The sequence below is a fragment of the Malus sylvestris genome, chromosome 9 (genome assembly GCF_916048215.2).
Source record: "Malus sylvestris chromosome 9, drMalSylv7.2, whole genome shotgun sequence".
In the NCBI taxonomy this organism is placed as follows: domain Eukaryota; kingdom Viridiplantae; phylum Streptophyta; class Magnoliopsida; order Rosales; family Rosaceae; genus Malus; species Malus sylvestris.
This window is the reverse complement of record NC_062268.1, coordinates 26,487,625-26,559,713: the sequence shown is the minus strand read 5'-3', so window position 1 is coordinate 26,559,713 and position 72,089 is coordinate 26,487,625. Positions and strand designations below refer to the sequence as shown.

The following is a 72,089-nucleotide window of genomic DNA, read 5'->3' as shown; positions in this document are numbered from 1 at the left end:
AGGACAACTTTTTGGTAACATTAACAATGTTTCCTTTCTCCAAAACTTGATGTCATAGTTTCAAATCCTACATGATTCTATGTTCTTGTTAATCACATTAGTTCAAAATTAGATTAAAATAAATGAGCAGAACCCAAATTTGAGCTCCTTTAATGCGTAGAACACGATCAAGCTATGCACATAGCATGTACACACCATGCTCACATTATGCGCACAATATGCACATTTGAAATGTATAGAAAATAACACTTTGAAATCTCAGTAATCCTGCCACCATTCCTCATTGGTAAATCAATTATGGGGGCTACAAAAGATACAAAACAAACTAAAATGGATAAGAACACCCCATAAAAGAATCGAGTAGCGAATTTACAAAAGATACAAGAAAATAAACGAAAACATTCATTTGAATACAAACTTTTCAAAGTTTCTTCAGTTTGGCTTTTACAAGAGCCTTCAACAGAGGCTACAACATTCACATTGTCAACGATGTTTCCATAAAATTCTCAAAAGTTGTCTTTTAATTCTAAAATAACATATCCATCTTGTACAATAATAAATGTGCCTCCTCAAGCTCAAAAGGCTTACAAAGTCTATCAATAATAACATTGAGTCCAAGGGCATAACCATCCCTCTTAAATGACCTCATAGCGCTTAAGCGTCACCAATAGAAATTTGTCTTACCTAAGCATCAAGTAAAGCAATGTAAGTAATCAAATTGAAACACCACCCACTTCCCAAAAACCAATTCATAAATATAAATCTCCTCATTTCTTTATCCATAAACACACAATTACCATTTGTACAACGCAAACAAAAGAAATAATACTGAAGAATCGTACTATCAACTGAGGCACGTTATTGGATTTACAAACTGGTGAGTCAATGCACCTCACACAACAGTGAACGTGCATGATGAACTTAACTAAGTGATTATGATCATTTCACAATTCACATTGTTTTCGGGAGAAATCGAAGAACTTTAGCTAGTCTCTTGTAGCTAGCATAGTAGCTCGTATCAAGAAAACCCCTTGCATATGAGACATTACCTGTCAACTCACTAACAAGAAAATAGTAATCCATAAGCACATTTGCACATAGTTTCCTAGTCTGACAAAGGCAATTTCACTTGGTGCCATGTCTACCTAAATTCATTTGAAATATCGAAACCAAGTTGGAAAATCACACAAACTAGCTAGCTTACCTAGTTTTGGTGCATTACATAGAATAAAAAGAAACACTATCAAATCGACAAGAGAGAGGACGCTATAGTTGATAAAAGCATAACAAACCAATATGTAATTCACATAACCCTAAATAAGTTCCAAATCATAACAACCTATATAAACAAGTTCCAATTCACACAACCCTAAACGAAAGATACCAAAATTCTTCCCTAATTCTAATGACCCAGAATTCAATTCCACATATCAACTAAAATCAGCTTCCCTCTAACAAAGTCACTTCTTGAAGAGTGCAACCAAACAAGAAATCACCATAAACTCAACCCCATTGTTACAATTCAAAGCATCAAATTTCATTACAAATACAACAATTTGCTGAATTGAAGTCGAACATAAAAGGGAGATGCAGAAAGGAAGAGTGATAAAGATGCTAAGAACCAAAACCAGGGAAAAATAAAAGATGGGTTTTACATGTGGCGTTGTGCAAGTCGCCGACACATTTGGTGGAGGCAAGATAGGTTTTTTCTCTCTTCTCTCTGAAAAATGAGAAATGAGGGTTTGAATTTTTGTCCTATTATTGTGTATTGCGTTTGCATGGCTTGTGCATGCCCGGTTTGTCCTATTTTAGTCCCAAGATTAAGAAAATGGGTCATTTTTGCAATTTCCCTTAATAATATCCCTGTAAAAAGATATAAATCCAGACAAGCCATAAAAAAAATTCCCTTTATCAACTAAAAGGATAAAGTTCGGAATTGACATATAGTATTTTCATTTAAAAATAAATAAACTAATGACATGTAATAAAATAAATTTAAAAATGCTTAGGTGAACATTAGATAAAGCGTCTTAATCAAATGTTTAATAAAAAAAATTTGTAAAAAAAGAGTGGGGAATTCTAATGTGCTCATCTTTTATTTCAGGAGAAAATGAAGACAACTCAGACAAGAAGTTCGTCACAAGAGTACATTAATTACCAACAAAGACACATATTTTATTTTTAGGCTGATGAACAAACTTTTCACGCATTTGATTTCCTCATGATGTCATACAACAACTTTGGCAAATGATTTCATATGGTCAGACTGCAGGGAAATGGCCACTGATAAACTCCCATCACTTGTTGGACTTGGTAACACAAACGCCAAACCCTCGTATCCAATTCCACCAGGTCCCATGAACATAGGTCGACCCCAACCAAAATCTGCATCATATATCGGCAGCCTCTCCCAACAAATTATCCCAAGGTAATCGTCAAGATAGTCAAGAGCTGACCTAAGGTAATCGTTCTTTTCATGCGCACTACAACATCATGTATACGATTTGCAGCATACGATGTTGGTTTTGATTTGAGATCCTCCGCTATAGCAAATGGTACGCTTGCGAAAATCACAATGCCAAAGAAACCAAGTGGGAGTGGAGGTTGCATTCTGGACCGTCCATCCACCGTAATATGCACATAGTTGATCGTGCGCTTGTGCTATAGAAGATTACGTGCATTCTGGCCTGCCAACATCTCATATGTGCTATAGTTGATTGTGCTCCCTTCTTTCTTAGACTTGGCCTTCAAGACGATAAGCTGCTTGCGCATCATGTGAGTCAATTTCAAAGACCATTTGAAATAAAAACCCAAAAAAATACCACATCTAATTACAAAAGAAAGTATTTTCTCTGAAGCAAAATTAATTAATATATATATTCTATCAAGAACTCTAGAACTTGCTACCGAAAAAAAAAAAAAAAAAAAAAAAAAAAAAAAAGCTCTAGAACCATGCAAATGCAATGGCAACGTAGCTATTTTTTAACTTACCAACTTATAGATTTTCTTGTTAAGCAAGTCACAAAATTTGGCAAGACAAGACAATAGTTAGAACGACTCAAAACAGTCCCTAAAGGATGAGAAGAGATTATAGTTGCTGGTCATCATGTTAGTTGAACACATTATACGACAGTTGATATATGTTTATTAATCAGAAGTCACCATGATAGTCGGTAAAAATAAATTTAACCAACGAGACTTTGTTATACAAATTCAAGAAAATCAACTTTAAATAGAAGATACTAATTCGTATTAAGGATGTTAGCAGATGTAGTTAATTGGTTTGAGCATGTATGTTTTTCTTCCAAGGCAATGCCAACTGATGCCAGCACGAATTAAGTATACTAGAAACTAATCTCTAAATTTAATAAGAAGCTTAATTGCTTAATTTCTGAGTTTCTTAATCCTAGGTCAGCAGCTGGTGAATTGTTAATTGGAGAGCTTTGAATGAATTAATTTTTTATAGAAATAAATTAAGCGAGAAAAAAAATTAACTAAAGGTAATGTTGAGGATTGTTAGAGGGCAAGGAGAAAAGAGAGAGGAGTCGGTGGCGGTGGCCATAGACAAGGACAAAGGAAGTGAACATGCAATCAAATGGGCCATTGATCATCTTCTCGCCAGAGGCCAGCCTCTCACATTGCTCCATGTTGATCAAACATCCTCCCCTTAAGGCTCCGACCCCCTACAAACCCTAGGGCTCTTTCTTTCTTTCCGTTCTTTCTGCTCCAAAAAGAATGTGAGTCATTTCCCACTATATTTATGCTTCTTCATTAGTTTCTATTTCTTTCTCCTACGTCATAATCATGCACCCGATATGTTTACTCACCTGGAATGAGAATAGGTCAGTAGGCGAGAAAGACTTTGGAATTAGTATCTCATCCAAGACTGAGAGACAAGATACCAGGATGACTTTTTCGGAATGTCAGTAACAACTTCCTTGTCATGTTTGAAACAGATAAAATGCAATGAAGTTGTTCGCGTCAGGAATTTCCGTCGGGGATGTTTCCTGGCCGACAAGCACACAGCTCCCCTGGAGGTTGGCGTCGGTTAAGGGCTGCTATCGGGCTTCTGCTTCACTGTCTGGTTTTGTCGGGCAAGTCTCGTCGGGCAAGTCTTGTCGGGCAAGACTCTTCGGGCAAGGCTCGTCGGGCAAGGCTGAAAAAGAAGGACAGAGTTAACTTTGAGAGGTGCCTTTGTGGGGCCTTAGGTGTAGGCCTTGAGGCTCACAATCAAGGTTAACTTTTAGGTGCTCAGGCGTGCCACTGCCATCTTCAGCATGGCAGATGTGAAATGGATGTCGAGTTTTAGTTGTATATATGTATATATCCGAGAAACCGTGTTAGTTATAACATGTGCCTTTGTGGGGGCTTAGGTGTAGGCCTTGAGGCTTCCCATAAATAACTAAACCAGTGCTCGAACACAACATATCTGTTCTCGTGATTGCAGGAGTTCTCTAACTATTATACTTCTGATTACCCGAGTCCAAGAAGTAGAATGAACCCAAATAGATGCCTTTATGGGGCCTTAGGTGTAGGCCTTGAGGCTTCCCATCAGAGTTCATTCTTATACTCGAACTCTCTAGATCGCCGAACGGAATAAATCCAAATGGATGCCTTTGTGGGGCCTTAGGTGTAGGCCTTGAAGCTTTCCATCAGAATCCATTCCATACTCAAGCGTTCTATGGTAATCATAATATAATAGAAATAAAACTAGAGGGTAGGTCGATTACTTGCGCCCCAAGTAACTTCGGACTTCTCGTTTATCAAGGACTGTTGTGGATGGGTTAAGTCCACATAAGGTTCTTTTTTATGCCTTGAGGCCAAGGACTTTTAACTGATCAGATTTACATGCCCGAGGGCTTAGGACTTGGATCTGGTTTGAACACTGAAGATATATTCAAATCGGATTCAAGTACTAAGAAAGCCTTTTAATAGTCATATTGCTAGAAATAACTTGTATATAACTGGAAATATACAACATATTGTTAGGCTTAATGAATGAAAAAAGATAAAAACAAAGCAAAGAAGGTCGGGCAAGGTTAAACCTTATCAGGTAAGGCTGCTCGTCTTGTAGGTTCCTATCTTTGTAGTTTTGTTAAGGGTCTGAAAGCTTAGAGGGATAGAGAGAGAGATTACAAAAGATGAATCGATACTACATCAAGTTTGAACAGGGTAGCAGAGCTATTACAAAGGGTTGAAGGGAGGGTTATCCCGCGAGGGATGAAGGCTTGTCCCGAGAGGGATGAAGGCTGACTACAGCTTTGTTTTGAAGGCAAATCTGGCTTTGAGCAGAGTTTGTGCTTGCATTTGTTTGTTTGATCGAGTGTCCTCATTCCTGGTTTCTCTTTCTTCTTATATAGACATCTCGGTTTGGCCTTCTGTAGCAGCAGCTTTGCCCGAATGCGGTTTGAGGGTGATGACTCATCAGTTATTTTACATGTAATGCCACCATAAAGTACTTTATGGGCTGTGTAGCTGGTCAGTCTATACCACTTGGCCCTTGGGTAGGTAAGCAAGTGGTCTTCATGAGCTGCACCAAGTCAGAAAAGGCCCTTTCTGCCTTCTGGGCTTTGACTGGGCTTCGGCTGTCTTTCCCTTCGGGCCTCCTTTTAGGCCAGTTCCTTTCTTGAGCCCAAAATTCAAGTTTTGATCCAAACAATGCCCCATTCAATTAATGTTAAGGTTGGAATCCCAGGCGCCATCATTGATTGAATATCCGCATGCGTGTATCTCAATTTTTTGGAACTTCGTGTTTTCTAGACAGGATGAAGGCAACCCCGTGCCCCTTGCTCTTTTCACGACCTCTGAACTACCCTCTAGGGCTCTATAAATTTTGGCTCCTCTTCTGTCAAGCCATCAAATCCTCTTCACTCTCTTCTTCCATCTTCCTCGAGCGTTCAGAAACTGAGAAATGGGTTCCTTAGGCTTTGAGTGGGGTTTCCTAAAACTCCCTTTCCGTGAGAAAAAGGGCTTTCATCAAAAGACTGTTATCTCCAACACCCTTGGTCGAACACCCCGCTATCTCCAACACCCTTGGTCAGGCAGTTTCCTCTCGAAGGCTTGTCTTCCTGCTTGTTGCAGTGATAAGTCGAGCTTGACCATCACCGTAGGTGATGGTCCTGTCTGAGGATCCTCTACCAGGCTCATGTTGGCCGCACAACCCGATCACCTGATCGAGTTCCATCCATGAAGACATCAGAAAATCAGCTGAAGATCCCATTGCATCCAGAAGGAGAATTGACTGTAATGCGTTGGCTTAAAATCTTTTGTAAATTTCATCAATTTGTCGAAATGAAATATATATTATCTCAGCAACTCTTGTCTTTCCATCTTCTTGAATGATTGATAAATATACACTGCACATTGATATCCCGAAGCTTGCTTTACCTTGCATTCTCTTCGATATAACAATCTCTGACATCCCACAACGTAGGACAATATTTCTTTAAGAATTTAACATTAATGGGATGTTTATGCCTGTTTCCCTCAAGGTCCGCCAAGTAGTATCCCCCTCTATCTAAAACGCGACTAATAATGAAAGGACCTTCCCATGTCGGGCTCCATTTTCCAAAGCCCCTGAGCTGAGCTCCTAGAGGGATGACTGTCTTCCTTACTAAATCCCCTTCCTTGAAAGATTTCATCTTCACCTTTTTATTATAAGCTCGGGCAACAGCTCGCTTTCCTTCTTGAATCTGGTTCAAAGCTTCAATTCGGGCGGCATCCAAGTCCTCAATCCCTTGACACATGGCTTCGATATACTCTTCACTATGCAATCCAAACTGATTTTGAATTCTTACAGAACTTACATTGATTTCCACGGGGAGCACTGCATCTTGCCCGAAAGTTAAAGCATAAGGAGTTGTCCCTGTTCCTGCTCTCTTAGAAGTTATGTATGCCCACAAAGTGTTCCCCAGATTTTCATGCCACCTTTCTGGACTATCAATCACCATCCTCTTGATAATGTTGACCAGGACCTTGTTGCTGGCTTCTGCCTGACCATTTGATTGAGGATAATACGGACTGGACTGGATCATCTTTATTTTGTACTTGCTTGCAAATTCCTCAACTTCTTTTGAAATAAAAGATGGCCCACGATCCGTTACTATGGTTTCGGGCACCCCATATCTGTGCAGAATCTTGGTATCGATAAAATTCTTGACTGTGGCTGAGTTTATGGATTTTACTGCTGATGCTTCCTCCCACTTGGTGAAGTAATCCGTTGCTACAATTATGAAGGTATGCCCTTTACTAGAAGCTGGATATATTTGCCCGATGAAGTCCATTGCCCATCCTCTGAAGGGCCAAGGCTTGACCACTGGATTTAGAGGCACCGAGGGCACATGCTGGAGAGGTCCGTGCCTCTGACATTCTTCACAACCTCGGGCATAGGACTTGCAATCTTTTTCCATGTCGGGCCAGAAATAACCATACCTCCTAAGCAACCATCTCATTTTCGTTCCAGCTTGATGTGCTCCACATACTCCTTCATGTACTTCGGCCATCACCCTCATGGATTCTTCTTGGCCCAAGCATTTCAACATTAACCCATCTGGAGTTTTTCTTAGCAAGTTCTTCGCCCATAAGACATACTTGGTTGCTTGCTGTCTATCCTTCTTGCTTGTAGGCGAAGAAGGATCCTTCAAATGATGAACGATAGGTGACCTCTAATCTTCTATTTCGGCCTCTAATACCATTATATCTAGACTGAATCCCCTTTCTAAGATGGAAGGAAGGTTTCTTCTTTAGATCTCGACATCTACCCCATATTTCCTCTCCTGTATTGGTACTCCTGAGGCTAGTTGTGCCATCTCGTTGGCCGCTAAGTTGGATCCCCTGGGAACATAATTGACTGATATCTCAGAATCCCAGAAACTCAATAATTGCGTAGCTGCCAAGTAATACCCTGCCATGGTAATATGTCTGCACTTGAACTCCCCATTTAACTGGTTTATTACCAACTCTGAATCCCCAAAGACCTCTACCTCTACTGCCCCCAGATCCATCAAGATTTCCAGACCAATAATTAAGGGCTCATACTCTGCCCGATTATTAGTATTTCCTTGGTAGTCCAAGAGAAATGAATAATAATGATAAACTCCCTGAGGGTTTACAATTACAATTCCCGCTCCTGAAGCCTTCTGAGTGTGGGATCCATCGAAATACAACTTCCAATGAGTGATCCAGAGACCAGCTACTCTCCTTATCTCTTGCTGGACCCAGTCTTCTTTGCCCGAAATATCTTCTCTTGGCGGGATCCAAATGCTAGTAACCTCTAAGCTTCCCGGGATATTGATCACCTCACTTGGAGATTCTTGATGCTCGGTCAGGAAGTCGGCAATTGCTTGACCTTTAACTGCCCTTTGGGGTACGTACTGAAAACTGAATTCTGATAATGCTAGAATCCATTTCCCAATCCTTCCTGTGAGCATTGGTTTTGACAACATGTACTTTATCACATCTGTCTTGGCGATGATGTGCACGTGACAAGGTAACATGTAATGCCTTAATTTACTGGCAGTGAAATATAAAGCCAAGCATAATCTCTCTACCGGGGAATACCTTGTCTCTACCTCGGTCAGAATTCTACTGAGGTAGTACACTGCCTGCTCCTTCCCGCCTTCATTATTTTGGGCTAGCAAACTCCCGATTGACTTTTCAGAGGTAGAAATATACAGTTTCAAGGGTTTTCCCCTTTGAGGTGGCACCAACACTGGTGGAGAAGTCAAATAGGCCTTGATGCTGTCAAAGGCCTGTTGGTGTGGTGGTCCCCATTCGAAGTTCTCTTTATCTTTTAACCTTAGTAAGGGAGTCAGCGGTTGGATCTTGCCTGCTAAATTAGCAATGAATCTCCTTAAGAAGTTAATTTTGCCCAGTAACCTCTGGAGTTGCACCTTGTTGGTGGGTGAAAATGACTCCATTATTGCCCGAGATTTGTTCTTATCCACTTCTACACCTCTTTGATGCACCAGGAATCCCAAGAAGTTGCCCGCTCTTACTCCAAACCCACACTTCTTTGTATTCATCTTCAATTTGTGGATCTTCATCCTTGCTAGTGTCTGTCTGAGATCTTCCAGATGCTGTTCTTCTGTCTTGGACTTCACCACTATGTCATCGATGTATACCTCCATGCTCTGGCCAATTAGATCGTGAAAGATGGCATTCATTGCCCTCTGGTAAGTTGCACCAGCGTTCTTGAGCCCGAATGGCATGACCAGATATTCATATGCCCCCACATGACCGGGACACCTAAAAGCTGTTTTATGTATATCTTCTGGAGCCATCTTTATCTGATTATACCCGAAATTCCCATCCATAAAAGATAGGACTTTATGCTTTGCTACTGCATCTATGGATAAATCGGCCATGGGCATGGGATACTCATCCTTTGGTGTAGCGCCATTAATATTTTTGTAATCCACACAACATCGTACCGCTTTTGTTACAGCTTTTAAAACGGGTACAATGTTGGCCAACCACTCCACATATTTGGCTGGTCTGATAAAGCCAGCTTTCACTAGCCTCTCAATCTCTTATTTGACCTTTTCTTCTTTCTCTTTTGACATCCTCCGTGGTGCTTGCTTGACAGGTTTATATCCATCCTTGATGGGCATTCTATGTTCCACCAAGGTTGGATCTAACCCTGGCATCTCGGTATAATGCCAAGCAAAACAGTCTTTGAATTCTTGCAAAAGACAAACAATCCTTGCCCGATCATCAACCCCCAATAAACCACTGATCTGTATTGGTTTCGGATCCTCCTCTGTTCCTAAATTAATAACTTCCAGAGGATCCTGGACTTCTGGTGGTGGCTTATCCGGTTCTGTACACAAAAATTCGACCAGCTCCAGGCTCTCGGGCAAGTCGTCTAGCCCGTCTAGATCATATATGCATTCGGCCATTTGAATGGCCCTATCCAGTTCTTCTCTGCAAGATTCCTCCATGTTTTCATGCTGGCTGGTTGAAGTTCCCACCTGCCATTCCTGCTCTTCCCTGTCCAAGAGCTCCCTTTCTTGCCTTCTTCCCTTCCCATATACCAGCAGTCTTTTAATCAGGGATCTAACTGCCATTACCTGATCTCTCTTCTTTTGTTCAGTCATTGATGGTGTAGGGGGTTTAGGAGGATACAAGGTCTATCCCACTCCTCTCTAGTAAGGAGCATTCCTTGTTCCAAAAGCTTTTGGGCCGTCACCTTGGTAGGGCGGCCGTTCTTGTCAGCTCCTGAACACTTCAAGATTCCTACATTGGGGTTGTAGAAACTTGCTTTCGCAACATTGGCTGTGGGGAGAAATGGCCGTGATTCGGCCTCTACCATCTCCCAAAAGTCTGGTCCTTCTATGCCCGCTTCATGATAAACAGCTACTTGTTGATGAAGAGTAAAGGGTATGGCCAACTTTGGTGGATCCAATCTCTTCCAAGTAAGGCCCCATAAGTGGAATTGCAGTCCACCACAAAGAATGCCAGCATGATCTGTTTAGATCCCAAATCTACTTCTAGAGGCAATATCCCATGAGTCTTGGTGATAGTGCCTGAGAAGCTAGAAACCGTGAGGTCTGTGGGAATAAGATCCTCTGTGCCTCTTCCCATTTTCTTCATCTGCTTGGCTGGTAACACATTAACAGCTGCTCCTCCATCAATTAGAATTCTTTTGAAGGGCACACCTTCTAAGTGAGCTGTAACATATATGGGTTTCAGATGATTGGCCAACGAGCTGTTCGGGCGGCTAAACAACATTTCGTCTGTGTAAATCCTTAGAGGACCACCTTTGGATGCTTCTGAAGATTCAGCCTTGCCTGAGTTTTCTTCTTCAACTACCTCTACATTGACATGTGCCATCATTGGCTCAGTTGTCAAGTAATCACCCTCCATAGTAGCGGGTTGATCAAGTTTGGCACCAAACGTGGCGGACAACACATATGTCATGTTGATATGGAAATTACTAGGCTCGGGCGGATCTTCTTTATTGCCCCCAATCTGGTCCATAAATTCATCCAACCAGGCCATCGCATCAGCTGGAAGTAATGGTTCTGGTGCCCCTTCCTGTTGCCGTTGATTCAAGCCCGCATACAGTGTTTGTTTTGGAACTTCACCAAAAGGATCCACCAATGGCAGAGAAGGTGGTCTCCTTTCAGATGAAATAGTTCCAACGCAAATAGGCTCTGGCTTCCACCCAGGGGTTGGCACCATGATTAGATCTTCTTGAGCTCTCCTAAAGATCCTATACTTCCCAGGGTGTTAGCTCTGCGGCACGTGATCCCCCTCGCCTTCTGTCTTGCTGTTGGCATTTTCCACCTCTTTCTTACTTCTCCAACGGAGCTGATTACTTCCCCCAGATGCTGTTTTCTCCAACTTTTGATTTTTGGAGGCTTCGGATGTTGTGGGGGTCTTCAGGGAATTCATATAGGCTTTGTGCTGCCTTTGAACCCTCCTGACCATGGAGGCTCCCATTGGTTTGGTAGGCTGTCCGTTCTTCCCGACTACGTACCATTTTCGCCCAAGGTGGGCAGGATTTCCTTTTCTAACAGGATTGGTCATGCCATCAATCCTCTTGATTTCCCTCCCCATCTAGCCATATTGAGGATGATCTGCACCCCTTCGTATTTTGACCTCCATATCTTCTGCTTCTTCAGAAACTTCGTGGCTTCGAAATACTTCTGACAAAGCTTTGGGTTGGGAATCACCTCCTAGTCGTTGAAAAACGCTCCGAGAAGTGTCCTTTTTTGTTGCCTGCTTAATCTTTTCGCGGGCTTCTCTTCTGACGTCTTCTTCCTTCCTCCTGATCAGTTCATGATCAATGAGGATTCCAGCCGGGGGAATTTCGAGCTCACACTCGCATTGGCACTTACTACACATAACCATCCCCTTGATTATGGCTGCTTTTGGATATTTGGGCGATTTAATCACCCCTCCTGTAGGTTTTTCAGCCAATCTTTCCTCCTCTGGTTCCCTTGTAATTCTTTCTTTTCCATTCTCAACCCATGTCATATTGATCATATTTACAGGGACTTCTGAAAAGGGAACTGCAGGTTTGTCTACCACTAACTCTTCAGGCGGGTTGGTTTTAAGTCTCTTTCCCTCGAGAGGAACCAGGTCTGTTTCTTTTCTGGAGCTTGTGGAAGCTTTCTCCAATCTTTGTAACATTTGTAGTAACGTGGTTTGCAAATCTTCTGGCATTTTGACATATATCTTCTGATCCAATGTTTCCCACCGGGCGTGCCAAAACTATGTTCGCGTCAGGAATTTCCGTCGGGGATGTTTCCTGGCCGACGAGCACACAGCTCCCCTAGAGGTTGGCGCCGGTTGAGGGCTGCTGTCGGGCTTCTGCTTCACTGTCGAGTTTTGTCGGGCAAGTCTCGTCGGGCAAGTCTTGTCGGGCAAGACTCTTCGGGCAAGGCTCGTCGGGCAAGGTTGAAAGAGAATGACAGAGTTAACTTTGAGAGGTGCCTTTATGGGGCCTTAGGTGTAGGCCTTGAGGCTCACAATCAAGGTTAACTTTTAGGTGCTCAGGCATGCCACTGCCATCTTCAGCATGGCAGATGTGAAATGGATGTCGAGTTTTAGTTGTATATATGTATATATCCGAGAAACCGTGTTAGTTATAACAGGTGCCTTTGTGGGGCCTTAGGTGTAGGCCTTGAGGCTTCCCATAAATAACTAAACCAGTGCTTGAACACAGCATATCTGTTCTCATGATTGCAGGAGTTCTCTAACTATTATACTTCTGATTACCCGAGTCCAAGAAGTAGAATGAACCCAAATAGGTGCCTTTGTAGGGCCTTAGGTGTAGGCCTTGAGGCTTCCCATCAGAGTTCATTCTTATACTCGAACTCTCTAGATCGCCGAACGGAATGAATCCAAATGGATGCCTTTGTGAGGCCTTAGGTGTAGGCCTTGAGGCTTTCCATCAGAATCCATTCCATACTCAAGCGTTCTATGGTAATCATAATATAATAGAAATAAAACTAGAGGGTAGGTCGATTACTTGCGCCCATAGTAACTTCGGACTTCTCGTTTATCAAGGACTGTTGTGGATGGGTTAAGTCCACATAAGGTTCTTTTTTATGCCTTGAGGCCAAGGACTTTTAACTGATCAGATTTACATGCCCGAGGGCTTAGGACTTGGATCTGGTTTGAACACTGAAGATATATTCAAATCGGATTCAAGTACTGAGAAAGCCTTTTAATAGTCATATTGCTAGAAATAACTTGTATATAACTGGAAATATACAACATATTGTTAGGCTTAATGAATGAAAAAGATAAAAACAAAGCAAAGAAGGTCGGGCAAGGTTAAACCTTATCAGGTAAGGCTGCTCGTCTTGTAGGTTCCTATCTTTGTAGTTTTGTCAAGGGTCTGAAAGCTTAGAGGGATAGAGAGAGAGATTACAAAAGATGAATCGATACTACAGCAAGTTTGAACAGGGTAGCAGAGCTATTACAAAGGGTTGAAGGCAGGGTTATCCCGCGAGGGATGAAGGCTTGTCCCGAGAGGGATGAAGGCTGACTACATATTTGTTTTGAAGGCAAATCTGGCTTTGAGCAGAGTTTGTGCTTGCATTTGTTTGTTTGATTGAGTGTCCTCATTCCTGGTTTCTCTTTCTTCTTATATAGACATCTTAGCTTGGCCTTCTGTAGCAGCAGCTTTGCCCGAATGCGGTTTGAGGGTGATGACTGATCAGTTATTTTACATGTAATGCCACCATAAAGTACTTTATGGGCTGTGTAGCTAGTCAGTCTATACCACTTGGCCCTTGGGTAGGTAAGCAAGTGGTCTTCATGAGCTGCACCAAGTCAGAAAAGGCCCTTTCTGTCTTCTGGGCTTTGACTGGGCTTCGGCTGTCTTTCCCTTCGGGCCTCCTTTTGGGCCAGCTCCTTTCTTGAGCCCAAAATTCAAGTTTTGATCCAAACAGAAGTGGTAATCAATGACACTGACATTCCAAACGCAATCATCGATTATGTTATGGTTAACACTATCGAGATTTTGGTACTTGGCACACCGTCCAAAAGCGGAATTTTCAGGTGATCATTAACTATTTCCTCATCATTTTCTTATACATCTGTTTGAGATTCTTCTTTTGTATATAACATATACACCTTAATCAATTCTAATATTCTTTTTGGGCAATATCAGTTCTAATATTAGAAACCTAATTGCATAAACTGTTTTTTTTTTTTTTTTATACGTTCTGTTCCACAAAAGATTTAAGCTCACTGACGTTCCAAGCACAGTGTCGAAAAGGGCACCGGATTTTTGCTCTGTTTATGTGATTGGCAAAGGAAAGGTGTCGTATATGCGATGTGCTACTTCCACACCCCAAAATTTTGCCCATCGTAGTCAAGTTCAACACCAACCAAGCACTGTTTCTGAAGCCAGATCTTCAGGTTTATTTCCACCTCACGATAATCATATATCGTGTTTTTCATTAGTTGCTAATTGACTGAAGTTTTTTTATTAATGCAGCATCGGATAGGATGCAGTACTGTTCTACTCGTAACCAGCCAGATGGTGACATTCAAATCAAGTAAGCCCTAATCTCCTAGTCCTATCGCATTTGAGTGCATAGGCATATCTATGTTCTAGAAATGCATATATTCTCTGAATACAATGCGCGGATGACTTCTTTTAGGGTACGCTGTAGATACACAAATGCTATGCCTTTTTCGGTCGGAGTTCTAAAAGCCGATATGTTTGTGTGAACAACTATGAAAAAGGGAATACCTGATCAATGAGAGGGGCTAACCCAACAAAAATGATTTACAGGTCACCGTTCGCAAGAGGAAGACCCTCAATGGACAAATCATATGAGCTTTCACCAGAAACTGATATATCATTTGTAAGTAGTGGAAGGCCAAGCATTGATCGTATGTCACCTCGCTGCGACTTAGGAGTAGAATCAGGAATGAACTCTCGACTTTCAATCGGCTCGGACGGGGACAACAGAAGCCCTACATCATCTTACTCAAGACACAAGTTTTTAGATATGGGCTCTTTGCAATGTGAAATGTCATCATGTTCAATTGACAGTGGAAAATCATCGTCATCATCACAAAATATGGTACTTAAGATAATTGCCAGCATATATTGTAAACATTGGAATCTGCAAGGCCTCCTACTATATAAACCTTTCGTCAAAATCTAATACCATTCTCCTCGACAATAACAGGACGATGTGGAATCTGAGATGAGGAGGCTCAAGCTAGAGCTGAAACAAACAATGGAAATGTACAGTACAGCATGCAAGGAAGCTCTGATAGAAAAACACAAGGTCTATACTATACGATACCTTAATCGAGCATAGAATTTGTTTAACATATGTTCTAACCAAAAAATCATCACAGGAAAAAGAAATTAACCAGTGGAAAATGGAAGATGAACAAAGGCTAGAAGCGGCATGACATGCTGAGGAAGTTGCATTGGCACTCGTGGAGAAGGAGAAAGCAAAATGTAAGGCAGCCATTGAGGCAGCTGAAGCAGCTCAAAGGATTGCTGAATTGGAAGCACAAAAAAGAAGGGTTGCAGAAATGAAAGCTCTTAAAGAATCCGAAGAGAAGAATAAGGCACTTCAAGCAAGGTCATATGATCTTAGGTACAGGAAATACACAATTCAGGAGATTGAAAAGGCAACGAATGATTTCTCACAAGATCGAAATATTGGTGAAGGAGGCTATGGGCCAGTATACAGAGGTGAACTAGACCACACACCAGTGGCGATAAAAATTCTACGTCCAGATGCAGCTCAAGGACAGTCGCAGTTCAAGCAGGAGGTTTGTGACATGGAACATGATCAATTTTTAACTACTATATATCTTCAAATATACAACACTCTCTTCCTATCATAAACAATGATAACCATTAAGTAATTACTTGTTAAATCTGATCATGAATTAATTAAAGAGTGAACTTCATATTTGTTTCCAGAATGGGACCATATTGTTCGAAAATAAAACTGATCGAGTGGTTTTCCTGTGGTAGAAGTAAAAGAAAACATAGATAATGTCAGAAAAATATTACGAAAGTAAAATGAGAAAGAATATAATATGAACTTCACTCATGCGAGTAGTTTCTGATGCAAGTGATCCTCTTAGGTCTCATTATTTAATCATGAATTCTAGGATTATTGATACTTATTAATCTAAATGGGTAGCCGACCCCACTTAGTGGGAAAAGGCTTTGTTGTTGTTGTTGTTTATTAATCTAAATGGGGATTCAATTTGTTGATCATGTATTAGTGTGGATATTTATCTGACTGACCTAAGTTGTTCAGGTTGAGGTATTAAGCTGTATACGACATCCAAACATGGTTCTACTCCTTGGAGCTTGCCCAGATTATGGTTGCTTGGTATATGAGTACATGGGTAATGGGACCTTGGAAGATCGCCTCTTCAGCAGAGGTAACACCCCAGTTATTCCTTGGCAGATAAGGTTCCGAATTGCTGCAGAAATTGGGACAGGACTTTTGTTCCTTCATCAGACCAAGCCAGAACCCCTCGTACATCGTGACCTAAAACCCGGCAACATCTTGCTAGACCATAACTATGTGAGCAAGATCAGTGATGTAGGTTTAGCTAGGCTTGTCCCTCCATCTGTAGCCAACACCGTCACTCAGTATCACATGACATCAACAGCCGGAACATTTTGCTACATCGACCCAGAGAATCAGCAAACTGGCTTGCTTGGGACAAAATCTGATATCTACTCACTTGGTGTCATGTTTCTACAACTTATAACAGCCAAGCCACCAATGGGGTTGACTCATCACGTTGAACAGGCTATTGAGACGGGGACTTTTGCTGAGATGCTTGACCTTGCTGTTCCTGATTGGCCAGTTGAGGAAGCCTTGAAGTTTGCCAAGCTCTGTTTACAGTGTGCTGAAATGAGGCGAAAGGACAGGCCAGATCTTGGCAAGGTTGTGCTGCCTGAACTTAACAGATTGAGAGCACTTGCCGATGAGAGCTTGAATTGTGTCATGCTTGGTGCTACTGGAGTATTCTCACTGAGACAACGCTCAAATCCTTCGATACAAGTGAGTTGCATAACATAAAACCTGAACTGCATACATGCCATAACGCTTGTGTTTGTGGTTTTCTATTTCTATGTTTTCTTCCAGTTTATTTGTTTATTCATTCCTTCACTTGTGTTTAAGGATGTGATAAGTCAAAAATCTGGAAGTGAAAGCTCAAGGAGCCGTTCAAGCACATCATCATTTCCTGGAAAGATGGAGTTCTCAAGTTGACAAAGCATACCTCATTCACAGGGAAACAAATTCATATGTACATTATCTTATTGTCATTGTCACTAGTCGGCATCGTGATCAGCTTGACAAGGCCCAGCTACATAATCGGAGTTGTTCTCTAGTACGTTGTAAAAGTTTTTACTGTAAGTAGTTTCAGGAAAAGAGGGAAAGCTTGTATGAAAGAGAAATCAAATGTGTCACGTCCCGGCCCGGGGTCCACCACATCCAGGCCCGCTCCACCACCATAGCATGATATTGTCAGCTTTGGGCCCCGACTACGCCTTTACGGTTTTGTTTCTAGGAACTCACACGAGAACTTCCTAGTGGGTCACCCATCATGGGATTGCTCTCGCACGAACTCGCTTAACTTCGGAGTTCTTACGGAACCCGAAGCCAGTGAGCTCCCAAAAGGCCTCCTGCTAGGTAAGGATGTGAATATACATTTAAGGATCACTCCCCTGGGCGATATGGGATGTCACAATCCACCCCCCTTAGGGGCCCGACGTCCTCGTCGGCACACTTACGGCCAGGGATAGGCTCTGATACCAATTTGTCACATCCCGGCCCAGGTTCCACCACATCCCAGGCTCGCTCCACCACCATAGCATGATATTGTCCGCTTTGCGCTTACCATTCCCTCACGGTTTTGTTTATGGGAACTCACGAGCAACTTCCTAGTGGGTCACCCATCCTGGGAGTGCTCTGGCCTCCATCTCGCTTAACTTCAGAGTTCCTACAGAACCCAAAACCAATGAGTTCCCAAAAGACCTCGTGCTAGGTAGGGATGGGAATATACATTTAAGGATCACTCCCCTAGGCGATGTGGGATGTCACAATCCACCCCCTTAGGGGCCCGACGTCCTCATCAACACACTTCTGGCCAGGGATTGGCTCTGATACCATTTCTCATATCCCGGCCTGGGTCCACCACATCCCGGGCCTGTTCCACCACCGTAGCACGATATTGTCCGCTTTGGGCTTACCATTCCCTCACGGTTTTGTTTTTGGGAACTCACGAGCAACTTCCCAGTGGGTCACCCATTCTGGGAGTGCTCTGGCCTCCTTCTCACTTAACTTCGGAGTTCCTACGGAACCCGTAGCTAGTGAACTCCCAAAAGGCCTTGTGCTAGGTAAAGATGGGAATATACATTTAAGGATCACTCCCATGGGTAATGTGTGATGTTACAATCCACCCCCCTTAGGGGCCCGACGTCCTCGTCGGCACACTTCCGACCAGGGATTGGCTCTGATACCAAATTGTCACATCCCGGCCCGGGATCCACCACATCCCGGGCCCGCTCCACCACCGTAGTACGATATTGTCCGCTTTGGGCCCCGATATGCCCTCAAGGTTTTGTTTCTGGGAACTTACACGAGAACTTCCTAGTAGGTCACCCATAATGGGATTGCTTTCGGGTGAACTCGCTTAACTTCAGAGTTCATATGGAACCCGAAGCCAGTCAACTCCCAAAAGGCCTCGTGCTAGGTAGGGATATGAATATACATTTAAGGATCACTCCCCTGGGTGATGTGGGATGTCACAAACTGTGTGTTTGGAACTCACTGATTATTTGATGATACAAAAATTTGAATTTCGTTGACATGCCCCGATCCCGATATCTCCAAATACCAGGATAAACATGTGTTGGTCGACACCCGAGGGTGACGAAGCCATTTTAACAAGCATGCAAATTAAAATGTGTGATCATAAAGAAATATACTAACTCCGCCTTTGTAAGTTTATCTTACATTGCCGGTCCCAAGCCCGGATAAATGAAGAGAGGGAGGGCGTCAGGTAGTCGACAGCCGGCACTCCTAGGTTATGTCGAATCCTTGTTAAAATGAATCTAGAACGAATTCGTGCTAAAGCTAGGACGTCACCCGTAAGTGGTGCGATGTGTGGCTCGAGCACAGTGATAAGTGAGCAAGGGTTGCTGTATCTCCATCGGCACCCGGATGCAGTGTTAAATAAGCAAGGAGGTCATAGAAACTTCTTTTTGAACGACTCCACACAAAGTTGTTTGGGAGCATATTCTCCTATCAACTTTACACAGGACACACAAAAGATGTACTTTGATCCTATTAGACGATGGAGGGTGAAGAAGCTAGGACAGAAGCTTAAAGTTCAAGAGAGTAGAATACGTTTAGGAACGTGGAATCTAGGAACCTTAATGGGAAAATCTATGGAAGTTGTGGAAGTTATGGTGAGGAGAAGGATAAATATTATGTGCCTACAAGAAATTAAATGGGTTGGTCTTAAGGCAAAGGATCTAGAAAACTCAGGTTTTAAACTTTGGTATTCAGGTACAAATAGAACGAGAAATGGTGTTGGCATCATCGTGGACAAGACCTTGACACAAGATGTTGTAGATGTCAAGAGGGTAGGAGATAGAATCATGGCAATCAAGATTGTAATAGGACAAGAACTCATCAATGTGATTAGTGCGTACGCACCTCAAGTAGGGTTAGATATGAGTTTGAAGGAGAAATTTTGGTAAGACCTTGGAGACTTGGTGCAAGTAATTGCTCAGACGGATAAGGTATTTATAGGAGGAGATTTAAATGGATACATAGGCAAGGAAACAATCAACTATGGAGTTTTTCATGGTGGCCATGGTTTTGGGGAGAGAAACGAGGATGGGGAAGCTATCTTGGATTTTGCAATGACATATGATCTCTTCTTAGCCAACACCTTCTTTAAGAAGAGAGAAGAACATGTGATCACCTACAAGAGTGGGTCGTAAAAAACACAAATAGATTTTCTTCTAATGAGGAAAGGGGACCGTATAACTTGTAACGATTGCAAAGTTATACTGGGAGAGAGCTTGGCTAATTAACATCGCTTGTTGGTGATGGATGTACATATCAAAAGAGAGAAAAAAGAACAAGACTTGGAAGTGCCCAAGGACTAGATGGTGCAATCTAAAAGGAGAAAAACAAGCCATTTTCAAAGAGAAAGTAATCACCCAATGCGTGTGGGATAGAGAGGGGGAAGCTAGCCAAAGGTGGGATTCCATGGCTAGTTGTATCCAAATAGTAGCAAAAGAGGTATTAGGAGAGTCCAAGGGTTTTGCTCCACACCAAAAGGAATCTTGGTGGTGGAATAAGGAGGTACAAACAAAGGTGAAGGCTAAGAAGGAATGGATGTTGTAAAGCCTTATACAAGGATAAGACCGATGAAAATGGTGAAAGGTATAGAAGACCAAAGCAAGAGGCGAAGAAAGTTGTGAGAGAAGCTAAGCTAGCGGCTTATGACGATATGTATAAGCGACTAGATACCAAAGAAGGAGAGTTGGATATCTATAAACTAGCTAAAGCAAGGGAAAAGAAGACTAGGGACCTAAACCAAGTGAGGTGCATCAAAGATGAGGATGGAAAGGTTCTTGCTACAGAGAACACGGTCAAAGACAGATGGAGAGTTTATTTTCATAATCTTTTCAATCAAGGACATGAAAGGAGTACTTCTTTAGGGGAGTTAAGTAACTCGGAAGAGTGTAGAAACTACTTATTTTACCGTCGAATCAAGAAGGAATAAGTGGTTGTAGCTTTGAAAAAGATGAAGCATAGAAAAGCAGTGGGCCTTGATGATATACTGATCGAAGTGTGGAAGGTCTTGGGAGAGACGGGTATAGCATGGCTCACTGACCTTTTCAATAAGATTTTGAAAACGAAGAAGATGCCAAATGAGTGGCGAAAGAGCACTTTGGTGCCTATCTACAAGAATAAGGGAGATGTACAAAATTACATGAACTATAAGGGTATTAAGCTAATGAGTCATACAATAAAGCTCTGAGAGATAGTCATTGAGCATAGATTGAGGAAAGAGACACGGGTTTCGGATAACCAATTTGGGTTCATGCAAGGGATCGCTTGTTGGTGATGGATGTACATATCAAAAGAGAGAAAAAAGAACAAGACTTAGAAGTGCCCAAGGACTAGATGGTGGAATCTAAAAGGAGAAAAACAAGCCATTTTCAAAGAGAAAGAAATCACCCAATGCGTGTGGGATAGAGAGGGGGAAGCTAGCCAAATGTGGGATTCCATGGCTAGTTGTATCCGAATAGTAGCAAAAGAGGTATTAGGAGAGTCCAAGGGTTTTGCTCCACACCAAAAGGAATCTTGGTGGTGGAATAAGGAGGTACAAACAAAGGTGAAGGCTAAGAAGGAATGGATGTTGTAAAGCCTTATACAAGGATAAGACCGATGAAAATGGTGAAAGGTATAGAAGACCAAAGCAAGAGGCGAAGAAAGTTGTGAGAGAAGCTAAGTTAGCGGCTTATGACGATATGTATAAGCGACTAGATACCAAAGAAGGAGAGTTGGATATCTATAAACTAGCTAAAGCAAGGGAAAAGAAGACTAGGGACCTAAACCAAGTGAGGTGCATCAAAGATGAGGATGGAAAGGTTCTTGCTACAGAGAACACGGTCAAAGACAGATGGAGAGTTTATTTTCATAATCTTTTCAATCAAGGACATGAAAGGAGTACTTCTTTAGGGGAGTTAAGTAACTCGGAAGAGTGTAGAAACTACTTATTTTACCGTCGAATCAAGAAGGAATAAGTGGTTGTAGCTTTGAAAAAGATGAAGCATAGAAAAGCAGTGGGCCTTGATGATATACTGATCGAAGTGTGGAAGGTCTTGGGAGAGACGGGTATAGCATGGCTCACTGACCTTTTCAATAAGATTTTGAAAACGAAGAAGATGCCAAATGAGTGGCGAAAGAGCACTTTGGTGCCTATCTACAAGAATAAGGGAGATGTACAAAATTACATGAACTATAAGGGTATTAAGCTAATGAGTCATACAATAAAGCTCTGAGAGATAGTCATTGAGCATAGATTGAGGAAAGAGACACGGGTTTCGGACAACCAATTTGGGTTCATGCAAGGGATCGCTTGTTGGTGATGGATGTACATATCAAAAGAGAGAAAAAAGAACAAGACTTAGAAGTGCCCAAGGACTAGATGGTGCAATCTAAAAGGAGAAAAACAAGCCATTTTCAAAGAGAAAGAAATCACCCAATGCGTGTGGGATAGAGAGGGGGAAGCTAGCCAAAGGTGGGATTCCATGGCTAGTTGTATCCGAATAGTAGCAAAAGAGGTATTAGGAGAGTCCAAGGGTTTTGCTCCACACCAAAAGGAATCTTGGTGGTGGAATAAGGAGGTACAAACAAAGGTGAAGGCTAAGAAGGAATGGATGTTGTAAAGCCTTATACAAGGATAAGACCGATGAAAATGGTGAAAGGTATAGAAGACCAAAGCAAGAGGCGAAGAAAGTTGTGAGAGAAGCTAAGCTAGCGGCTTATGACGATATGTATAAGCGACTAGATACCAAAGAAGGAGAGTTGGATATCTATAAACTAGCTAAAGCAAGGGAAAAGAAGACTAGGGACCTAAACCAAGTGAGGTGCATCAAAGATGAGGATGGAAAGGTTCTTGCTACAGAGAACACGGTCAAAGACAGATGGAGAGTTTATTTTCATAATCTTTTCAATCAAGGACATGAAAGGAGTACTTCTTTAGGGGAGTTAAGTAACTCGGAAGAGTGTAGAAACTACTTATTTTACCGTCGAATCAAGAAGGAATAAGTGGTTGTAGCTTTGAAAAAGATGAAGCATAGAAAAGCAGTGGGCCTTGATGATATACTGATCGAAGTGTGGAAGGTCTTGGGAGAGACGGGTATAGCATGGCTCACTGACCTTTTCAATAAGATTTTGAAAACGAAGAAGATGCCAAATGAGTGGCGAAAGAGCACTTTGGTACCTATCTACAAGAATAAGGGCGATGTAAAAAATTGCATGAACTATAAGGGTATTAAGCTAATGAGTCATACAATAAAGTTTTGAGAGATAGTCATTGAGCATAGATTGAGGAAAGAGACACGGGTTTCGGACAACCAATTTGGGTTCATGCAAGGGCGCTTAACCATGGAGGCAATCTATCTCTTACGAAGATTGATGGAAAGATATAGAGATGGGAAAAAGGATTTACACATGGTCTTTATAGATTTGGAAAAAGTGTATGATAGGGTCCCAAGAGACATTCTTTAGAGGATTTTAGAGAAGAAAGGATTACGAGTAACATATATCCAAGCTATAAAGGATATGTATGATGGAGCAAGGACTGTCGTAAGAACTTATGAAAGACAACCTGAAAGCTTCCCCATAACTGTAGGATTACATCAAGGCTCATCCTTAAGTCCTTACCTTTTTGCATTGGTAATGGATGTGTTAATTGGACATATTCAAGATGATAATCCTTGGTGTATGCTTTTCGCAGATGATATAGTGTTGATAGATGAAACTCAGAAAGGGGTAAATACGAAGCTTAACCTTTGGAGGAAAGTGTTATAATCTAAAGGTCTTCGCCTAAGCCGATCAAAAACATAATATATGGAGTGGAAGTTCAGTGCAAATGGAGGCCAAAATGAGTTAGGGGTGAGGATCGGAGATCAGGAAATACCAAAGAGCGATCGCTTTCGCTACCTAGGATCTATCTCACAAAAGAATGGAGAATTAGATGGAGACCTTAACCATAGAATACAAGCTAGATGGATGAAGTGGAAAAGTGCATCCAGCGTGCTGTGTGACCGTCGTATGCCACTGAAGCTCAAGGGAAAATTTTATAGGACAACAATAAGGCCGGCGATGCTGTATGGCACAGAATGTTGGGTGTTGAGAGATGAGGATGCTTCATTGGATGTGTGGGCATACGAGAAAGGAAAAGATTAGAAATGAGGATATCCGAGGTAAAGTAGGAGTAGCCGAAATTGAAGAAAAGATGAGAGAAAATCGGTTACGGTGGTTTGGACATGTGCAAAGAAGGCCTACTGACGCTCCGGTTCGAAGATGTGACTACAGGACAATGGTTCAGGGCCGAAGGGGTAGAGGAAGACCTAGGATAACTTTGGAAGAGAACCTAAGAAAAGACTTAGAGTACTTGGATCTAATGGAGGACATGACAGAGAACCGAGCGCAATGGCGTTCTAGGATTCATATAGCCGACCCCACTTAGTGGGAAAATGTTTTGTTGTTGTTGTTGTTGTTATTGATCATAAAGAAATATACTAATGCAGAATAATAAACCTTTCATAATAAATCTTTCATATTATTCTTGATTAGTTGTATGTTGTGAACATGGTAGTGGGAAAAGGCTTTGTTGTTGTTGTTGTTGTTGTAGTTGTATGTTGTGAACATGGTTCTGCATTAGTATATTTCTTTCTGATCACACATTTTGATTTGCATGCATGTTAAAATGGCTTCGTCACTCTCGGGTGTCAGCCAGCACGTGCCTATCCTAGTGTTTGGAATTTGGAGCTAAAACGCATGGGTGCAAGCGGAATGGAATTTGGAGCTAAAACGAAGATTTTATGGAATTCAAAACTTAAGGGCAGTTTGGTAATTTTCACACTTTAAAATTATAAAACCCGTAATATTTGGGGATGGATCGTTACATTCGTAAAGGCTTAATTTGGAGATTTCATGTTTCTATCTTAAACCTTTATGACTCTGTTTGGTGACTATGTAATGGCTTGGATTTGATAACTCACTATATTTAAAATACGTTGAAGTAGGAAATGAAGAAATTGCCCGAGTTGGATGGACAATACGTATGCTCATTAAGGAAATTTATTTCTTCTTTCTATGAAGACCAGTACGTCGTACGTCAGAAGAGGCGAGAAGGTGAGCAGCTATGTTACAAGCACACGTACATATGCACAAGTTTCTTTTTCCCAAATTTCCAAGGATGCATGTATAGTCATAGTGAATCGATCAATTTTCTAGCAGCCCAAAATTTTACAGTGACCAATTCTTTTTATAATTGTTTGTAAGGTATATTATCAAATTATAAGAACAATGAGGCATTAGGATCGCAGATTCAATAAATTGAATTACAATTAACCAATTACAATTCATTTATATGTAGAAGAGGAATCGGGGCATGCATAAGAATGTCTTTTACTCTCCCCAAACTATATGTTCTTGCTGTGAATAGGGTTTGGCACGTAATAGAATGCTTATTGTGAGAGCAGGGAAATCCTATATATAGTGATTAGAGTTCCTCTAAAACTGTATATTATAGTTAACAGAAAGATACACCAAATCATTATAAAATCAAAATGTTGTCCTACCAAGGCATGAACAATATGTCTTCCTTAATTAGATTACCAAATAGTCAACTATCTCGGTTCCATGAATATTGTCAATCAATATAAATCACAAGAGTCAAATAACTTGAAGATCAAGTTACTTGACTTTCAAGTAATTCGATTCACAAAATAATTGATACTCAAGATGAGTCTTACATTCTTCTACTTTGAGTGTCAATAAGAACCAGTTTGTATATAACAAGAATAATGGTGATCACTAAACTGATAATACAAGGAACTATCTCTCAAAAGAAAGCCAATACTCAAATTGAATGCATAACTATAGAAATCCAAATGTATATCTTTATGCATTTGTGCTCTATAATCACATGAACATTCAATCCAAGCATACAGTTGCAAACTATGTCATGGTGTCTAAAACTGGTGAACCAAATATCACTTTCACTAAACAAAATAAACCCTAGCATGAATTTATGTCAATTTAAACAATATAAGAATAAGGGAACGAATAGAATACAGCATATTGCTTACAAAATTAGGATCTCTCATTAAGAATTTTAAACAAAAGTTAAAACAAAATTTACTCTTAAACTATCAGCCTAGTTGAATTATTATTTTTCAAAACAAAAGGCAAGCTTTTACTTCCATTGATTAAAAAAGTCAAAATTTTATAAATGCCTATACAACGGAAAAAATACCTTTTAAATACTCTCACTAGTAAAGCATGAGTTGGGATCTACAATTATAGAATTTGTAAGCTCAAAACACATATAATAACTTTTAAGACCTCATCTTTAAGCCAAATAACTACAGAGAAGTGGTTCTTGTGATTAAAAACTACATAAAATAGTCAGTAAATTTTGTTCATCGAGCATTTGACAGAAATAGAAAACGTTAACTAAATGTTTTCTAATTGCAACAATAACATAAGTCCATAATCATCTTTGGATATAAACCGATTATGTTAGGTTTGCATAACATAAACATAAAACACAAGGGCAAACGTATATAACTTCAACAATTTTGAGCATATGAAGTATATATTATCTTGTCAATTCCATGCTTCAGTATACATTGATTTAGAGTTGAACTTAATAAGAAAACACTTTTCAGCATATTAATTACCTATCGATAACATATAAACCACAAGTTCAATTTCTTGAACAACTAAACACGAATTAATAAGGAAAACACCTTTGAGCAGAATATACTCATTAACCTTTACTGAATGTGAATCTGGTGCTATGTATTTATCAGTTCAATATTGATAAGTAGCAAAAAGTAATTTCAGATAACTAAAAGTGTTTCAGACATCATTTGACATAACAAGTTAAAAGTATTTTTAAGTAAAAAATAAAAAAAAATAAAAAAAATAAAAAAAGCAACTGAAGTGCTTTTAGGAAGAAGACTTCAATTGCATATAGAGTTTTATTAAACTTTTTTGGTCTGCTTCTAATAGAAGAGCTTTCAATAAAAACACTCATAAGCATAAGTGTTTTAGATAAGCATTTTCAAACGAGCTGGAGATGAGTTATTTTGATGGCACTCTCTACAGCTATGAGTTTTGGTCACTTGTGATGAATTCATTGGTTCCTCCATGGTTTAATGAAAATCTTTAGTTTGAAATAGTGAGTGTGATTGTTTATTTATTTTCATTTCTTTTTTTGGACAAAATTTCTTTTCTTTTCTTGCAACAGAAGCAATTGTTGCCTCTATGAATGGCGCGTGTCCGCCCGCTCAGTGCCAAGCGCCTATATATAATATACATAATATATATGTGTATATCATCAAATTCCACTCACTCTCGTGAGAATCATTCCTTCAATTCAATCGGATCAAATATACGCCCAAATCAAACCAATCAGTAAGTGTGCTCCCTTCGATCCCTACACCCTTTTGAATGTTGAATTTTTTAATCTTCTTGTCTATAAAATAATTAATAATAACTGCTTCATTCAGCTGAATTATTGTCATTGTGCTTGTGACCCTGGAATCTGATTTGTTGAATTTTCCTTTTTTTTTTTTTTTTGGGTAATCTTTATTGTTTGATCTGTTTGGTTCCCAAGAAAACGCAGGAAATTTCCTTCATTTTCAGCTGCATTATTTGGAAATGGTTGGTACATTTTGGAAATTTTTTTCATTAGAGATGGTAGGCTTTTGTTTTACGGGTGTTGAATTGTTTTGGATCTTTTGATGAGTATTGCATAGCAAGCAAAGGATCCATTGATAATTAATGCCGTCGTCTTCTATGCATTTATTATTCTCAAGCCGAATTAAGAAACTTTTGAATCTTGCAGTTTCTTGTGCACAAATAGGAAGGGAATATATGTAATATTTGTTGTCACAACAATTAACAAAGAAATGCGTGTGTTTGTGTGCTTGTGGATTGAAAATGACTGTATTGCTTGATGATATGTATGATTGATCATGAGTTTGATAATGTGGTTGCAACTGGAGCTGGGAATATATCTCAGCGCTCCAAAAACTGATAAGGTCTCAGAAGATGGTGAGAATGACAGACTTCGATACGGGTCATCCTCCATGCAAGGGTGGCGTTCAACCATGGAAGATCCTGTAAGTAGGCTTTATTACGTTATTCTTCTTAATTTACATTCGCTTAGATCGGGTTACTTGAGTAGAGAGTGCAGCTTAGTTGTTTTGTTTGCTTTGGCTTCGTATGTGTGCAAGATTTACATTTCACTTACAATTGTCGTCGTCTGAACAGGAAAGTGATATTCAGTTATTTATTTTGTATATAACTTACATCCATATATCTATATAATATATAGTGAATTCAGAGCGAGAAGAGGATTTTACATGAGTAGCTGGAAGTCGGTAACTTAATGACTGCTTCAAGTTTAGGCATCTAGCTGATGAATGGAACCAAGGCTGTTCAAAGAGCCGCATCTTTATGCAAATACAATGTTTCTTTTCAAACATGCCCTGCTAAATAGAGAAGAGAATGTAGTCTTTTATTCAGAGGGAGTGTCTAGTGAACTAGTAGCTCTCAAATTTGCCATCGATTAAATACTGTTTTTCTTATTATCTACTAAAAGTACTAGACTTTTGTTGTAGCATGCTGCTTATCCAGATTTTGACGGTTCAACATCTTTCTTTGGTGTTTATGATGGACATGGAGGTTAGGTTTTCTGTAATTCAACATTTACTTTTTTATATTGTTATCTTTCTTGTCATTTTGAGAAACTTTTTCCATTTGTAATTGGTTTTCATGTTCATAGGGGACTGTCGAGGTTGTTATACTCTCATAGATCACATACCTGGAATCAACTTTTATTTTGAGTTTTAGATATACTACGAAACACTCCAAAAATCCTAATCAAATCTACTAAATAAAATAAATTCAAAACAAATTACGAAACCATGTGTGCGCGAATGTCCACATTTTGCACGAGGTTTCCATATAAGGGCTAGTCCTCAAACTCCTGGAAATGTTGTATATTTCTTGTATTTTTCAGTTATGAACCTTTCTTGTTTCTTCCCACCTCGTAGCCCCACAAAAGAAGGGACGGAGGTGGTTTAATTAGTGAGATGGGATTCCTTAATATTTTAAGTTTTTATAGGTTGGTACTGTGATGAGGCCTTATCATCACTAGTGATGGGTTTGCAGGTAAAGCAGTGGCAAATTTCTGCGCCAAGTATCTCCATCAACAGGTACTCAAGGATGAAGCATATCTAGCTGGCGATTTAGGCAGTTCTCTGCAGAAAGCTTTTCTCAGGTTACTTAAGCCCTTGTATCATTAATGTTCACTTTAACAATTTCCAGCGCATGCATAATAAGTTGTAAACAGATTAGTAACTTCAAACCCGGTCACGTTTCACCTACAACTGCTAGTAATTGTCACTGCTCCATTCTGTTAATGCGCCTATGATAAGTCACCTTGCACATAATTCATACTGACATACCATGCTCGTTCTTTTTCTTTTATTATCATTGAGTTATAGGATGTTTGTGTTCATGTATTATATTAAAAGTCCCAAAAATAGAGATGGCAACCACAATTGAGGGCATGTAATGATGGAACACAATAAGTGGAAGAAAGTTGTAATGAGGGGTAGAAAGAATTTGGATAGATATGATTATCTACGAGATACTTTGTCATCTGAAATTGCTTTTAACCGAGGCAGGATGGATGAGATGATGCGCGGACAAAGAGGCTGGAGAGAATTAGCTGTACTGGGAGATAAGATAGACAAAGTTTCTGGTCTTATAGAAAGGTTCATTTTTTCTCCGAAGAGTGTTGAAGCGAAGAGTAGTGCATTCAATGACCATGTTGGTCAGTGGTCTTCTGAGGAGGTACTCTTTACACAGCGGTTACTTAAGCTGCATTAACAATTGTACTATATTCTCCATTTCTTTTGGAAACCATATCACCAGATGGACAAATGTTTTAGATGAGAATGGAGACAGTAACTGAGAATCTTTTTTTTTTTCCTCCTTTTATAAGAGTTTGAGATTTCTTCCTAGTCATTCTAAATTCTTCCTAGTCATCATGGCAATGTTTTCGCAAGCTTTGAAGTCCTTCACGAAAATTTTCATCTAATTTCTTCAGTTTAACATGATTGCCACTTATCAAACTTAAGCTGAGGTGAAAAACAATCTATATGGCAGCGGGAGGGAGTGAATCATCTTTAACTATCTGTCATTGACAGTTTGAGATAATTAGCCTTAATACTATGATAAATATATTTGAAATTTTATTGGTGTGCTTTATTATTTTAAAATTTTACTATGTAACCCTATTTTCACGAAGAAAAGTATTGGGGTTTGATGCCAGGGGCCTCATTCTGATTTTGATGGACCAAATTCTGGAAGTACAGCTTGTGTTGCTATTATCCGGAACAAACAACTTGTTGTTGCCAATGCTGGTGATTCTCGCTGCGTAATATCCAGGAAGGGTGAGGTATGCTGCAGTTTCAATGAAATTTTTTACCTATGGAATATATTGTCGTAGTTATGCCAGTTCCCTGTCTGCGGATATCCCTATCGTTACAACTTTCGTTTGGATCAATGCAAGACCTGTAGTGCCATAACGTTAAGGAATATTTATTTATATGCAATACTAGAGTAAAGTTTTCTCTTTTTCCTTATCTTCTTAAGCTCCAATCACTCTCATTCTCATATCACCTTACAGTCTTCTTCCTTTAGTTTGCTCCTTAAGGTATCAATGAAACCTGAGAATCTTTTTTTCTTGCTGCATAACACTATGTTTGGATGAAGAAATTTAAGATTACTAAGAAATTTTAAAATGATGGAAATTGAAATGAAGGGATTTTATTTCCTAGAATTTGTGAATTTTGTTATTTGGTTAACTTAAAAGAACAATGGAATTGAAAATGGAATTTGTTAATTTTAAACTCCCAATCATAGAAATTGGGAAATGACACATATTTACATGAAATTTAAACTTGGAAATTGGAGGCCCCAAATTCCAAGTTTTTTTTCCACGCGGAAATTCTAAATTTCTATGTTATAAATCCAAACAAGGGAATTGGTGCATGTCAATTTATAAATTCTGACTTTTATCCAAATTCCAAGTTTATTTCCCTCATCCAAACATAGTGTAAGAGTTTGAGATTTCTTGTCCGGTCCCTTCTAAATTTTAGGGTACTTTCAAATCGTCTTTATCAAATTATAGAAGTGCTTGGAACTATGTAAGTCATCGTGGCAAGGTTTTCTAAAGAGAAAAAAGAAGTGCTTCATTACAGAACATAGCTAGAAGTGTTTCTGATAGCATACAAATCATCTTTATTAGAGAACATGATCAACATATGCCAACTGTTCTATAAAGAAAAGAGAAAGAAGAAGAAACTAAACACAAAACAAATGTCCATAGATAAACTTCGACTGATCGAAATACCAAAGATTAAAGCTCTCCTCACAACATGCTATCTGATCTTGCCGGCAACCTCCTGATCAAGTTTTGCAGGAGCGAAGGGAATCTATCCCGACATTTTGGATGTCTCATTGCATAAAATCCTGCAAGCCAAACTATCAACTTCAACGAGAAGACATAAAATAGGATCATACCAATAATACAGAAGATCATAAATAAAGTTGTGGCTCTTGGATCCCTCCAACTCAGCAGAGACTGCACCCTTTCGCCTTGTGTCGCTATGTCCCCCAACACTGCCTGAATCCTCCCTGCAATGCCTCGAAGACGATCATATCTTCGTTTCAGAACATCGCCCGTCTTTTTTGTTGGAAAAGTATCAAACTCTTCGTCCAAATCCTCTGGATGTACGCCATATGCTTGTGACAGTTCTGTGTCTATGTGCACAATTTGTCTAGGCCTCTTCCGGTAATTCCAAACCCCTTTCAGCAACAGCAATAAAAACATTAAGCAAATTGTCGGACCAGGGAAAAAAAGCATGACCGTGAAGGCAACGTGAACAAGCACCGTGGTAATGGTGTTAGTCCATTTCCGTATTTTATCAAACCCTTTGAACATCATGACCAAACCATCAAATAGCTTGATGATCCTGACAAAATTGGCCTTGCCTCTTCGAAAACTCCACAGATGCGCAGTGGAATCTAACATGTAATCCACAACCTCTCTCCTAAGTGGTGGCTCAGCCCGGCTCAACCTCAACCAGAGAATCAATGCAGCTTGGTGTCGTAAACTAGCAAGCTGGTATATAGACAGTGGGATAATGTAGTGCATCTTAGGCAGCAGAGGCCGTGTGTATGTGAGCAGCATGTTAGGCAAAGACGGACACGAAAATCTCAGAGCCAGTTGGATTTCACCCATCTTTTTCACCCCAGTAGGTTGTAGAACCACAAGAGGATATGAATGCGTGTAAATCCTACCAGTTTCAAGGGTAGATAGACGGATCTTTACCTTCCCAATACTCAAATCCATGCCCAGCTTATCGCCACCCTGCAAGTTCCCATTGTCGAAAACTCCAATGGTAATGACAGTGCATGGATCATAGACTTCCCATGTGTATTGTTCGTTCCACTTGGGAGACAAACAATCAACAACCGTCCTTGCTCGCACCCACTTTGTCCCATATTTTGCTACACAATATGCGTCAACACGATTCTTAGGCTTCATTGGTGACAAACCAGTTGCATTCAAGATTCCCAATTCCAAAATCCCGATCGGAGGCCTCCAAAGAAGCTTTGCAGTTGGCCTCAGATCACTAGTACTGTGAGCTGGCTCGTCAAGAACATGATATCCTCCATCCAAACTCACCCTTATTTGGATCTTACTCGCAAACTTCACCTCCTTTGGCACACCCTCAACTACTTCAACCGTCCCAAGATTATACCACTTGGGAGTAGCCGGAGTAGCGTCTATCCTCTTATCCACATCCCTCAAAGGAATCACAATCTGCCCGGCAGATTCCTCCTTGTTATTCGTTTTCTCCTGAACACTTATCACCAAAGGATCATCGAACGGTTCTGCAACAACAAACATTAGATCCTCATTCCAAGTAGGGTTGAAATTCTTATCCGTCGAGACTCCACTTCTCAAAACCACATTCCCGAACTGAGCCTTCACAAAAAACTCCGGTGCTTGCTTTCTGTTGTTGTCTTTTAACACAAGATCCTGAGCTTGAATCACATTCACTCTCATGTACCAAAGCCTAGGTGAAAGGTAAACCTTCGAACGAGTACTTGAAAGTCCATCCCCACTTACCGATGCAACATCAGCGTGCCAAGCATCTGGAAAGGCCTCATCTGCTTGCGTCCCAATCCAATAAGAAAGCATTAGGTCTCCTCTAATCTTGGCCTTGTTTTGATCCTCCAGCATGTACCATTGCGGCGCTAACGGACTATCCGGCGGAACCCTACTAGGACACTCAGCCATAGCAAAACCAAACATCCCAATGGTTCCATGATCACCACCTTCTGCAACAACAGCCTTGTCCTTCACCAAAATCTCCATACTAACAGCTTGAATTCTGTCTTTCGAAAAAGCGAACACTTGGTTCCATTCGGGGTTCGGATTTTTTTTGAAAGGTGTTGTTACTGCCCGGTAGTTTCCGAGCTTCAGTTCAACATAAGGGTCGGCAGTAGGTGGCAAATCTCTGGCTTTCACAATCCTGACATAGAGATACTGCATGTGCTCGACAAGATCAAAGGAGGTCATGGGACCCGTGGAGAACCTCCGGCCAGTGATGTTCGGCGAGGTCTCCTTTAGGGAGAAATCTTCTTTTGCTGTGTTCTGCTTAGCCATTTCTTCGCACTGCAAGAATTTATGTATGTTTTATAACCAAATGAATAACAAAAATTACTAATAATATTATACAGAAAACTAAATTACAAAAGCATTAGAAGCACATTACAACATTAACAAGATCAAATCCTTAGAGGGTTTTGATTTCAAGAAACCATGAATTACCCAAAACCCATAAGAATATCAGCGATGAAAACAACACAATCATTAATCATTGAGAAAAATACATAAAAAAATCATCAAGTACAAAATCTTGGTGAAAAAAATTAAAAATAGAAAACAGACTAGAAATTGGAAAATTACCACAGAGGAGAAGGATTGTATTGAAAGCCAGGGAAAGATACAGAAGAAATAGTCTAGCCTTTTGAAGGTAGAGCAATGGATTTTGGTGAGTTAAAGCATAAACCCTAAGGATTTTAAAAAATGAAAAAAAGATAAAGAGGAGGGTTTTCAGGAGATTTGTAAGTGGAAAATATAAGGCTAATTAAATGTGGGAAGATTTTTATAAAAATAGAAATAAAATTGAAGAATATGCATTTGATATGGTTTTGAAAGTAGGAAGAGAGAGAGGGAGCGAATATCTGCTGCATATATTCGTTAGTTACTGAATTAAATGTGTCGTGGTAATTTATGCTTTTTATTTTCTCTTAATTTTCTGTACATTTTGGTTTTTTTTTTTTAATTAAATGATGAATATTCCATTTGAAATAAATGGTGTTGGTAAGGGCTTCCTAAAGTTTAATATCAACGTCAGATTAAATCATCAAAAGGATCGTTATGATCCCCATCTGCCACACTTTTCACTTGGGTAAAACTCACTTAACAAACTGCTCATGATGCAGTTTATTTTTCGTACATATGGTAGCCATTTAGGGGTTATTATTGTTGTCTTGTTTAAGCAAATTCACCTCCAGATCATTTTCTTGGTCACTGAAGTATTGTACCCAAATGTTACCTATGTATTGTTTGGGATGATTAATGAAAGATGAATCTATCGTTGCTTGTATAAAAAAACTGCTCCGACACCAACTATTGTACTCAAGCTTTTAGGAATTGAGTTTCTGCCATTGTGTTGCTTTACTGCCGACTTTGTCTGTGATTCCTTATTAAAGTTTTAAATGCAGGCATATAATTTGTCTAAAGATCATAAACCTGACATGGAGAATGAGAAAGAAAGAATTCTCAAGGCTGGTGGATTTATCCAAGTTGGAAGGGTCAATGGAAGTTTGAACTTGGCGAGAGCGATTGATACGAAAATTTTCCTTACCCTTTGAAAGGAGAAACTCGGAAATAACCCTTTTTTTCATTCGAATTTCATGTATTTAAATGTTGTTGCTTGCAGGGGATGCGGAACTCAAGCAGAACAAACAGTTGCCCGTTGAAATGCAGATTGTGACTGCCAATCCCGACATAACTAGCGTATGCAGCATTTCATTTCAGAACTAAATGATGTGAAATTGGGATGAGAAACTTGAACCGTATATACTTACAACCAATCTTATAAACAAAACAACGTGTTATTTTTTTTTTCGAGGAAAAGTTTTTTCTGTGATCCAAGTTATATAATCTAGATGCTAGTCACACTTCCAAAGTTTTAAAGGAAGAAAGTTTCACTAATTTATGTTTTTAATTCAAAATTTACCTTTCATGTAGGTTGAGCTTTGTGATGATGATGAGTTTCTGGTCATAGCCTGTGATGGGATATGGTAAAGTTTCCTTTGTAATAAACTTTCCTATCAGAAATATAACTTCTTGTTGATGCATTAACATAATAACATGCACACGTTGACTTTACATTCTGCTACTTTGTTGAAACGCTGATGCAAGCTCTCTCCAGGGACTGCATGTCAAGTCAACAACTTGTGGACTATGTTCGGGAACAATTAAAACATGTAAGTTGACGAACCTCACTGCGATTTCCAAATATATACCATTTGAGTGACATATCATATTCGTATGATAATGCAGGAAAGTAAACTGTCAGTGGTTTGTGAGAGAGTGTTTGAAAGGTGCTTGGCACCATCATCTGGTGGAGAGGGATGTTGGGGCTTAAAAAGACTTCACTACTTTGGAGATGTTTATCTCACAAAGAAGAATGTAATGCAGCGGAATTGATAGGCAAGAGAAAGAAAGAACACTCAAAGTTTTTACACAAGATTTTTTATTCACTCACAAACTAGTACAAGAGGAAACACTCAAACACTCTTAGAAGCTTTGTTGCTTCTTCTCACTTCTCACTACTTGCTCTCTTGTGTTGGAGTATGTGGCCAAGTGGCCAACTTTTGGCTATAAAAAATTATAAAGAAAAAAGGTGGACAACCTCTTCCATGTTTTGGGGAGGAAAACATGGAACCTTGTCTAAAGTCATTTTGTTTTTTCTTTGGTCCATGTGAGAAGTCACGAGACTTAGGGATTTATTAGGCAGCAATTGCTGCTTTGGAAATCAGTGAAGAGAAAGGCAGTCGCATAGAAGAAGAAAATAGAGGGGAGCAGCATAAAGAAGAAGAGAGGTACGCAGCTCCCATATAAGAAAGAAATGTGATTTTCTTTCTTGGTTAGTTCTCACTCCATCAAAGTATTATTGTTGTAATAGCTTTGAGCTTTGTATAGAGAAGAAATTAATCACTATATTTCTTTCTCTATTTGTTTCCTTGGTGTGTGAGAGCTATTGGGTGTATTGGGTTATTTAGATTGTGAGATTGCCAACACTTTGTAAACTCCCAATTGGTTGATAGTGGATTATTGGGTGAGCTCCTACTGCTCCGAGGACGTACTCCAGTTACACTGACTGTTGAGGAACCTCGTTAAAATCTTGGTGTCTTTTATATTTTGTTCTTGCATTTTCATTTGATAAATTTCCTGTGGGTTAGCTTGAGTTGGTTCCAACGGGTTTGGTGCTATCCTAGCACAACAATTGGTATCAAAGCACTGGTTGCTCTTGGGTACTGTCTAGTTGCCAAAGATGTCAGACGGGCAAGATGAGAATCCTTTTGGAAGCAGCTCCGGGTTTGCAAGAACTACGGTGCAAAATGCAAAGTTCGAAGTGGAAAAGTTTGATGGCACAAACAACTTCGGGATGTGGCAATGTGAGGTCAAAGATGTGTTGGCTCAACAAGATCTACTTGCCGCTTTGGGAGAGAAGCCGGAAGCTATGTCGAAGCCGGAATGGGAGAAATTAAATTTGTGGGCTTGCTCTTCAATTCGGTTGTGCCTTGCAAAAACTCAGAAATATTTTGTGATGCGGGAGACAGTAGCAAGTGTGTTGTGGCAAAAATTGGAAGATAAGTATATGACGAAGAGTGCAGAGAACCGGCTACACTTGAAGAAAAAGCTCTACCGCTTTCAATACAAAGAAGGTACAAAAATGATTAGACACCTTGATGCTTTTAATAAGTTGATTGCCGACTTGTTAAATTTAGATGAGGATATTAAGGATGAAGATAAGGCCTTAATATTGTTGAATTCCTTGCCGGACTCTTATGAGCATTTTGTTACCACTATTATGCATGGTAAAGAAACTGTGAAATTTGAAGATGTGTCAAATGCCTTGATGAATTATGAAATGAGGCATAGAGATAAAAATCATGATAGTACCTCTGAAGCTTTATTTGTTAGAGGTAGATCATCGGAGAGGAGATCATCTTCTAGTAGGAAAAAATCACAGTCTCGACCTAGAGGAAACTCTAAAGGTAGAAAACCTTTGGAAAGGGATGAATGTGCCTTTTGTCATAATAAGGGCCATTGGAAGAAAGATTGTCCTAAGTTGAAAACCAAAGGAAAAGAAAGTTCTGAAGCCAATGTTGCTGAGGTTGAAACAGATCTTTTTGATTTTGGTTTAACCACTTCCTCATCATTTGATTGTGCTACTAAGTGGGTGTTGGATACGGGTTGTACTCATCATATGACTCCTCACAAGGATTGGTTTTCAAGCTTGAAAGAGTTTGATGGTGGTGTTGTGTTCATGGGAGATGACAATCCTTGCACAACAAAAGGGATTGGTACAGTTCGTTTAAAGTTGCATGATGGCATGGTTAAAGAGTTGACAGGTGTTCGGTATGTACCGAATTTGAAGAAAAATCTTATTTCTTTGGGTACTTTGGAATCCAAGGGTTTCAGGTTTCATTCAGATGGACAGACATTGAAAGTTACTTATGGTGCACTTGTTGTGATGAAAGCTCCTAGATGTGGTCATTTGTATTTATTGCAGGGAAGCACTGTGACAGGTGAAGCATCTATAGTCTCTGAAAATATGGGCACATCTGATTCAGATACTACTAGATTGTGGCATATGAGATTAGGCCATGCCGGTGAGAAAGCTCTACAAGGGCTTGTGAAACAAGGTCTTCTAAAAGGTGCCACGACTTGTAAGCTTGATTTCTGCGAGCATTGTGTCTTGGGAAAGCAAACTAGAGTGAAGTTTGGTACTGCTGTACATCAGACGAAGGGCATTCTTGATTATGTGCATTCAGATGTTTGGGGTCCTACAAAGACTCCATCTTTGAGTGGTAGACATTGGTTCGTGACCTTTGTTGATGATTATTCAAGAAGGTCTTGGGTCTACACTATGAAGCACAAGAGTGAGGTGTTAAGCATTTTCTTGGGTTGGAAGAAAATGGTTGAGAACCAGACTGGGAGAAAGATTAAGATTTTGAGATCGGATAATGGTGGTGAATACACATCCGATCCTTTCTCTAAAGTTTGCAAAGAAGAAGGAATTGTGAGACATTTTAGTGTTCGGGGAACTCCACAACAAAATGGAGTTGCAGAAAGATTGAATCGAACCTTGCTTGAGAAGGTTAGATGTATGTTGTCTCAGTCGGGTTTAAGCAAGTCATTTTGGGCAAAAGCAGTTAATTATGCATGTCACATCATCAACCGGTTACCCTCAATTGTTGTTCAGGGTAAGACACCAATGGAGGTATGGATTGGAAAACCTTCTTCTGATTATGACTATATCCGTATTTTTGGTTCACCTGCTTATTTTCATGTGACTGAAAATAAACTTGATCCTAGAGCCAAAAAGGCTATCTTTCTTGGTTTTAGTAGTGGTGTAAAAGGTTACCGGTTGTGGTGCCCAGAGATGAAAAAACTTATAATCAGCAGAGATGTGACATTTGATGAAGAAAGTATGTACAAAGTCTCTGAGAAGAATGTGAAAGATGTCCAATAGGTGGAGCTTGAGAAAGTTGCCTCTGGTACTTCAAATCCTATTTCCGCTGATGTCGAAGCCACTACAAGTGAAGAAGTTGGAGACCATGAGGATGTTGAAAAAGTTGAACTTGAAGATTCTATTCAAGTTGAAGAGCAAGTTTCACCTCAAGAGTCTATTGCCAAGAACAGAGGAAAGAGACAAATTACCAAGCCAGCTCGGTATAGTGATTATGTTGCTTTTGCTCTTCCTATTATCACTGAAGAGATTCCATCCAATTTTGAGGAAGCTATTGAGAGTGAGGAGAAAAATAGGTGGTGCAATGCCATGGGTGATGAGATGAATTCTCTCTTGAAGAACAAGACTTGGGAGCTAGCTAAATTGCCTAAGGGCAAGAAAGCTATCGGTTGCAAATGGGTGTATGCCAAGAAGGAAGATGCTGATGAGAAAAGCAATGTGAGATTTAAAGCAAGATTAGTTGCTAAAGGGTATGCACAAAAGGAGGGCATTGACTACAATGAAATATTTTCTCCGGTTGTGAAGCATTCCTCAATTCGTATTATGTTAGCTCTTGTTGCACAATATAATCTTGAGCTTGTGCAACTTGATGTGAAGACGGCTTTCCTACATGGTGATTTGAATGAAGAGATTTATATGTGTCAACCGGATGGGTATATAGTGAAAGGGAAGGAGAACTTGTTTTGCAAATTGAAGAAATCACTATATGGCTTGAAGCAATCTCCAAGGCAATGGTATTTGAGGTTTGATAAATTTATGAGAGGCCAAAAGTATTCTAGAAGTCAATATGATCATTGTGTGTACTTCAAGAAGTTGCAATATGGGTCTTTCATTTATTTGTTGATATATGTTGATGATATGTTGATTGCCTCAAAGAATGTCGAAGAGATTGAGAAATTGAAGAAGCAAATGAAGAATGAGTTTGAGATGAAGGATCTTGGTGAAGCGAAGAAGATCCTTGGCATGGAGATCACTAGAGATAGAGCAAAGGGTTTTGTCAGTTTGAATCAAAGACAATACCTTGAGAAATTGATTCGGAAGTTTGGAGTTCATGATTCAACCAAACCGGTTAGTACCCCTTTGGCTCCTCATTTTAAATTGAGTTCTCTACAGTGTCCTAAAACTGATAAAGAGAAGCTGCAAATGAAAAATATACCATATGCAAATTTGGTTGGTAGTTTGATGTATGCAATGGTATGCTCTAGACCGGATATTGCTCATGCAGTTGGCATGGTGAGTCGATATATGCATAATCCAGGTAAAGAGCATTGGCAAGCAGCTAAGTGGATATTGAGGTATCTCCATGGTACTCGAGATGTTGGTTTATGTTTTGAGAGAGATGACTCTGGTATTGGTCATTTTGCAGTTGGTTATGTTGATTCAGATTATGCAGGTGATCTGGATGGAAGGAAGTCTACTACAGGCTATGTGTTTACTATGGCTAAAGGGCCAGTTTGTTGGAGGTCTATTTTGCAGTCGTCTGTTGCCTTGTCTACTACAGAGGCTGAATATATGGCAGTTGCTGAAGCTATAAAGGAGGCCATTTGGATACATGGGCTGATTAGAGATTTGGGGGTTGATCAGAAGCAGGTGGAGGTACATTGTGATAGTCAAAGTGCTATTTATTTGGCTAAGTATCAGGTTCATCATGCGAGGACCAAGCACATAGATGTGCGTTATCACTTTGTTCGTGAAATTGTTGGTGAAGGGGAAATCATTCTCCAGAAGATTCCAACTAAAGACAACCCCGCTGATATGTTGACTAAGGTTGTTGGTGTAGCCAAGTTTGTTCACTGTTTGAACTTGGCTCACATTATGCCTATATAAAGAAGGCGTTGAGCAGTAGGAGTTTTTTTTGGAGCATTTGGCTCTGCATGAGTTGTTCTCTTGCTAGTGTTTGGGAGTGTTTTTGTGTTGGTTGGCTTATCATGGTGATTTCAGAACTTGGCCAAGGTGGAGATTGTTGGAATATGTGGCCAAGTGGCCAACTTTTGGCTATAAAAAATTATAAAGAAAAAAGGTGGACAACCTCTTCCATGTTTTGGGGAGGAAAACATGGAACCTTGTCTAAAGTCATTTTGTTTTTTCTTTGGTCCATGTGAGAAGTCACGGGACTTAGGGATTTATTAGGCAGCAATTGCTGCTTTGGAAATCAGTGAAGAGAAAGGCAGTCGCATAGAAGAAGAAAATAGAGGGGAGCAGCAGAAAGAAGAAGAGAGGTACGCAGCTCCCATATAAGAAAGAAATGTGATTTTCTTTCTTGCTTAGTTCTCACTCCATCAAAGTATTATTGTTGTAATAGCTTTGAGCCTTGTATAGAGAAGAAATTAATCACTATATTTCTTTCTCTATTTGTTTCCTTGGTGTGTGAGAGCTATTAGGTGTATTGGGTTATTTAGGTTGTGAGATTGCCAACACTTTGTAACTCCCAATTGGTTGATAGTGGATTATTGGGTAAGCTCCTACTGCTCCGAGGACGTACTCCAGTTACACTGACTGTTGAGGAACCTCGTTAAAATCTTGGTGTCTTTTATATTTTGTTCTTGCATTTTCATTTGATAAATTTCCTGTGGGTTAGCTTGAGTTGGTTCCAACGGATTTGGTGCTATCCTAGCACAACATCTTGGTTGTTTCAAATGGTATGGATGCCTTCTCCTTTTATAGGCATGGATGGAACCTTGGAGAAGCATGGAAACATCATGCTAGATATATCTAGACAATTCCACTACCTTCCTATGCTAGAATTATCTACACTAATCTTGTATGTTGGTGGAATCCTCACCATTCTTCTAGACTCTTGTACCAACTTGAACTTTGCTAGAATTCTCTAGCATGTGCATGGATCTTTCTTTGAGCATGGGCTAGATCCATTATCTTTGGGCCAAGACAAGATTACAATTCAACAAGGGATGTGACAACATGACAATGATCCTGGTTCAGTTTAAGAAACCTATTAATTCAGCTGCATCTGTTGAGAACCAGCCAATCGCATCTAATCCGTCATCCGAGAAGGAAAAAACCACATCTAAAGCTAAATAGATCTTCTGGTTGGTCCTATAATGGTAACTATATAGAATGACTGCATTTCTGCAAGTTATGACTTTGGCCATCTCATGAATCATAAGTTCGTTCAAATTAGGATGCCGTTATCATGACAATACACGTTCACATTATTTTGTCAAATAGCAGTATAGCTCGAGTTATGTACATGTCCGGGAATTTGTCATTCGGTTCTCTCTCCTGAGTATGTCTTTCAGTTCTCTCCACAGTTTGAAGAGCTTGCCTACAAATTCTTTTAGGACGGAACATTTTCTTTAGATGCAACCTGACCAAACAAAGATCAAGAATGTTATTCGTTTTCTTTCGTATTGCTTGTGAAGTTTGATCGAGCAATAATTCATTGAATCAATACCATGCAGTGGCTATACTCGATTACGAACAATGAAAATTTTGAATTGTTGGATGCATCTCTAATAATTAATACGTTCAAAATTCTTGTTACTGCTTCAGTTAAATTAAACATCGTAAATACCAAAAATATATATATATATATATATATATGACAATATTTGGGATTTCTTGCATATTCATTATTCTCCAAAGTGGAGTATATATAGGAGTTATAATTGGTATTACATATGCACTTCGTCAATGTGAGACAACAGACTACTATTTACACTTTAACTAATATATAACTCACAACACTCCCCCTCAAGTTGGAGCAAAGATGTCATGCATGCCCAACTTGTCAAGCAAGTTGGAAAACACACTATTAGACACAGCCTTAGTAAGCACATCAGCAAGTTGATCTTCATATCCCACAAACGTAAACATAATAATTCCAGCATCCAATTTTTCCTTGATGAAATGTCGATCAATCTCCACATGTTTTGTTCTATCATGTTGCACTGGATTATAAGCAATCTCAATAGCAGCCTTGTTATCACAATAGAGTTTCATATCACCCTTGGGTTTAAATACAAGATCTTTCAACAATTTTTTCAACCACAACAACTCACATACACCATGAGACATACCACGGAACTTAGCTTCAACACTTGACCTAGCCACCACTTTTTGTTTCTTGCTTCTCCAATTAACTAGATTACCACCCACAAACGTAAAGTATCCTGATGTAGATATGGTCAATGATAGAACTTGCCCAATCTGCATCTGTATACCCTTCGACATTCAAATGACCATTCTTGGAGAAAACCAAGCCTCTACCAGCAGCCATCTTCAACTACCTCAAAATTTGGATTACTGCATCTATTTGTACCATACTTGACCAATCCCAAAACTACTGAGCACTGGTCAACGTTATACCATCAAGGACCCAGAAGAGTTTCCCTCCAACCAGGAGGCCAATCACAGTGCGACACGTGTCGACATCAAAAGCCAATCACAACGCGACATGTGTCAACATCAGAAGCCAATCACAACACGACAAGTGTCAATGTCAGAACAAAGCTAGAAACTCTTCTATAAAAGGAGATCATTCTCCCACAATATTTCCTAATGTCATTTGTACTAAATCATTCACTAGTACTCACTATAGGAGAGCTTGAACCTATGTACTTGTGTAAACCCTTCACAATTAATGAGAACTCCTCTACTCCGTCGACGTAGCCAATCTAGGTGAACCACGTACATCTTGTGTTCGCTTCCCTATCCCTATCCATTTAGATACTTATCCACACTAGTGACCGGAGAAATCTAGCGAAGGTCACAAACTTAACACTTTCTGTTGTACCAAAGTCCTTACTGATTTTGTGCATCAACATTTGGCGCCGTCTATGGGAAACGACACTTATTCCCACTCTCTTCAGCTTTGTCAAGGTGGTTTCCACCATTCATACACTCTCTTTTGACCAGGCATCCCTCTCCAACATGGGGAGCGAAGGAAGCCACAGCACACAGAATGACACCCATCTTGCACCTAGTGCGAAGCAACGAAAGAAGGAAGGAAAGAAGGTTGCTCTTCAAGCTAAAGTCGATGAGCTAGAAACTCAGAACAACAAGATAGTAATGAAGAATGAGGTCTTCCAGGAGCAGTATAAGAAGCTCTTTCAGACATTCCACCAAACTAGGAGTACTCAAACACGTGAGCTCGTTGCTCCTGTGGACGTCAACCATCATCTGGGTGCCCCCCAACACGGAGGGTCACCTCCATTCGACATGGGTATCCCTGATAAGGAGCGAGCTAATCATCAAAACACTGATCAACATGAGACTTCTTTCAACCCACATGCTTTGACCCGAAGCAGGAGAAGTGAAGGAATACACCTTATTGCAGAAGGGTTGGAAGGATCTAAAGCCGTTTATCGCGATTGCCGAGGCTTCCTAAAGCAACGTCGAGAGAATCCCCTCCATATATGCTCGAAGATCAATGACCCAAGGGTTTCTGAAAGACTCAGTCTCATCCCACGACCCAGGCCAGTTGCCAATCTAGAGAATGAACGACAAGTCCTAGAAGAACATGAAGGTACAAGGGACTCTGAGGTATTCCGACAGACTCACCCTAGAAGTCAGTACGATGAGTCCAAGGAAAAACCACACGTTCTTGTTCAAACTTTCCTACTTCTAAGAGGCAATGGAGACTTACGAAAGAAAATTCCAGTGGTACATGACTCAACTCAGGACTCTCTTGTCCTACAGCTCCTTGAGGAAGTAAACAAGTTGAAGGCCGAATGTCAAGTCGAGATACCTAACTGGAACCAACCCAGGCCTGGCCCTCTCACAAGGAGGATCCTCGACACCCCCTTCAAGTGAAAACAAAACAAAAGCTTGGTTTACAACTCTATACTAGAAGGGATGACCCAATTGAACACCTTAACCTCTTTGAGTCCACCATGGCATATCAGATGCACACCGACGAAGAACGATGTCTTCTCTTCCCCTTCACCCTCTCTGGCAGAACTCTAAACTGGTATTGCCGTCTTCCACCTGAGATAGTAGACTCATTTGAGGAACTGAGGAAACTGTTTGTCTCTCAACATATCTTCCAAACCAATCACTTGCATTCTGCAGATGACTTGTACACTATTCACCAGAAGTCGGACAAGTCACTATGAGAGTATGCCGGTCGCTTCAGCCATGAGTATTCTCGCTGTGCTGAGGCAGATGACAAGACCGCCCTAAAGACTTTCACAGCAAGCCTACGTGATTGTTTCTTCAAGTACATGATTAATGCCAACACTTGGAAGACTTACTCTGAGGTGATGGCACAGGCTTACAACCACGCATCGGTCGAAACAAGGACATACCAATGGAACCCCCATATGGTTAACCCTTATCAACAAGTAGGAAGTGGAAGTCAAGTTCTACCAAGTGAGGAGATCTTGGCCATTCAGACACCCATTGCATCATCTCCTGCCTCATTTAGCTACTTGCTAAGTCACCAAACGTATCTGTCTCTTGGTAAGAGGAAAGATTTTTACTCTCAGCAAACCCATTACAACAAGAGGGATAAAAGTTTGTATCAAGACAACCAGGGGTGAACATACCGTCTACTATTATGACTATGGGGCCAAGCCTCACTCTTTCAAAGTGGAGGACTAGGTACTGAAGGAAATGCTATTATAAGAAGGCATACACATTACAAATGTTTTGACTCTCAACCGCCTGAGATCTTTTGTCACACAAGCCATTCGGCAAATATTTAAAAAAAAGGGAATTAGACAACTTCTTCTGAGTCTTTTACGTTCCTATCACTAGAACATTTGGTCTACGCTGACCTATCCTTATACTCCAACTCAGAGCTTCAACATGCGTACTTTGACACAAAGTATGTGATACTAAGTGTTACAACCAACATGATCCACATATCAAAAGCATGGATCCTTCATGCATAGCAAAACATTCATAAGCATCACTCATATCAATTAACATAAACATCATATAATCCAACACATCCATACATAAGCCAATTGTGCTTCGAAAGGGTTCAACATACTTTGTGTCATTCGACACTTACTACAATGTGCCTAGACACCTTGCTCTTATTCTCACCAACCAGGTGATGAAATGTAAAGAAGGAACTCATCTTTATGCCACCAACCAGGTGATGAAATGTACAACTCGTACTCTCCTTCATGCCACCAACCAGGTGATGAAATGTACAACCCATACTCTAATATCATTTGGCAACTTGCCACTCATGCCACCAACCAGGTGAAGAAGAAACTCATCTTCATGCCACTAACCAAGTGATGAAATGTACAACCCGTACTCTCATTCATGCCACCAACTATGTGATGAAATGTACAACCCGTACTCTAATATCATTTGACAACTTGCCATTCATGCCACCAACAAGGTGAATAAGGAACTCATCCTCGTGCCACCAGCCAGGTGATGAAATGTGATGAAAGTGAACGAAAATTTGTGAAAAACATGTTCATTTGAGCAACATCTATGGCATACAATTAACAATTAAAGGCGGAATCATGCTTGTATGCACTCAAAAACAAAACATTACCCATGAAATTCAAAGCCTAGTAGTTATGTGAACCAAGACTCAACTCAAGAACAAAGTGAGTTGAGAAATTTTATACATTTAAAGCACCTCTTTGCTTAGCAAAGGTTAATCACCCATGTGAGGGCCTTCTTTCCTTTGTCACCTTACTCATTGGCTCCATGGATGTGGATGGAGGAACTTTGCTCTTTGGCTCCATGCCTTCTTGGATATGGATGGAAGAATTGGTTTCTCCAAAAGTCCCCAAAGTTGGAGACCTCTAAGTTCCGACACCAAGCATGGTTGAGGGAGAAGATGAGTAGCCACGGAAAAGTTAGATGCTAGTAAACTCTCCCATGTTGGCCGGCTATTCTAGAGAGAAAAGAGAGAGAGTTTTTCTCACTTTTCATCCTTAGAAAACCCTAATGAGGATGGAGCAAAGATACCCCTTCTATGCTTTCAACTTTTGTATGCATTTTGGACCAAAAGGCCCTTCCTCTCTCTATGGCTGTTTTGGGCTTCTTGAATTTTGTTTGTTAAGTTGTCATACAACTTAAGCTAATGGGCTTGATGATTCGAAGCCTAATTTGGGCTTTAAGGCCCAAAACTAACTCAAGGTTTAAAACGAACTTATTCGTTTGATTAATTAACATATTAATTCATTCTTGCCATAAACAATTAAACCATTTAATTGTCCTTACTCATCTCCGTCAAATCCTTCAAGCGTTACCTTACACGGTGTGCGATCCATTAGGTTCCTTTTAGCGAGGCAGTGGGCGATTAGAACTCTTTCAAATCGATTGTGAATTGAAACTTACTTCAATTATCCCTTTAGTGATTATACACATTTAGGGCTTCCACAAACCATGAGTGACACCTAGCAGTATGTCATGGTTACCCAAGCTAATCAGAAGAGGTGGATAACCTATTCAGTTTAGGATTACAATGCAATACGGTCTTTCTCTAAGACAATACTCTTGACCACATTGTTTGGTTTGATAGTTTATTCATGTCTACTATCCAATGTGATTCATTTACTTATATGATTACCTTGAATGTGATTTGGAACGACTTCCTAAATCTCATTCATACTTTGGCCAGGGATTCTTAATCATATCATAGAGTATTCTCCCTCAAACAGTTTCAAGGTTAGAGATCCCTTGTTGCGCATTCACTTGCCTTCATGGCTAAGTGGCTTAACCCTAACTATGTCGTGGACACCCTCGGATGGAGTGACTTTGACATAGTCAAAGATCAAGGACCTAACCACAAGACAACTATGATGCCTCAGATCAAATGACTACTTTACATTATCCCAACCATAAGTTCTCATGTGACATGAGTATGAGAACTCCTTGTTGATCGCGTTTAATGAACTTATTCTCTATTGAGCACCTACGTACTTGTCTTCATGTCAATCACACCAATGACTCAAGACTAGTCACTCTCCCTGAAGAGAAGACATAGCACGTACTGATCTTAACGGACTATCAATGCCCAATTGACAATCCTATGATCATGAACATTTAGGATATGTATACGAAAGAGAATGGTCTCATGAATCTAACTTCTTTAGATCACATTCTCCCAATTACTTATTCCTTGGACTTATCGTTTAAGTGTATAACATTTATATGAGACAGCTTCAAACAATAATCTTTGCCCTTTATATTGAACTATATTAGTTTAACATGTGAAATGTCCGTAAAGTATCATCATATGATTGGTTTTAGGACATATTTCCAACAGAAAGGTGATGAAGGAACTCACCTTCTTGCCACCAACCAAGTGATGAAAGCAATTCACCATTCATTCCACCTACCAGAAGACGAGTGTTACAACTTGTACATGTGAACTCCTAGCATTCACAAATAATCAAAAACCCTCAAGCTTGACAACTCAACTAGGGGAGCACTTATGCCCAACAAGAGTTCTAGCCGCCAACAAAGTCTTTTTGCAAGCCAACAACAACTTCAGTGCATGGCATACGAAGATCAAGCTATTCAGCCCTCTTGCATCTGCTTTAGACATTTCCCCTCTGTAACAATGCAAACACTACAACTTGTAGAAAGCTTCACACACTCTTGATCAAGACAGTGTGAAGCAAAACCAATTTATGGTGCCAACAAGAGCTTCATCAATGGAAGGCAACCACAATTCTCAAAAACTTCACACACTCTTGATCAAGACAGTATGAAGCAAAACCAATTTATGGTGCCAACAAGAGCTTCATCAATAGAGGGCAACCATAATTCTCAAAAGCTTCACACACTCTTGATCAAGACAGTGTAAAGCAAAACCAATTTATGGTGCCAACAAAAGCTTCATCAATGGAAAACAACCATAATTCTCAAAAGCTTCAAACACTTTTGATCAAGACAGTGTGAAGCAAAACCAATTTATGGTGCCAACAAGAGCTCCATCAAAGGAGGGCAACTACAATTCTCAAAAGCTTTACACACTCTTGATCAAGACAGTGTGAAACAAAACCAATTTATGGTGCCAATAAGAGCTTCATCAATAGAAGGCAACCACAATTCTCAAAAGCTTCACACACTCTTAATCAAGACAGTGTGAAGCAAAACCAATTTATGGTGCCAACAAAGCCTCATCAAAGGAGTTCAACCACAATTCTCAAAAGCTTCACACACTCTTGATCAAGACAGTGTGAAGCAAAACCAATTTATGGTGCCAACAAAAGCTTCATCAATGAAGGGCAATTACAACTCATAGAAAGCTTCACACACTCTTGATTAAGACTGTTCGAATCAAATTCAATTTATATGGTTCATCCAAACCTTCAACTACTACAAGGTGTGGCTTGCATCACAATCTCTTGCTCAATAGTATGCAAGCAAAATTTGTATATGTTGTCTCTCCCACATTTTCAAATTTCTAATTTTCCCAAAAAAAGAAAAGGAAATTGGGAAATTCAACAAAGCTTTGCCACAAAAGCTTCACCACAAAAGCTTCACCAACAAAAGCTTCATCAATGGAGGACAACTACAAATTCTGAAAAGCTTCACACTATCTTGATCAAGATAGTGTGAAGCAAAATCAATTCATGGTACCCAACAAAAGCTTCAACTCCAAAGATTCACCTACAAAGCTTCAACTCCAAAGCTTCACCTACAAAAGCTTCACCCACAAAAGCTTCACCCACAATAGCTTCACCTACAAAAGCTTCACTCATAAAAGCTTCACCAACAAAAGCTTCACCCACAAAAGCTTCATCCACCACAAAAGCGTCACCCATAAAAGCTTCACCAACAAAAGCTTTACCCACAAAAGCTTCATCCACCACAAAAGCTTCACCTACAAAAGCTTCACCCACAATAGCTTCACCTACAAAAGTTTCACTCATAAAAGTTTCACCAACAAAAGCTTCACCCACAAAAGCTTCACCCACAAAAGCTTCACCTACAAAAGCTTCACCCACAAAAGCTTCACCAACAAAAGCTTCACCCACCACAAAAGCTTCCCCCACAAAAGCTTCACCCATAAAAGCTTCACCAACAAAAGCTTCACCCACAAAAGCCTCACCTACAAAAGCTTCACCTACAAAGCTTCAACACAAAAGCTTCAAAATATCTTGATCAAGATAATGTGAAGCAAAATCAATTCATGATACCCAATAAAGCTTCAACCTCAAAGCTTCATGTACAAAGTTTCACCTATAAAGCTTAAAATATTTATATATATATATATATTCAAAAATTCAAAAGTTCAAAAATTCGAAAATTCGAAAAAAAAAAAATTGTCTAGGCCTCCTCTTCTTTAGGCCTAACAACTTTCATAACAAATATATATGAATGAGGAGTTTTGGGCTACCACTTAGAAAGGAAAATGGTGAAATTTTGTTACTTTGGAAACTTGGCTACTAGCAAGACACCTCCTTCGTCAACTCCCTCGATCGGAGATTTGGTGGACTCCTACCATATGCTATTGCACCTTGATACTCGGAAGTCTCACGACCACTCAGTGACTTGGATTTTTTCAAGTCTCCAACCGAGAAGTTTTCCTCACTCGGGAAATTAAGGGAGCACTACCTCAACCTACATGCTTCACTCACAAAGCTTCAACTTACAAGCTTCAACAAAAGGAAAAATTTAAAGAACTTAGTGAAGAAGGCCTTGGTGTATTTAACACAATACGTTGAAATGAAGCAAAGCTTGTTTATTGATATCTCCGATAAGTTACAAATATGTACATATACATGAATCAAAATAAACAAACAAGAGGGAGCCTTCACAAAGGTTGCTCAGGAGAAGTCTCAGCAGTCGGCATAGCCCCAGAAAGAGGAGGCACCAGAGGGTGATTATTCGGAGCCTCAGTACTAAGCAGAACCTCAGAAGAAGGAGGCACCGAATGTTGATCATTTAGAGCTTCATTACGCGGTACAACCTCAGAAGACGAAGGCAATAAATGCCTTTGGAACAAACCCATAAACCTCTGATGATCAAGTAAAATCTGCCCATCAGATTCCTGCAGCTGGTCGAGCTTTCTTTTCATGTTTGTAGCATAGTTATGTGTGAGCCTATGCAACTGTTTATTCTCATGCTTGAGCCCTCTGATCTGCTATTTGAGACTTATCACTTCAGCCGCCAATGATTCAACTTGGCGGGATCGAGCAAATAGGTGTTGGGCCATATTAGACACAGAACCTGCACACTGAACACTGAGGGCCAGAGAATCCTTAACAGCCAACTCATCAGACCGTTTGGAAAGTAGTCTGTTATCTTTGGGAGTGAGAAGGTTCCTGGCCACCACCGCAGCGATCATATCATTCTTCATCACAGAGTCCCCAACGGTAAGAGGACCAGTAGGGGATAAGAAGGATAGGCGCCATATGTTGTCTTGAGAAGGCATGGCTGCCTCTTCACCAAAGTTCAAGTCAAAACGACGGTCGGATGGGCCAGACATTCTCAAAAATGATGAAGGAGAAATGAGGTGCAATAAATCTCTGAAGTAAGGGGAAAATTCCTACAAGCAATAACTCTCTAAATGTACTTCTTGCACATAATTTGTGCCCTTATAAAAAAAAGGCAACAGGGTCGTTGGTTCAAAAATTGAAGAGGCACTACTCTCCACACACAACATCAGCTCCTCGGGTACCACAGATAACTTTGCCAAAAATGCCCAACCTTTACTCACATTCGAGAAAACACTCCCAACAAGATTGCTTGCTCGAAAATCGAAAAGGCACAGCTTTCCGAATCTCGAGAGCCAGACTCCTAATAGGATTACTTGCTCAAAAATCGAAGAGGCACCGCCCTCCGAATCTCGAGAGCCAGACTCCCAACAGGATTACTTGCTCAAAAATCAAAGAGGCACATCTCTCTGAATCTCAAGAGCCAAACTCCTAACAGGATTACTTGCTAAAAAATCGAAGAGGCACCGCTCTCCGAATCTCAAGAGCCAGACTCCTAACAGGATTGCTTTCTCAAAAATCGAAGAGGCACCGTTCTCCGAATCTCGAGAGCCAGACTTCTAACAGGATTACTTGCTCAAAAATCAAAGAGGTATATCTCTCCGAATCTCGAGAGCTAAACTTCCAACAGGATTACTTGCTTAAAAATCGAAAAGGCACCGCTCTCCGAATCTCAAGAGCCAGACTCCCAACAGGATTGCTTTCTCAAAAATCGAAGAGGCACCATTCTCCGAATCTCGAGAGCCAGATCCTCGACAGGATTGCTTGTTCGAAAATCAAAGAAGCATCACTCTCCGAACTTCGAAAGCTAGATTTCCTTGGATAAAGCTTGTCTGCAATCTTCACACGCAACATCAACTTTCCAAATACCACAGACCACTTTTTCAAAGTGCTCTGACAAAGTTAAAACACGTAAATCTTGCAGCTCCCACTATATTGCTATGACCGAGAAGGGTAAAAGAATAACACTACTACTTGTTGTTAGGGAGACTCCTATATATGTCGACCTTTATCCTCTACAGCCAGACAGACCTGCAAATAAAATAAAAAATGCTCAACTTTTCTTCACATCAGATAGGGTACTCTCAGCAGAGTCTCTCGAAATACTCAGCTTCTTTTCCCCTCGATAATACCTCTGCAAAGAAGCCACACCTGAGCAAGAGTATCTCATATCATCAGGGTTAAAAGCAAGAGTATCCCATATCATGCTTTTCCCCTGTCTTTTCCTTTGGCCTTGTTCTTACCTGCAAGACAAGTGATAGGAGCATATTTATGCGACTTAGTTAGCTTGTTTCTTGGCATTTATGTTGTTAGTTCATAGTTATTTTAGTATTTTAAGCTATTTTCGTGTGTTTGTAGGTCCAAAGGGTTAATGTGGCAAAGAAGTGCATTTTGAAGCATTTTGGAGCATTTTTTGGCATGGAATGAATAACATATGCTTGGAGCAAAAGGAATGGACGAAATTTGAAGTTTGTGCATCATCCTCTCCCTATAAATAACCATTTTAGCACACTCATTTCACCCAACACATCCACTCATTACAACCACCCAACACATTCACCTACCACTACATCCACCCATTACCACCACCCACTACATCCTCTCCCTAGCCTATAAATATATCCATCCAAAGACACATTCAAGGGGACAGTTTAGGGAGAAGAGAGGAAGACACATTCTGCTGCAAGGCAGAGTCTTTTCTTCTTAACCATTCTACACAATCCCACAACAAAAACACAATTCCATGCACCTTCATTTCCCTTTCCTTGCTGTGACCTCCATCCAACCTAAACACATTCAGCCATTCCCTTCCATATATCCATATGCATCCATCACCACACCTTGTGCCACAACAAATAGAAGAAGGAGGACCATTGGACGTGCTTGCCATTCAAGTTGGATTGTTGGAGCGTTTTTAGGTGTTTTAATTCTTTTATTTTCAATGTCTAAATTTGTTTATCTTTGCTCTGTGAGTATGAGGAACTAAACCCCCTTAGCTAGGGGGGAATTCAAAGCCATGAACATACTAGCAATATGAATTGATTACCTTCAGTTGTGATTTCATAAGTTGTGAATTCAATTTGTTTAATTGCTTGATTGATAACTTATTCGTGTATATTTATTAAGAGTGCACACTTCGTTTGCATGCATGAATATGATGCTAGAGTATAAGGGAGTTTCACCTAATAGTTACAAACTTATATTCACAAGTAGTGGAGGTCGCTTATAAACGATCGCGTTAAATGAATTCTTGGCAAGAGTTTCATGCTCATCATAGTAACGAATGCCTCGTGAATACTTATAGTTTTCATAATGCTTAATGATCTTTGATTGTATCTTTATTGTGTTGTTCACGAAAAGGACTTTTGAAGAATGCTTGAATTGTTGTATGCGCTTTCCCATCCAATTCAATAACTTAAGGAGAACTTGAAGGTTAATTTAAGTGGACTTAATTAACCTGGGGTGTTGAGTTTCATGATTTATCAAAAGAACAACTGAAAATTGGTTTATGTGCAAGTGTGTCATGTGTGGAGAAGAACCCTCTAGCTAGCCCATCATCCATAGTTTACCCAAATTCGTCCAAAATCTGTTTTAGTTTACAATCTGTTTGTTTTGTTTTCAAATTCGTCAAAATCAAATCCCCTTTTACTTTAAAGTGTTTTATTAGTCAAAATCTGTTTTGATTTGTGTTTTTAAGTGTCTTGAGTCAAGTTAGAACCTAATTTCGTCCAAAACCATCCCTAGAGTCAGTTTAGAGTCTAATTCATTGTTTTAAGCTGTTTTGAGTCTTTTAAACTAGTTTTGAGTCTTTTTAGTTTGTATTGCATCTTTTGAGTCTAGTTTGGTGTTTTAAACTTAATTTTATGTTTTTAAGTCAGTTTAAAGGTTATTAGCAAGCCCTCCGAATCCCCGGTCCAGAACGATCCCTACTTACATTCTTTACTACAATTGATACAAGAGGGTTTAATTTGTGTGTTAAGTAAAATTTTCGCATCAACAAGAAGAAAGAGAGCAATCAATCAGCACTTGGAATTAAGCTTCCAGTTAGGAACTGACTGCCTGGAACCCCTTGCATGATTACTTACCTGGCATTGCTCTCGAGTACTCATCTTCAACATCTTATGCTTCCAGAGAAGATACCACATCTGCCTGAGGAACAGATAGGGTAAGTGAGAAGGATACAAGGAATCATGTGGAAACAAGCGTAACAGAACATGTGCCGATACATCTACTACTTTGTCAACAGCAAAAGTATCCCATATCATTAGGGTCGAACGTACTATAGATTTGATGAACTTGTTTTGACCCTCAAATTCTTAAGTCGGCCTTATACTCTGGAAGAAACCAGAAAACCCTCCAACCCAGTTCAAGAATAAGCCTGTGGAAAGTTACTTCTTCAAAAGCAAAAGTATCTCATATCATCTCTTCTCCATTTGCTTCTCCTTATCCTTGTTGCTATTTACGACACAAGGAGAAGGAGAACAATCAACCGAAAGCTGAAGTCAAACCTCCAATCTAGGTTGCTTGCTTGGAAGTCTGATTGCTTACCTTATCTGTTACCTCATTCGGCAAATCTCCTAGCTCGGCGACTTGGGGGACTCCTACTATAGGGTTTGTATCACACTTGACCAAGCCCAAAACTACAAGTAAGCTTCAAGTGAAATTGATACATTACCTTGTGCATCTTCATCAGTTAAAGATACCACCCCTGGATGAAGGAAAAGTACTTCCAGACAAGATGCGACATCTACATATGAGACAGATAAGGCAAGTGAAAACAATACGACACTTCAACACTTAGAAGTTTCATGATTACTCAATGGCTTGGATCTTGCAAGTCCCCAACCGAGGAGCTTCCCTTACTCGGGAACTTAGGGGAGCACTGTTTGTACCATACTTGACCAATCCAGAAACTATTGAGCACTGGTCAACGTTATACCGTCAAGGACCCAGAAGAGTTTCCCTCCAACTAGGAGGCCAATCACAGTGCGACACGTATCGACATCAGAAACCAATCAAAGCGCGACACGTGTCAACATCAGAAGCCAATCACAACACGACAAGTGTCAATGTCAGAACAAAGCTAGAAACTCTTTTATAAAAGGAGATCATTCTCCCACAATATTTCCTAATGTCATTTGTACTAAATCATTCACTGGTACTCACTATAGAAGAGCTTGAACCTATGTACTTGTGTAAACCCTTCACAATTAATGAGAACTCCTCTACTCCGTGGACGTAGCCAATCTAGGTGAACCATGTACATCTTGTGTTTGCTTCCCTGTCCCTATCTATTTACATACTTATCCACACTAGTGACCGGAGCAATCTAGCGAAGGTCACAAACTTAACACTTTCTGTTGTACCAAAGTCTTCACTGATTTTGTGCATCAACAACATCCATATGAGCTTCATTGGGCGAGTGCATAAACTTACTTACCACACTACCTGCATAAGCAATGGTCAGGGCAAGTGTGAGACAAAATAAATTAATCTCCCCACAAGCCTCTGATATTGTTCCTTATGGGTAGGAACTTGATCCGAAAATAAGCCCAGACAATAATTCTGCTCAATCGGAGTATCAACAGGTTTGCAATCTAACATACCTATTTCAGCTAACAAATCAAAAAGATACTTCCATTGAGAAAGAAAAATACCATGCTTGGATCGTGCAACCTCAATTCCAAGAAAATACTTCAATTCATCCAATTCTTTCATCTCAAATTCAGTAGCTAGATACTTTTGAAGGTGTTGTATCTCCCTCTGATCATCACCGATCACTATCATGTCATCAGCATAAATAATCAATGCAGTTAGCTTACCATTTTGTCACTTTAGAAACAAAGTATGATCTAAATGACTCTGGAAATACCCAAACTTCTTCATTGAACTTGTAAACCTCCTAAACCACGCTCTAGGAGATTGTTTCAAACCATAAAAAGCCTTTTGCAATCTACACACAACACCTTTTCCAGGTGATATTATGATACCAGGTGGGAGATCCATATAAACTTCCTCATTGAGATCACCATAAAGGAAAGCATTCTTAACATCAAACTGTAATAAGGGCCAATCTGATTTGCTACTAAGGACAGAAGAACACGCACAATATTAAGTTTGGCAACAGGAGCAAAAATCTCCTAATAGTCCACCCCATAGGTTTGAGTATAACCATTCGCAACTAATATGGCTTTGTACTGGTCAATAAAACCATCTGCTTTATGCTTAATAGTAAACACCCATATACATCCAACAGCTTTCTTCCCTTTCGGCAAAGGAATCAAATCCCAAGTGGAATTCTTTTCCAAAGCTTCCATCTCAACATTACTACAAAATTATATATAACTGGCGATCCAAAAATCGATAAAAAACGTATATTACTATCGGATTTTAAGCAAAATCTGACAGAAAATAGATACAGTGGCAGATATAATAAGCGACATAATTGCCTGCATCAAAAAATGAATTTTCCAACAGAAAATAATCTAAAACCGATAGAAATTGTGTCAGATATAACCGACAAAGAATATATTAATAATGAATAAATAAGAGCATTTATGTTGGCTAAAACCGACAGAAAATTTATTAATAAGAATAAATAAAAGTAGTATTGTCGGATAAAACCGACAGAAAATATATTAATAATAAAAAAAAATGTAAACAACCACTTTCTGCATTTTTCATATCCCCTGCATTCACTGCATTTTCTATATTCACAACAAGATCAGACATAGCTTCATTAGGAAACAGCTTAGGACGCATCATGCTAGCCATTGTTACAGCATCGTTTGTTTCTACCTACACCTATACACATTCCATTAGAATCACTCAATCATAGCAAGCATTGCTCATTCAAATAAATCTCTCCCCGAAATAGAATGAAAATTGAAATACTTACAGTGTTGATGAGATCTATGATAATGGAGAGCTCTTGGTGCGCCAGTTGCAAGTTATCCACCATGCTCTGCCATTGCTACTGCGTCGCCGCGCTCTCTTTCGAGCTCTTCTTCTGCTTCTTGTTCTCGTCCTTCTTCACAACCTAAGCGAAATTGATTCTCCGAATCAAATTCTGCTGCTTCTCGTCGTAGCCTACATCACTTTAATCAAAGAAATAGATAATTAGGGTTAAGTTAATGCATGTTTGGTTGCTGAGAAAATAAAATCAGACAAAAAAGGATAAATCAAGGTAGCGCAAGAGCTTCAACCTCCCAATTGAATCTGGTAATATGACAAATGTGCTTGAACTCATGTCTAGTACACGCATATACGTAAGTGAATGAATTATTTCACCTTGTCCTTTCCCAAAGGCTCTCAGTTGCAAGTGTTGAACCCAACAGAAGGAAGAGAGGGGAGAAAATGAGGAAGGAATGGGGAAGGGAGAAGCAAATGAGGAGATAGGATAAGAGAATGGAAGAGATGTAAGATCCCACTCACCTTGATAATTCGAGCTTTGACAAGACACCCTATCTAAAAATCTCCAGAACTTAAGCTTACATGCATACTGACTAACTCTTTTGCATGATAACAAACAAGAGCCTTTGCTCTTATTCATACTCTCGGCCTCTCTCCCTGCTTCTCTACGTTGTTCTCTGCAACATTGCCCTATGTGCGTGCAGATGAAATGAAAGAGTTTGAGGGAAAGAGAGATATAAAATAGAGAGAGATTGAGTGGATGAGAAGGAGTGACGTGAGGGAGGGGAGAGTGCACAGGAAAGTGGGGTGTGTGTCAGAGAGAGAGAAAGATGTGAGGGAAAAGAACCGGCTGATATAGGGAGAAGAAATAAAATAAAATTGGGAGGGTAGGACATGAGAAAAGAAGTGAGAGAGATTTAATAAAAAGTAATGATGGTGTTGTTGAAAAGATAAAAAGGTCATGATTATGTTTGCAGAAAAAAAGAAAGAAGGCCGGCTGATGGAAGTGGGAAAGGATCCCATTTTAATCAATATAACATTTTAAAATAATAAAATTTTCATTTCTGTCAGTTATAACCGTCAGAATACTAAAATAATAACCGCCATAAAGTAAAATAATAAAATAGTCAATTTCTATTGGTTATAACCGCCACCATTAACTTAAAAACCACCAGAATTTGTCAAAAATATTTTTTTTTTTTAAAAAGATTCAAAAATACTGTTGGTAGTAACCGACATGATTTTTTTTATATTTGCCACTAAATATCCGCCAGGACTTTATGTCGGATATAACCGACAGGATTTTTCTAATATCCGTCACTAATTAAATGATCCGACAGGATTTTTCTAATATCCGCTACCTAAAGCTAATATTGTAGTAGTGCAACATTCATGGCATTAATTGTAATACCATGAAAATTTAAATATATGAATTAGATATTCATAATTATGAATATGTTGAGAAAATCGAAAATAAATCGATTTATGGTTATGAAAATTTAATTGAGAAATTTAAAAAAAAAATTGTTCCCAGAAATTATTATAATTGACGTCGTAAAAATTTATCGATAGGTGAAAAAGACAAAAATGCCTTAGTTGACCAAACAAAATTATACGGAGATATATTTTAATCCTTATATGTTTCGTTGTATTTCTTGACATAATTGGATAGAAGAAGATCCCATGAGTGTGAAGGTAGAAACCGTTCACCAAACGGAGTTATAACGAATGAAATAGAAATCAACGAAGGTAGGGCCAAAAATAAAATAAAATAAAATATATATATATATATATATATATATATATATATAAAAAGAAATAAAAGAGAAGAGCTGAGAACTTTCGAGAAGGGAGACGTCGATGGAAAAGAAAAAAAAAAGAGGGAAAGGAATGAAGGACGGAGAGGAGGAAGACTAGTAGGAGGGGGGATTCTTGTTGCTGTGGATGTTGAGATCAGCGGGAACGCCCCCATGCTTCAGGTTTGAGTTGTATCGTTTCATCTCTATAAAATACTGACCTGTGTTAAAATATAGAAATAGATATCTAGCACTTCAACTATAGAGACCAGTACTTCCAAGAATTTTACTCACTTAGTCTCCCTTGCTTTCTCCTTGTTATTAACTAGCTCTGGGTTTCTCCCTTGTTTACAGTAGTTGATGATCCTTCCATTGTTGTAAGTATTTCCCAAGAAACTTCTGGGTATAATTATACAATATATAAAACATTGACATACATGCTTCAATATAATAGAACCCTCATCATACATAAATATATATATTGCTTTGTTTATAAATTTGATGTGTTTTAAGCTCTGCACTTGTATAACCTTTTATGAAAGGCTAAATTGATTTAGTGGATGTAAGAATCTGTCAAGTATGTGTGATTAGAGGATTAGTCATTTGAATTACATAGAGTCAGACTTTTGCTTTATTCTAAAATGCATTTTATAATAAAACGAAGATGGAGCTGGACAACTAGTGACTCAAATTATGTTATATAATAAATTGACAATGATTTACTTTGAATGAATACTCCTATTCAACATGAAGTGAAATTAAATTTCTTATTTGTTGGGAAATGATGTTGGTACACTGAGATTTATAGTTATAGACGGAAAGCATAAGATTAGCTTGTATTTTTATGCACTTCAGAATTTATTCTTTGTTATTGGAAGTACCTTTGGGGTTAAGTGAATCAAATGCTCGGTTAGGTCCATGTAATAAGTAGAGACTCTGTCTTCCTAGGTAAAGACCACAAATGCTCGGTTAGAACCAAGATTGAGAAACGTTGAGAAAGGATTTCGTAAATAAAATAACATATAATCAACCTGGGTTTTTATCACATCCTGGCCCGGGTCAACCATATCCCAGGCCCGTTCCATCACCGTAGCACGATATTGTCCGCTTTGGGTTTACCATTCCCTCACGGTTTTGTTTTTGGGAACTCACGAGCAACTTCCTAGTGGGTCACCCATCCTGAGAATGTTCTGGCCTCCTTCTCGCTTAACTTCGGAGTTCCTACGGAACCCGAAGCCAATGAGTTCCCAAAAGGCCTCGTGCTAGGTAGGGATGAGAATATACATTTAAGGATCACTCCCCTGGGCGATGAGGGATGTTACAATCCACCCCCTTTAGGGGGCCCGACGTCCTCGACTGCACACTTCCAGCAAGGGATTGGCTCTAATACCATTTTGTCACATCTTGGCCCGGGTCCACCACATCTCGGGCCCGTTCCACCACTGTAGCATGATATTGTCCGCTTTGGGCTTACCATTCCCTCACGGTTTTGTTTTTGGGAACTCACAAGCAACTTCCCAGTGGGTCACCCATCCTAGGAGTGCTTTGGCCTCGTTCTTGCTTAACTTCGGAGTTCCTACGGAACCCGAAGCTAGTAATCTCCTAAAAGGCCTCGTGCTAGGTAGGGATGAGAATATACATTTAAGGATCAGTCCCTTGGGCGATATGGGATGTTACAATCCACCCCCCTTAGGGGCCCGACGTCCTCGTCGGTACACTTCCGACCAGGGATTGGCTTTGATACCATTTGTCACGTCCTAGGCCAGGTCCACCACATCCTGAGCCTGTTCCACCACCGTAGCACGATATTGTCCGCTTTGGACTTACCATTCCCTCACGGTTTTGTTTTTTGGAACTCACGAGCAACTTCCCAGTGGGTCACCCATTCTAGGAGTGTTCTGGCCTCCTTCTCGCTTAACTTCGAAGTTCCTACGGAACCCAAAGCCAGTGATCTCTCAAAAGGCCTCATGCTAGGTAGGATGAGAATATACATTTAAGGATCACTCCCCTAGGCGATATGGGATGTTACAGTTTTATAATAGCTATGAAATCTTCTATTGAGGTGAGTTAGTAGCATAGTTATGGATTTATTTATTAAGGTGAACTACGAAAGGTTTGATCCCGCTCAAGAGTACGTAGGCAATCTAACAGGAGTTAGATGCAGCCTTAAATAATCGAGAATTATAATTGTTGGGAAGTTGATTTAAGAAAAGTAATTCGATTAATAAGATGAAATTAAGTCTTATGTTTTGTGTAAGTAAATTTTGGTTGTAGATTTTGTGAGTAATTAGAAATTCAAATAAAGAATAGTGTTTAATGGTAGTAAAGTAAACAAGAGTATTGAATTGGGTCTATCATTAGAATTATTCCCGAATATAAATATTTCAGGGCGGGGCGTTACATTAACCCACTTAGGGTCAGACAAAGCATCCTGCAATTTTGTTGAAATTGATACAATAGATAGCTGACATATGTAAGATGCATATGGTTTGGACAAATGATGAGTAGACACATAATTGTTGATAGGATACTTGGCTTTGACATGCATATCAAGTTCATATTGTAGATAGGATACTTGGCTTTGACATGCATATCAAGTTCATATTGTACTTTAGGTTTTCCATGATTAGCTTATAGAGACAACTGATAAGTAGAAGAATCATCAGAATTTACCTCATGTATGTAACCATCTTGTACCAAACCGTTAGAAGAATCATCACTAGATGAACCATTATCAGGCAACTCATTACACATACCAATAACAGGCAACTCATTGGGCACATCCGACCGGTCGTCAATAGAAATAGTCTTGGGAATGACAGTTGACTAATCACTATCTATAGCCAACTTATCAGTGTCACGCAACATAACAAGTCTTATCCCCAACTCTGCCTATAACACATCATCCATGGCATCTCTTTGAATCTGCATTTCACTCCCCCTCTCCCCCTGAAGTGAGGAGTCGGAATAGGGCTTTACAAAATACGGAACTTCCTCGTGGAAGCTGACATCCATAGTAATATAAGTTTTCTAGGTCGGAGGATGATAACACTTATAGCATTTTTGATTGTTAGCATACCTAATAAATACACATTGGAGAGCACATGCATCAAGTTTACTCTGCTGATAAAAGTAGACATGCACATACGCTATACACCCAAACATCTTCAGATGAAGTTTGGATACAGAAACAGGAGAAACATGTTTTTGTAGCACATCAAACGGTGTCTGAAAATCATGAACCCTACTTGAAACATGATTTATCAAATACACAGCAGCCAAAACTGCATGTCCCCACAAATGATTGGGAACACATTTATCCAACATCAAAGAGCGAGCAACCTCCATTATTTGACGATTCTTTCTTTCGAACACACCATTTTGTTGGGCTATAAACGGAGTCATCGTCTAGTGAATAATACCCTGATCATGAAAAAAGCATGCAAAAGTGTGATTCACATATTCTCCTCCATTATTAGACCTGAAGACCTCTTTGGTCTAAAACTAATTAGACACCATTGCACAAAATTCTTGAAGAAGCAAAGAGACATCACTCTTATTTCTTCATCAAGAACACCTAAGTTAATCAAGTACAATCATCAATAAAAGTAACAAACCAACGGAATCCATTAGAAGTAACTTTCACCGAATCCCACACATCAGAATGTATCAAATCAAATGGCAAAGTAGCTTTAGAATCACTTATGGGAAAGGAAGCACAATGACTCTTAACCATGACACATGTTTCACACTTGAACTCTGAATCACTACAAGTGCGAAAAAATAAGGAAATAGATGCTTCATATAATATGTCCCAAACGTCAATGCCACAACCAAATTTGATGTCTATCATCCACTTTAGCACTTAGAACTTGATGATTATTTGAACCTGAAACAACAGTATCCTCCATAGTTAAGATGTACAAACCCCTAATTCTTTTACCACGGCCAATTATCTTCTGAGTTTGAATGTCTTGAAAATAACAATATGTGGGGTAGAAGTGAGCGGAACAATATAAGGTATCAAGTAGTTTTCCTACCGATGAAAGATTGCACTTAACATCAGGAACAAGTAAAGCATGGACCAGTGATAAGGTGGAGTAAGAGAGATAGTGCCTTCACCCTTCACAGGGGAAGGTGCTCCATTTGCACTAGTAATATATGGATCACAAACATAGTCATGTAACTCATCAAACACTCTAGGGTCACTGGTCACACGATCAGTGGCCCCAGTATCAATTATCTATATATTTTTTCCACTAAGATGCATAACAACACCATGATTATATTGAGCTATTTAGCTAAACCACGAACAATAAAGGCACAAAAGATACGCAGTGGAATTAAGACAATTTATCAAAACACTATTCACACTGTAGCAGATCACTGTTCACAGGCCTTTAGCATATCATTGTTTACGGCACTGTAGCGTGGCACTATTCACAGCACATCACTGTTCAACTTTTTTTTTTTTTTTTGAATGAAGGAAATCACGACAAAAGCGGGCACAAAATTAAAGCACACAAGTCACCAAGAGCGAACTACTCTGATGCTATGTTAAATTAAACATGGTAAATACCAAAAATATATATGCCAATATTTGGGAATTTCTTGTATATTCATTAATCTCCAAAGTAAAGTATATATAGGACTTACAATTGGTATTATATATGCACTTCGTCAATGTGGGACAACAGACTATTATTTACACTTCAACTAATATATAACTGGCAACAACATCTACATTAAAATGGGGCGTTAATCGGGATGATATTCCTTATCTTGTATGAATGTCGGGGATCAATGTGGCACTCCTTGCTCCGTGCGGACATTAACCGGTCGGATTTCGATCATTTAGAGCCGGTCACCTGACATTCTATGGCCTCTGAAGAAGATTGTCATTAATTCAAGGTTCATTTGGTTGCATGTCCAGGCTTATAAGATGTATTATCTTACTCCAAGGTTGACTGGACACGTGTTTCCTGATATTACTTTGATCTTTTCTTATCACATACCTCTTACTAACTTTTTAGTTAAAATGATCTTTGAGATTGACATAATTCTTCACTTTGGTCACCATTTGAAATCGATACAAGTGATCCCTGAGTTTGTCTACCATCAATCATTTTAGTCCATACTCCCAGAATAAATATCTAAGAGCATAATGGGTAAGAAAATTCATTCTGATTCCTCCATACTCCCGGAATTGGATAATGGGTAAGAAAAATTGATTATGATTCCTCTGTACTTCCGGAATTGGATTACCACCTCCAATCAAGGAGTCCAATTCCTTTAAAATAAGGAATTGGATTCTTTATTTTGTGAGCATAATGGGTAAGAAAAATTGATTATGATTCCTCCATGCTTCCATAATTGGATTACCACCTCCAATCAAGGAGTCCAATTCCTTCAAAATGTGGAATTAAATTTCTTATTTTGTGTGGGTTCCACTTTTCTTTTTATTCCCCAAAGTTTATTAAACGAAGATATATCCCATAATCAGAATCCAATTCCGCATTTTAATTCTGATTACGAGTTTATAAACACCCCATTAATAGATCATATTCATTCATTTCAAATTTCTCCATGTAATGGTGCATTAGATCACTTGATACTCACAATTTCTTAAAATTTCTTCTTAAATAAATCGTTTGCCTCTCAACCATTCGAACCCTCGTAACATAAACTGATGCTTGTATTACTTTTTAATATAATCATAAAATTAATATCATTTCATCTAAAAAATTGTTGGGTCTCCCATAAAATTGATTACACATTTCTTAGCCATGTAAAACACTATTTCGTATACTCCTAATTCTGAAATTTTTGTGACATTTTGGGACTCCTCGTGGAAAGCTTGGCAGTTAATAATAAATTGGTAGTTCTTCATCTGAATAAAAAAAAAAAAAAAATTGATAGAACTACAACTGATGAATCAACTCGGTCAAGTACTGCAACTTTTCTTAGGCACTGAGCTATGCATGGACGCCTTTCAAGCTTCATTTGACCTAATTATGATCCCCTCCATTAGATTATATATAATGTCTCTTTGCACAATAATATAAGTCTTAAATCAGAAGCACACATATGTTTGTTATTTATGAACCGCGTTGAAGCTATTATATTATAATTAAATATTGAAACATGTTGCATGTGGAAAACTTACTCATGATAATATGTTAATTTTTAATCAATTTATAACCATGAGCTCGATTCAGCACCGCCTTCATTATCGCCACACAAATGTTGCCACGTGTCCCGATGCCTTGGTAATTTAATTTTATGCCCTCTTTATGTCACGCCCTAATCCCAACGTACGTCCAGGATCGACGCACAACAGTAGACTATAGGGGGATGCTAGGAAATACAAATTGAAATACTTAACTGAAAACAACAATAATCACATCTATTTAAGGAAAAGTATAGGGGTAACCTAACACTCCAAACTCTCTGAATTTGTCTGCTACCCCAAAGCTCCTTGTCTTTACTAACACCTGCACAATCACCCCTACACCGTGGGAATGGTGCATCAGGCAAACAACAACCCAGATAAGCCGTAAAGCTCGTGTGAGTGACAATAATTCTACGTATGTGATATTATTAAAACCAACCATCAATTTGGTTTATAAACGTCAAATATAAAATCATATTTTATGAAATCATAATCAAGTCACTGAAAATCCTGAAAGAGTCACCCAGACATCCAACGGCTCGTCTGAAACAAGTCACAAAAGCTAACAACCATAAACTCATACAACAAAATGAAAAGTAGGGCTAGAGCGACACAGTTTGGTCGAAGCCTACATCTCTGAAGCTATCTCAATCCAAACTCAATCTGAAGAATCAACAAAACAATTAATTGAGTTTCAGACCTCTCAACAAAACCATAATACTAAACGGGATTTCAGACCACTCAACGGAATCCAAACCTAGATACGATTCTGGACCACTCAACGGAATCAGGGAGTAGAAGGGATTCCAAACCTCTCAACAGAATCCGAGTGGATACGATTCTGGACTTCTCAACGGAATCATGGAGTACAATGAATATCGGACCACTTAACAAAATCCAAACTATATACAATTCCGGACCACTCAACGGAATCGCAGAGCACTAGGGATTTCGGACCACTCAACGGAATCCAGACTGAGCAGGGAACCGGACCACTCAACGAAACCCCAGCGGAAACCTAGTTTCGAATCACTCAACGGAACCGAGCGGAAGGCCAACAACCATAATGTACAATGGCTCAAAGAAACGAGACAAGGCACAAGTTACCCAATTTATAAAAGCTCAACAAAGTGAAACAAGGCACATATACTAAATTTAGAACAAATCAACGAAGCAGGAAATGAAACAATATCGAAGCAATAAATCCCCATCACAATGGGTTAATAGTCCACTACTAGCCCTCACATTTCATCACAACATGCCAATCATACAAATCAAACCATATTTCAAATAAACACGTCAAATCTCATTTCATAAACATAAATCGATGACTAAGTATTAAATATAACAATTCAATAGAAAACATACTTATAAAACCAAGTCATATCCACACAGGATAACAATTATGAAAACAGGGTAATCACTTATATCACATATATTAAAGTCACTCACCTGGAGCTCGTACTACGACTCCCTAACATGAATATTGAGGCATCACGAATGCTCGTCGCCTGTAATAAATATCAAATCAAGTCTCATAATTTATATCAATAGAACACGTAATCGTAGCTTGTACACATCATCTAGGACATTCTAGAATGATTTGGGACCGGTTGACCAAAAGCCAATTGTCGGTCAAAGGTCAACCGTCGGGTCCACAACCCTAGCAATTCAATCTGAAAGATCCTCACACTGCGATTTCAGATCCATAACCTCCTAAGGTCCACATTATGCTAATAAAACAACATACTAAAATTTCATTGCGATCCGACGGTCGGATCTCCGCCAATCACAAATTCAAGTGGAGGTCAATTAGCCGATCAACTATGAAACTACATTAAAACATTAGAATTTCACTAAATGGATGTCAAAAATGGATTCGAGATGTCGAAAAACCTTAAGATAGGTCCCGGGCCAAAACCCAAAAAAGTCAACAAAAGTCAACGTTGACGAGTCAACGGTCAACGCTGACCGAGAAAGGTCAACAACTGACCGGGCCGAGCCAAGTCGAGCCGAGCCAACCCAAGTTGCTAGAGCTCCCACCGGATTCTGGAGATTTTGTTGATTTTCTAGGCAATCTTTAAAACTTCATATCTCATTCGTTTTTCAACCAAATTCGACTCATGATATACCAAAACGAAGCAAGAGAAGTGTAGAACAAGATTATACTTGCTTGGAGTCCAGATGGTGGCCGGAAAATGGTCTGAAAGGCGACTGTCCATGGGAAAACTAGTGACTCTCCACTGGAATTGGATCCCATTTGGATCCACTTTGTGGGGATCCTAGAGATTCTCACATCTTAACCATTCATCCGTGTATCGTGGGATCAAAAATTATTTGACTTTTTTTATTTAAAATTAAACACAAATAGTATCTAATGAAAATTAACCGCACGATGTACGATAAACGGTTAAGATGTGAAGATTCCTATGATCCCCACAAAATGAATCCAGAGAGGATCCTTTTCCCTCCCCACGGGTCCTCTTTCTCAACTTTGTTTGCTCCCCACCGGTTCTAATTCTTCTTCGGTAATACCCCAAGGTCAATGCCTTGGTGGTACAATAATTGTGATTTCCTTTTACATTATTGTCTATAAATAAATTCTCAAATAATACTTTCATAAGTCATGCCTCAATTATATATATATTGATTTCTCATTGAATTTTATTCGTAACTTTCTAAGTAACTATTTAAGTAGTGTTACACTACCATCTATTTGTATCATTATTTGTACTTCTTCTCAAATAAAGGTGGGGTCCACCAACACACATGAGTTCTATTTTTATTAAAAAAATAATACAAATAAATAGTAAAAATAACATTTTTTTTAACTATTTAGGAGTTTCGGTCATATAATTTCGACCACAAAAATCCTCCAAGCACAATACAATTATAAAAAAAATAAATAAATAAAAATTCTTGTTAATGTCAAAATTGTAGTCATTCAATTATATATAGTAATAGAATGGGGTTTGCAATCTCAAAAAACAAATAAAGTTGGTGAAAATAGCAAAAATAAGAAAGGTTGATGATGACATTGATTGTGAAAGATTAGAGATGGACACATTATTATAATCTAAAGAAATAGAATGAAGAATCATACAAGGCTTCAATCTTGACATATATTGCCTATGGAGGTCTTTAAAGGAAGAGATTTCTATTATTTTGTAAAATGGGATTAGTTGTGGGGTCTACATTACATTGAATTTCAACGATATGAACCGTCTATTTTTTAAGTTGCACTTCTTAGATCATCCTTGCAAAATATTAGCCAAATCGAAAATATTTGAAACATCTAATTGAGTTTAAAGAAATTAACGAACACTATGTTCTATAAGAAACAATGAAATTTTATTGTGATAATTAAATAAGTAAATGATTTCTGATTGAATTGAATTTTTGCGATGATGATCAATGAATCGAGACTTACAAAATAAACGGTTCGGATCGTTAAAGTTAGATGTAAAGTAGATCCCACAATTAATTTCCATTTTTACAAATAAAAAATGAAAATTCCTTTCCTTAGACCAACTCCAACTCATGGCCTAAAACCTATAACCCGCCCCTCCCTCCCAACCCCCCCCCCCCACCCAAAAAAAAAAATCCATTCCCCCCAAAGTTCTAATTTGGACCTAAAACCTAAAAAAATGCCAGATTTTGGCCAAGATTAGTGGTAGAGCCCCTACCCACATGAGTGTGTCTCCAACTTGTATACCAATAAAACTAAGCCCAACAGCTCTTTTGGTTAATCAACTGCTCACATTCAAATGGGTTGTTGGTTATCCAACGGTCCGCATTTAATTTAGTTAATATTTTTTTTTTATATTTATAAATTTATTAAATCCAACGACAGAGATTGAATATGATCAAATCTAAAAAAAAGATCTAATGGTCCAAATTTAAATTCAACATTTAAAATAATTAAAAAAAATTATTTCACTCAAAATTTACCCAAAAACTCTATAAATACCTATATATTTGTTGAAACATCCACACAAAACTCACTTTTCTCGTACAATTCTTCCAATTTTCCTTTCTGCCATCTTCCAAAACCATGTGTTTGCTCATGTGTCTTATGTTTATACATCTCTGTCATGCGTTTCATATTCTTCTAGTGTTTCATGAGTTTCATGTGTCAGTTTAATGATTTTTCAATGTTTATCGGAATTTAAATATTTTTAGGTTAAAATGTTCATAAAATTATTTAGGATAGTCTATATAAATTTTTTTTAAGTTAATTTAAAAAAAAATTAGCCTAAATTTATTCTTTAATAATTTAGGCTAAAATTTTAGGCCAAAAAAGTTGGAGCAGAAAAGTTGTTTCTTGGTTAAAACCTAAATTTTCTGGGTTAAAAAATTTAGGTTTTAGGTCAAGGGTTGGAGATGGTCTTAGAAGTCATGTTACTTTTAAACATAAATCTATTGTGAATAATATGTGGATGGCCCACATAAATAGTCTGTTACTATTTATACACAATATTTTCACTATTCATTTGTGGAAATTTTGTAAAATGAATAGTGTTGCTACAGTAACGTTTTCCTATAAAATGAAAGCATGTGAAGGGGAGAAAGAGTAGTGAGAGACTCACGGAAGAGGAAGAGAGAAAAGAGAGGAAGAGAATAGGAGATAATAGAGAGAGTTATCTTTGTTCTCTTATTATTTCAGATTATAATGAAAGCATCACTGCTGCCCGAGGATGTACTCCAGTCACACTGACTGTAGAAAAACCTCGTAAATTTTGTATCTTGTTTATTTATTCCACTGCACACATTGTCAATTTTACAACACGTTATCAGCACGAAAAGCTCTCATATCAGCGGAAAGCACAACGCCATAAATCTGATGAAGCACTATCTATCTCTCACCTCTGTCAGCCAAAATCTCACAGAATAAAAGGTATGTTCATTTTTCATCTCTCCCACTGCGCTAGAAACGCCCCACTGAATTCCGGTGAGAATTGAAATTTACAACAACCTAAAGTCATCAAAAGATAAAAAAAATCGTACTTGATAACTGGTTCCCAGAGATCCAGAAGAATCTCATTAGACTTGGAAACCCATATCGCGTCGTTTTCGACGATCTTGAGAACTCTCATGAATACTCAGTTGTCTTAGATGGTGATGACATGAATGACTACATACAGGCCTCCCTCTCTTGTGCCTCCATCAACGCCGCTGTCCTCTATGTCTCTGTATGAAGATTCTTGCTTCGCGATGCCATGTTCCATGGGCCATGCAAGAACAACACCAGTCACTGGTAGCCTTTTTAGATTGAATTGGTTATGTGCGACCTCCACAACAACCCAACTAGCCCTGGGTTTAAGACTGGTAGAGACAGACAAAGAAAAAAAAGAAGGAGGGATTATGGAATGGTGTTTCAGGCACCATGTGAATGAATAAGAAATATAATAATAAAATAAAATAAAGGAGATGGTGCATCTGCACCATTCTGAAAAGGAAAACGAAAATAATAATAATAATGGATGGTGCATCATCAAGTGATAAGGAAAACTGATGAGCTTGAAAAAGATAAAAAGCAAAGGAATTGTGCAGCATGTGAGAAAAGGTTTTGAAGCTTAGTGTCGACAGAAAGAAAAAGAAATAACAAATAAAAAGGGACAAAAAGGAAGTGGCAAAATAAAAGGTTCTGATACTATTTATTTATGTGAATGGTGTTGGCTTAAAACACTTTCACAAGTTTTATTTACTTTAAAGCAATTTATTTATCATGGACGGTTTCACTGCCTATTGCTTTAAGTTTTGATTTATGTGAATGGTGCTGAATTAAAGCCCTTGTCACAAGCTTTATTTACTTAAATGCAATTTATTCACTACGGCTGGAATTACTGCCTATTGCTTTAATTTATTTATTGTACTTATCTTTTGTTACGATGAGACTATAACAAGGACCCGAAGTTCCTGAAACATAATAGAACTTGCAGTTTCTTGATCCTTATCATATAAAATGATTGGACCCGAAGTTCCATCATACAAAAAGATCGGGCATGAAGTCCCTTGATCCTGAAGATCAGGATATGAAGTTACTTGATGAGCACCGTAAGTTTGAAGTGCCGCAGTGCCTCAACTTAATTGTAATAAAAGCCATAAGAGTCTCAGTCTACAGACTATTAAATAAGGACCAAAAGTTCCTTATGTCCATACTCAAAATGGTTTTACAGAAGCATTTATTAAGCAGATAAAATTGATTACCCGCACTTTGCTCATGAAAACAAAATTGTCAGTTTTTACATGGGTACATGGTATTTTGCATGATGCATTATTAATTCGGTTGAGACGTGTTACCAACCATCAATAGTTCTCAATACAACTTATGTTTAGGAACCAGCCAAACATTATACATTTACGAGTTTTTGGTTATGTTATCTATGTGCCTATTGCACTGCCACAACGTACTGAAATGAGGCATCATCACGGATTAGGCATTGATGTTGAACACCATCTATCATTCAATATTTGGAACCCTTGACTGGGGATATGTTTATCGAGTGGTTTGCAAACTTTCATTTTGATAAGACAATTTTTCCGCCATTAGGGGGAGAAAATAACATCGTTCCAGAAGAATGATGAGAAAATATCATTCCAGAAGAATGATGAGAAAAGACCGTTCCAGAAGAACGAAGAGAATTTGTCTTATTTTGATTCACGAAGCAATCAACATGAAAATGAAGTAAGAATAATTGAATGATGCAATGATGTATCAATCAAATGCCAGATGCATTTAATGATGCAAGGAAGTGATGAAATCATATATATTTACTGCAAATGTGCCTACAAGAATTGATGTCCTTGTTGAAAATAATAATAATAATAATAATGAGGCAGCAAATGATTTCTCTATTGCACGCCTGAAGCGTGGCAGACGTTCAGACTCAAAAAAAAAAAAAAAGATTCAGCCTTCCGAAAGAGGAAGAATATGGCACTACTAAACTATTGTATTCCCGAAGCATAACTGTTGCATGCTAGAAGCATGATAGTCGCTCCATGGATATGTGACAATCCGCAGACATGGGAATGTTGATGTCTCATGCATGAAGCATGATAGTTGTATAGGTTTCCAAATGACTCAACTCTCGGAAGTGGAGATTGAA

General features: G+C 39.1%; 2 protein-coding genes, 1 long non-coding RNA gene and 2 pseudogenes across 4 annotated transcripts; 3 read left to right on the top strand and 2 right to left on the bottom strand.

Annotated features, from left to right (window-relative positions):
- Positions 1-2,227: 2,227 nt before the first annotated feature.
- On the bottom strand, positions 2,228-2,775 carry LOC126633912 (shikimate O-hydroxycinnamoyltransferase-like; annotated as a pseudogene).
- A 12,071-nt stretch (positions 2,776-14,846) lies between these two features.
- On the top strand, positions 14,847-17,231 carry LOC126633911 (U-box domain-containing protein 52-like; annotated as a pseudogene).
- Positions 17,232-27,223: 9,992 nt separating this feature from the next.
- Positions 27,224-34,838, top strand: LOC126633910 (probable protein phosphatase 2C 60). Its single transcript, XM_050304439.1, has 6 exons — positions 27,224-27,916; positions 28,418-28,481; positions 28,971-29,079; positions 29,489-29,686; positions 30,177-30,264; positions 34,671-34,838. The coding sequence occupies exons 1-6, from the start codon at positions 27,770-27,772 to the stop codon at positions 34,818-34,820; spliced, it is 756 nt and encodes a 251-aa protein (XP_050160396.1). The 5' UTR covers positions 27,224-27,769; the 3' UTR covers positions 34,821-34,838.
- Positions 31,083-35,326, bottom strand: LOC126582071 (FT-interacting protein 3-like). 2 transcript variants are annotated; one of them, XM_050246051.1, is made up of 2 exons: positions 35,189-35,326; positions 31,083-33,555 (listed from the first exon to the last, which is right to left on the bottom strand). In XM_050246051.1, exon 2 carries the CDS (start codon positions 33,544-33,546, stop codon positions 31,240-31,242), a length of 2,307 nt encoding a protein of 768 aa, XP_050102008.1. In that variant the 5' UTR covers positions 33,547-33,555; positions 35,189-35,326; the 3' UTR covers positions 31,083-31,239. The 2 variants fall into 2 exon arrangements, with proteins under 2 accessions (XP_050102008.1, XP_050102009.1); XM_050246052.1 differs by lacking the exon at positions 35,189-35,326 and adding an exon at positions 33,850-33,985.
- On the top strand, positions 34,878-35,444 carry LOC126582075 (uncharacterized). Its single transcript, XR_007609264.1, has 3 exons — positions 34,878-34,965; positions 35,200-35,252; positions 35,384-35,444. It is a non-coding gene; the product is annotated as an uncharacterized LOC126582075 (long non-coding RNA).
- Positions 35,445-72,089: the final 36,645 nt, after the last annotated feature.

Bases quoted from the DNA above. Each gene is read 5' to 3' on its own strand.
- LOC126582071 (XM_050246051.1), bottom strand. From the start codon at position 33,546: ATGGCTAAGCAGAACACAGCAAAAGAAGATTTCTCCCTAAAGGAGACC.
- LOC126633910 (XM_050304439.1), top strand. From the start codon at position 27,770: ATGAGTTTGATAATGTGGTTGCAACTGGAGCTGGGAATATATCTCAGC. The intron at 29,080-29,488 runs GTTACTTAAGCC...TAACCGAGGCAG, and splicing joins CTGCAGAAAGCTTTTCTCAG to GATGGATGAGATGATGCGCG. The intron at 29,687-30,176 runs GCATTAACAATT...AAATTCTGGAAG, and splicing joins ACACAGCGGTTACTTAAGCT to TACAGCTTGTGTTGCTATTA.